This window comes from Neoarius graeffei, chromosome 18, assembly GCF_027579695.1.
Source record: "Neoarius graeffei isolate fNeoGra1 chromosome 18, fNeoGra1.pri, whole genome shotgun sequence".
In the NCBI taxonomy this organism is placed as follows: Eukaryota; Metazoa; Chordata; class Actinopteri; order Siluriformes; family Ariidae; genus Neoarius; species Neoarius graeffei.
Genome location: NC_083586.1, coordinates 54,803,793 through 54,875,881, shown reverse-complemented (window position 1 = coordinate 54,875,881; position 72,089 = coordinate 54,803,793). Strand labels below are relative to the sequence as shown.

The window sequence follows — 72,089 nt, the reverse complement described above, 5'->3', positions numbered from 1 at the left end:
GACATGACTATGCTGTCAGGGGAGAAAAAGAAAAATAGAGAGGGAGAGAAGAGAAGGAAGTGTGAGCCTAGACAGGCTCTTGAGATGCTAAAAGATGATGATGATTGGATGGTATGTGATTCTCTGAGGCGTTTGAACCCTCAAGTGCGATTTCAGCAGACTTTTAAGATTATTATTTGTCACACTATACGAGTTAAAGGGGAACTGAAGGCAAATTTTTTATTAGCAAAATTCTATTTCTCTCATTTTATTAAATATATGAAAGCATTTTTGATCGCTATTTTGTCGCTGCTATAGCAAGTTATGAGCGTTTGAAATATGCTCTGTAATATATCAGTCCATATGTCAAAGCGATGGCCATAAACGAGATTCGCTGAGACCTGTGCGAGACATCATAGGATGGAAGTAAAACGTACAGCGGAAATCAAAGTGACCAACATCTGGCAACGTTGTCAAAAGACGCGTGCGCCCACTTTTGAATGCTGACGTAAGCAAGCCGGAAGTTTTCCCTGTGTCCGAAATCGCTCCCTACTCACTATATAGTGAGGACGCCATTTTGTAGTGCTGTCCGAAACCTTAGTGAGGATTATTTACACCCTATATAGTGCACTCAAAGTATCCCACAATGCATCATGAAAAGTAGCGTACAACTCTTGGTCACTAACCAAAGCAATATATCCCATCATGCATAGTGGTCGCGCTGAAAGAAATCAAATTAAAAATCTCAAATTTGATTTAATAAAAGGCAGCGGCAAAGAAGAAAGAAAGTATTCAGCCTTGATTTAAAAAACAAAGATGCAGGTACTTTCTATTTATCTCATCTCATCTCATTATCTCTAGCCGCTTTATCCTGTTCTACAGGGTCGCAGGCAAGCTGGAGCCTATCCCAGCTGACTACGGGCGAAAGGCGGGGTACACCCTGGACAAGTCGCCAGGTCATCACAGGGCTGACACATAGACACAGACAACCATTCACACTCACATTCACACCTACGCTCAATTTAGAGTCACCAGTTAACCCAAGGGTTCGAGCCCCGTGGCCGGCGAGGGCCTTTCTGTGTGGAGTTTGCATGTTCTCCCCGTGTCCGCGTGGGTTTCCTCCGGTTGCTCTGGTTTCCCCCACAGTCCAAAGACATGCAGGTTAGGTTAACTCATCTCATCTCATCTCATTATCTCTAGCCGCTTTATCCTTCTACAGGGTCGCAGGCAAGCTGGAGCCTATCCCAGCTGACTACGGGCGAAAGGCGGGGTACACCCTGGACAAGTCGCCAGGTCATCACAGGGCTGACACATAGACACAGACAACCATTCACGCTCACATTCACACCTACGGTCAATTTAGAGGCACCAGTTAACCTAACCTGCATGTCTTTGGACTGTGGGGGAAACCGGAGCACCCGGAGGAAACCCACGCGGACACGGGGAGAACATGCAAACTCTGCACAGAAAGGCCCTCGCCGGCCCCGGGGCTCGAACCCAGGACCTTCTTGCTGTGAGGCGACAGCGCTAACCACTACACCACCGTGCCGCCGGTTAGGTTAACTGGTGACTCTAAATTGAGCATAGGTGTGAATGTGAGTGTGAATGGTTGTCTGTGTCTATGTGTCAGCCCTGTGATGACCTGGCGACTTGTCCAGGGTGTACCCCGCCTTTCGCCCGTAGTCAGCTGGGATAGGCTCCAGCTTGCCTGTGACCCTGTAGAACAGGATAAAGCGGCTACATATAATGAGATGAGATATATATACATACATATATGCGTGTGTGTATATATATATATATATATATATATATATATATATATATAAGGAAGCTAGATAATCAATTTATATTGACTTACGAAGAGCGGTGGGATTAAATAAGTTTTTACTTCAGCCCACTCCTTCTCGGACATGTAAACTCAAAACTGCTTAGTGTGTTCTTGTTTGTATTTTTGTTCTGTTTTCTTTTGTTTTGATATTATATTATTATTACCTATATTATTTATGGTTTATTTTCTAATTTAGTGGCTTTTTACGTGTTCTTGTTGCAAATGCTGTTTTGCTTTTCTTGTTTTCTGTTATTTATTCATTGTTTATTTACATGTTCGAAATAAACTATCGTCATCATCATCATTTAACCAATGGTTCGACATCGTATAGAATAATCTCCATCACTGATGATGCTGGCAAATCTCGAAATTAATCTAAATTGGAATGATATGGCGATCTGGCCGCTGTGTAAACAGTTTTCAAAATGGCGGTGCTGACACATCACATTTGAAGTCTCGCACAAGTCTCATGAAGATCACGCGGATAAGCGACGCCTACTGTGGACCATACGAACTACATTCAACATGGCTAAAAACAGAAAAGGCCGATAAGTCTAATATAATATGCCAATACGAGTCACGATATAAGGTTAATAAAACCGAAAACATAATTGAATAACATGTTAATTAAGAAATAAAGCAAGCTGAAAAATGACTTCAGTTCCACTTTAAATTCTATACCAGACCGTGTGATAACGTGCGTCCCATTTTATTCTGCTGACATCATTAATCAGCATGATCCAATCAGAACACAGGGTCATGTAAACAGAAACATTCATCAATGTGAGCTCAAGGTAGTGACACTAGTAGTTTTTGCGGCTACTGCCTCATATAGAGGCTGCAGCCATGATGCAAGAATGAGTGTAACAATCGCACACTGCGCATGCGCATATAGGTGTTACGATTAAAATGGCCGGTGAGTGTATACAATTCGGTTCACCAGTCGAAATAAATGGACTAAAGAAATCGCTTTCAGACATGCTTATGCTTATTACCAAGGGAAAGTGCGTTCCTATTTTAAAATATACTCCAGGTCGTCCCCCTTTCCTCGCCTTCTTCGGCCAGTGGTCCCATATGTGATGTAGATGTGACGCACTTCTGAGTTGTTACAGGAAGTTGTCGAAAAGAGACCACTGAGCTCTAGCGCCAGGCCTTTTCCAGGAAATAAGAGCTTCGGTCATGCCGACAGCGTGTGTATGTCTGGTTCGGAGGTTTCAGTTTCAAAAACCATAAGAGGTAAGAGAGAGTAGAATAATATAAAGTACAGAGACTTGGTATATTTGACTTCTGTCGTCTTCTTCTTTTTTTGACTGCTCCTGATTAGGGGTTGCCACAGCGGATCTTTCATCTCCATTGCTCCCTGTCTTCCACATCCTTCTCTACCACACCTGCCACTTTCATGTCTTCTCTCACCACATCCATGTATCTCCTCTTTGGCCTTCCTCGTTTCCGTGTGCCTGGCAGCTCCATCCTCAGCATTCTCCTTCCCGCATGCTCTGCATCTCTTCTCAGGATGTGCCCGTACCATCTCAGTCTCATCTCTCTTAGGTATATTTTACTTCTGTGATTTTTTTTAAATTGTTCATTTTTGGATTACGCTTCATTTTTGTGTCTACTGCCTCATAGAGTAAATATATATTCCATATTTACTGTACGGACACGGTATCAGAAAACAATTTTATTTATAAGTAGTAGCCACATGTACACATAGGGTACCTATTTTTTTTTATTTGTTAGCATGTTTCATTCATGTTTAGGTTTCGCCGTTTTTGTAGCTGTCCTGTGAGTCTGGCTTCGTTCTACGCCGTCGTCTTATTGGTGGAATTGTGATGAGCATTCACATACAGATTTTAAAGTGACACAGGTTGATGTGCTGGTTCAGGAATCATTTAATCCACTCCCCTTTCTGAATTGCTGTGAGCTGGTACACATCATCTTGTTTCAATACATTTCCTTATGTGGGGCGTCCTAGGTACAGTACGTGATATGGCCCTTTTCCACTACCCTTTTTCAGCTCGCTTCAGCTCACTTCAGCCCGACACGGCTCGTGTTTCGACTACCTCAGAGCAGCACGACTCGGCTCGCTTCAGCCCTACTCAGCACCCAAAACTCGCACGGTTTTGGAGTGGGACTGAAGTGAGCCAAACCGAGCCGAGTGGGGCTAGGGGCGTGAGGAGACACTCCCCTGTGCACTGATTGGTGAGGAGGGGTGTCCTCACATGCCCACACACGCCCCGCGAGCACGCTGGGATCTGTAAACATCGTAAACCCGGAAGAAGAAGAATTACGAATTACGAGAATTTCTGAAGCCTTATGCACCTCGCCTCATCTATACGCTCTTGCCAGTATCTGTTGGCGTTGTCGGTGACAACAAGCCACAGCACCAAGACCAGCAACACTAACGACTCCATGTCCTCCATGTTTATTGTTTACTATCTGGGTCGTGAGACTACCGCTTAAAAGGTCACTGATGTCACTGTTTGCGCCGCCTAACGACATCAGGTGACGTCCACCCACTTTTGCTAACTCCACCCAATGTGTCCACCCACTTCCAGCCAGCACGGTTCAGCGCGGTTGCAGTCGAAATGCAACTCCAACAGCCCCACTCAGCTCGACTCAGCCCAACTCAGCATGGCACGGCTCAGCCCAACTCAGCCGCGTTGGTAGTGGAAAAGCGGCATTAGTCTGTTTACAAGCCACTCACTCAGCAGCCACTTCGGAAAAGTTGCATGAGGTCATGAGCATGTCAGAGGTTGCGACTGCGGAGCCACAGCAAACATGGCGGATCGAACGAAGACTCCTAAATCGAGACAAAAAAAGACTTTAAGGAAGTATCTGATATTGTCAGAGGCAAAATGTGCCAAAAAAGAAAGGGGAAAAAACACTGCAGACAAGCCGAGTAAATATTGCTGGCTCTCAAGTGCTTGCTTCTGTGTTGGAGGCCACCGGTTCCGCCATGTTTGTTGCGACCTCGCTCATTATAATATTATAATGAGGATAAACTTCGGCTGTTTCCGTACCCAAGTGTAAACGTTAGCGCACGGTGTTTTTCCAGCTCATTCTCCTTCACAGGCATGAGGCAGTGAGCAATACAGCGTGTGATTCAAGTACCTAGGAGTTATTCTAGCTCCACGGGGTACTATTCATCTTTTTAATATATCGACCTGTGTCACTTTTAATCAAGAATTTCTTGCACTGCCAGAGCTGCTTTGTTGTCGGTGTTGTCTTTGGTCACAAATAGTTCTCAGTAATACATTTTACACTGTGATAAAAACAACAAGAAAAAGCAAGAAAGAAACATTTCACTTCCTATATCGCTTATCCATTGTGGGTCACGGAGAAGTTGCAGCCAATCCCAGCCGACATCGGGTGAGAGGCGGGGTACATCTCAGATGGGCCGCCAATCCAGAGAGACAGACAGCTATTCACACTCAAATACACATCTATGGGCAATTTAGAGTAGCCAATTGAACTAATCTGCATGTCTTTGGACTGCCGGAAGAAACTGGAGAACCCGGAGGAAACCCATGCAGGCATGAGGAGAACATGCAAAACTCCACATAGGAAGGCTGTAGGGCTCAAACCAAGAACCTTCTTGCTGTGAGGTGACCGTGATATCCACTGCAGCACTGCACTTCCCCTTCAATTAACAATAAAATACTAATATAGGCAAGTAATTAAAAATGAAACAAATAATCGCAGTGAGGCATGAAATATGAAATAAAGAAAAAATAAAATAAATAATAAAATGGTCTAAAATGGAATAAAAATTCAGCTAATGTAAAAGTAATGAAAGAAAATTTATCTGTTTGAATATCGTGTTAATTTAGGCTTGTTCTTCTAATACTTTCGAGAAAAGGGTTCTTCAAGAGAAGGGTGCATATAACTTCTACCCAGATTTGCTTAATTACAGTTATTAATTAAGTTATGGACTAATTAAGCCTGAATGAGCAGCTCAACAAAAATCCCTTCTTCTCGGTCAATTCCTTGCCATTTTGGATTCTTTCTGGTAAATAGGTCAGTATTCCTACGGTGTATATAGCTTCTGTATATACAGTGGTGCTTGAAAGTTTGTGAACCCTTTAGAATTTTCTATATTTCTGCATAAATATGACCTAAAACATCATCAGATTTTCACACGAGTCCTAAAAGTAGATAAAGAGAACCCAGTTAAACAAATGAGACAAAAATATTATACTTGGTCATTTATTTATTGAGGAAAATGATCCAATATTACATATCTGTGAGTGGGAAAAGTATGTGAACCTTTCCTTTCAGTATCTGGTGTGACCCCCTTGTGCAGCAATAACTGCAACTAAACGTTTGCGGTAACTGTTGATCAGTCCTGCACACCAGCTTGGAGGAATTTTAGCCCATTCCTCCGTACAGAACAGCTTCAACTCTGGGATGTTGGTGAGTTTCCTCACATGAACTGCTCGCTTCAGGTCCTAACACAACATTTCGATTGGATTAAGGTCAGGACTTTGACTTGGCCATTCCAAAACATTAACTTTATTCTTCTTTAACCATTCTTTGGTAGAAAGACTTGTGTGCTTAGGGTCGTTGTCTTGCTGCATGACCCATCTTCTCTTGAGATTCAGGCTACATCCACACGACAACGGCAACGAGATGTTATTTAAAAAAAATCGCGTCCAAATGGGCAACGATCAGTAAAATATCAGGTCCATATGGCAACGCAACGCTTGCTGAAAACGATGCAATACACATGCCACACCTCTAGGGGCGCTGTAAGACGGTCCCTTCGGAGACACCAGAACAATAGAAGAAGTAAGGACGCATGCGCATAAACTATTATGCGCGAGACTTCATATTAGCCACAGAGTCAGGAAAATCTGTTCGTAAAATTACATTATAATGACCAAATACAATGAAAAGTATTTTTCCAGTCTCACCTGTGAAAGGTAATCCCATGTGATCTCGTTTGGACGGTAAACCTGTTGGTACAGTTAAACGCAGCACATGAATGAGGCATCTTTATTCTCTGCTTTGACCCATCCAATATGGCGGCGAGGATGACGTATGATTCTACGCGGAAGGCGGCGTCTTTAATGGTCCGGAATAAATTGAATGCTACACGTTGATGGATTAATTTGTTGTTCTACGCCCTTTTTGAGGAATGTATTGTAGGACTTAAACCAACATCTGAAGAGGTGAGATCGCTCCTTTTTTCCCTATTTTTGCTGGCGGGATTGACTCTGCCCTAAGGGCTATTTTCTCTCTCTCTCACTCACTTTGCACCATTACACAATAAATATTCACAGTGAAAATATTTTGTAAGTACATTTGATGAACCAAGTTATAGGATTTGTTGACAACTCGCATCGAGTTCGTTACACTTCTACCCGGCGTGAAGCACTGACAGTCATGTGGTTGTGACGTCATCGTAAACAAATCCGTTCTACTCATCCAGACGACTTCGCAACGGTAACGTTGCCAGATCTTTCCACTCTGGAACCCGTTCTCAAAAGATTGCGTTTTGGGGCACCCAAAACGCCGGTGCCGTGTGGACGCCAGGCCTAAACGATAAACAATTGTATTGAATCCTGAATCCGTTGCCGTGTGGACAGGGCCTCAGTTCATGGACAGATGTCCTGACATTTTCCTTTAGAATTCACTGGTATAATTCAGAATTCATTGTTCCATCAATGATGGCAAGCCGTCCTGGCCCAGATGCAGCAAAACAGGCCCAAACCATGATACTACCACTACCATGTTTCACAGATGGGATAAGGTTCTTATGCTGGAATGCAGTGTTTTCCTTTCTCCAAACAATGCTTCTCATTTAAACCCAAAATTTCTATTTTAGTCTCATCCATCCACAAAACATTTTTCCAATAGCCTTCTGGCTTGTCCAAGTGATCTTTAGCAAACTGCAGATGAGCAGCAATGTTCTTTTTGGAGAGCAGTGGCTTTCTCCTTGCAACCCTGCCATGCCCACCATTGTTGTTCAGTGTCCTCCTGATGGTGGACTCATGAACATTAACATTAGCCAATGTGAGAGAGGCCTTCAGTTGCTTAGAAGTTACCCTGAGGTCCTTTGTGACCGCGACGACTATTACATGCCTTGCTCTTGGAGTGATCTTTGTTGGTCGATCACTCCTGGGGAGGGTAACAATGGTCTTGAATTTCCTCCATTTGTACACAGTCTGTCTGACTGTGGATTGGTGGAGTCCAAACTCTTTAGAGATGATTTTGTAACCTTTTCCAGCCTGATGAGCATCAACAACGCTTTTTCTGAGGTCCTCAGAAATCTCCTTTGTTCTTGCCATGATACACTTCCACAAACATGTGTTGTGAAGATCAGACTTTGATAGATCCCTGTTCTTTAAATAAAACAGGGTGCCACTCACACCTGATTGTCATCCCATTGATTGAAAACACCTGACTCTAATTTCACCTTCAAATTAACTGCTAATCCTAGAGGTTCACATACTTTTGCCACTCACAGATATGTAACATTGGATCATTTTCCTCAATAAATAAATGACCAGGTATAATATTTTTGTCTCATTTATTTAACTGGGTTCTCTTTATCTACTTTTAGGACTTGTGTGAAAATCTGATGATGTTTTAGGTCATATTTATGCAGAAATATAGAAAATTCTAAAAGGTTCACAAACTTTCAAGCACCACTGTAGTTTGTATATAGTGTAGCAACATTTTATTGTGCAAGGTGGCCCACTTTAGATCGTTCTTTCTGGACTAGACGAGGCCAGAGTGAGCTACGCCGTCATTGACGATCTCGTTTATTTATACTTGTGGTTTTGGTTGACTTTTAAATTAACGCCTTTCATTTCAAAAGATCAGTCAATTCAAAATCACAACTTCAAAAATAACCTTATAAATCAATTGGCGCTAGTTGTATGATTATCATCTCCAGCATTGTCATGTGATTATATAAAAAAAGTAATACACTCAGGGAGTGCTTGAATATAGCCAACATCACAGACCCCTGTTCGTGAACCATGGACCTACTGTATGAGATCTACCTATTCATCTGTCTAACTTTATGGTTTATGCTTATATAGTTCATGGATTTTGGATCTGTTTGACCATTTTCATGGTTGTTTTCCAAGACTCTAAAATGAGTGACTGGAAAGTATCAATCTCTTCAGAGCTGTCCTGTTCTGAGACACTGGAAACAGAGCCAGTTGGTATTGGTATTGGACCGGTGCCAGCACATAAAGAAAAAAAAGCTGGAGAAGATGTCTGAGGGGGTAAAAAAAGAATTAATTTGGTCTGATCCTAATGTTCATCATTATAAACAGATTTGAGAGCGATATATTTAAGTTATTCCATAAAATTGAGTCGTACATGAGCTGATAGCCGACGAGGCGTGTAGCACCGAGTTGCCTATAAGCCATGTATGATGAGATTTGAGTGGAATAACTGTTTTATTCTATCCACATTCATTGGATTTTGAGAAACGGAGCATTTTTATTTTTATATTTTGTAAATTCGATAAATAAAAACTTTATACAAAACATCTAACAAAATCATTTCTGCTTAGAATGTAAACAAACTGGTGAAATGACAGGAGCAATTTTTGAAAAATGCTACAATAATAATTCTTGAAAAATGAAAAAAAGATACATTCTAAATCATAAAATACTTTTATTCCATATATTGTTGCTTTTTTTTGTATTGTTTTGAAGTTTTGTTTTCGAGTAGAGTTTTTATTTCGTCCTTGGTTGGTTCAGCGACACTCGCCGCCATTTTGTTTTTCCTCTACTCATGATATATGAGCTGATATCCTAGTAGTAGAGTAGCCAATCAGAGCACACGATTGCTCATATCCAGTGAATGTGGATATAATAATTTGTACTGTATTGTTAAAGTAAGTAGCTTTAGTAAAAAAAAAATAAAAAATAATTTTAAAATGGGTATCAATATCAGCTGGTACTCATGTTTCTGTATTGGTATCAGAAAAGAACCAGTCATATTGTGCCATCTCTAGCTATTACAGAATCAGACTGGCTAGTCAGCTAAGGTTAAGGCAAACCTCAGAGAATATTTTGGTTTGTGGACTAAAAGCAGCTCTTCGACAACTACATACCCTCTCATATATGTCTTTCCTTATCGCTTTGATTATATTAAACCTCACGTCTTCTGGTAAAACGAAGTTTCCCATCATACCCAATAAGCCAGCTAGGTTTAATGAGGGACAATCTGATTATATGGCCTCTTCTGATAAGACTGATGACTCCTTTACAGATGTTGAGACAGTGAAAGGAGCTGGTGCCACAGATGGCCTTCTGCTTTCTAACAGCACACAGGGGAGCATGCAGTCCTCTGTTAAAGTGAACAATATGAATAAAATGTGATTTGCTTTATGGGACCACTTTGAAAGGAATATGCCTTGGGGCAAACACTCTTTAATTCACTTTCATCAGTTTTCCAGGTTGAAAAAAAAAAAAATGGCATAAAACATGGAGTTACCAGTTTATTAGGCACTTGATGGGCATATCTAATAAACTGGCAACTCATAAGTGTGTAATATGAAAAAGCATATTCAAAGGACATTAACGTGGAAGACTCCAGGATCAACTGGGTGAAGCATTCCTCGTGCTTATAGCTGTTTTAGTAAAGTTACTAAACGTTGACGCTTTAATGAAGAATAGCTGAATAAAAATGTGGGATATGTAAGAATAAAGCAAAACCGGGCATGCTGTAAAAGAGAAATTAATGAGCATATGGAGTTACTAGTCAGGTTTCAATTGCAGTTTTGTACAAAATAGAAGCAATATTTTAAAGCCTTCAAATTTGCGATCTGTGGTCTGCATTTCCATTGAGTGATGTTATGCTATTAAAGCTGGGTTTTCTCTTCTTGCGATAGCTGTTACAGAGTACTTTTTTTTCAGAAAGGTAGCTTTTCAATTTGTTTTTTTGTCATATCATGTGACTTAAATGTGAAAAATGAGTTTCCATTTCAATTTTGCAAAATATTGAATCGTCTGAAAAAACACCTCATGTGAATGTAAAAAAATATATATATATATATATATATATATATATATATATATATATATATATATATATATATATATATTTGCAAGTTTTTTCAAACAATACATGTTTCCATTACTCCTTTCAAATTGTGCATTAAGTAGGTTAATGGAAACACGGCTACTGTTATAACTCACGTTAATTATTTTGCAGTAACAGCATGTTCTGAATTGTTTTATTCCTCTTATACAACAGATATTTTCCAACAATAATTATTTTTATTCATTAAAGAATGACAGGTTGTACGGAATCTATAAAGAGATCACTCTTCAGCCTCTTGTCTCATTTATTTCTCTTTCTTGAAGTTCATAAGAAAAAGAAATGCAGCTTACCACATTACTAAGAAATTTAAAAAAAAAAAATGCAGAGCTCAGTCCTTAAGACTTTCCGTGTTGGAAAACTTAAAATTTACAGGCCAGTAGTAGGTCATTTACTACATTAACCAGTACCTTTTTCAGGATTGTGATGAAGCCTAAACCCTTAATGCATCATACAGTGCCAATCAAAAATTTGGGCACACCTTCTAATTTAATGGGTTGTCTTTATTTTTATTAATTAAAAGACACTTCATGTCTTAAAGTATTGATGGCCTGTCGTTTCTCTTTACTTAGTTGAGCAGCTCTTGACATAATATGGATTACTACAGTTGTGGAATAGGGCTATTTACTGTATTTTTTATTATTTACTATTTACTGTTTGATCTCAAACGCATTAAAAAGGCAAGAAACTGCACTAATTAACTTTTGATGAGGCGTACCTGTTAATTGAAAAGCATTCCAGGTGACTACCTCATGAAGCTGGTTAAGATAATGCCAATGGTGTGCAAAGTATCAAGGTAAACGCTGGATATGCTGAAGAATCTAAAATAGGAAACTTTTTTTAACACTTTTTATCACTTAATTCCATATATTCTTTCCATATGTTATTTAATAGTTTTGATGTCTTCAGTATTGTTCTACAATGTAGAAAATACAAAATACAGAAAAACCTATGAAAGAGTAAGGGTGTCCAAACTCTTGATTGGTACTGTGTGTGTATATGAACATATAATGAACCTGTGATTTGAATTGCAGACAGGAATGCTGTCAGAGATTGTGACTAATCAAAATTGAGAATGTAACAGCATTGTGGTATAAATGAGCTGCATGTACATCAAGTTAATTTTAAAGAGAATTTTTAATATGAGAACTACTAGTTGTAGGAATGTAACCAACACTTTCTGACCAATCAGAATTGAGCAGTCAAGAGCTCCGTCATTTAACAGGTGAATAAAAAGCTAAGGAAAAATTTGCTATATCTGTTCATAATGATTTGAAAATATAGCCAAAGCTCTACAATGACGGTGTTTTTTATGTTTATATACAGGGTCTATTCAGAATGAGGAAGAGGACAGAAACTGGAGCCAGTCACCGTCGCATTCAGAACTCGTTAGCCCCATTGTTGTAGAAGAGGTGATTGATTTGACTATAAAACAGGACACATGTCCTCTCTCTATCTCCAAGCTGATTGAATCAGAAGTTCCCATATTTCAGAGCATACCATTAATCAGCCGAGTCGTTTGTCGGAGATGTGACACCAAATGTAAATCAGCTAGTTGGTATACGTATGGTAGAATACAAACAACTAAAATGGTCTCAGTTTAAACCCTGAAGACTACTTACACATCTGGTTGGTTTGTGTAACTGAAACCCCATGCAATTCTATGGTATATCCTATGTGTGCATGATAACTGAAACTGAACCATTTCCAAATGCTATTTCAGATGGTCACGAATAGCCTCCTTAGATTGGAGAATCGATTTTATTTATTTTCATTCTGTGGATATTAATCAGGCCAAGTGCACTTTGCTGTTGTAAGTGAATGGAATCTCTGGCAGCCACAGCAACGTAATTGGATTAAACTTTTGGACCAAGGACGTGACAGAGGACAAACAATGGACACAAGAGGCTGGAGTGGCGTCATCCACATCACCATTATCATTATCATCATCATCATCCCCATCCCCAACCCCCAACCTTTACCACCCTTAAGAAACTTGCAGTGGAGGGAAACAAACCCATCCCAATTAACCCCCCCTTCTTCTCCTCCAGCCACTCCACCAAATACTCCACCTCTGCCAATATAACAAGAGCATTTAGTGGAATGTAAGTAACATAGTACCTGTTTTTAGATCCCTTTATTTGACTTTATTTGAGGTAATATCACATTGGGGTTTGTTGTTGGTTTTTTTGGTCACATGCTCGCTTTCAGAGCTCCAAGTCTGAAACTTGAACGTAGCAAAAGGACACAATCATTAAACTTTGTAGTAACATAATTTATTTGATTTCTTCGACATTTAGAATATTTTTAGGCCAGAATAAATAAATAAATAAATAAATCTAGATTTATTGGCCTAAAACCATTTTTCTCACCAAAATGAGTAACTCTACCAACACAGTAAAATAAAACTATGAATTTGTACATCTTTAAAATAGATTCATTTATACAGTACACTGTATACAGTACGTACACATCACACACACACACACACACAAATCTGCTTGCAAAAATACAACAAATGAACACTGACTCAACCTCAGACTAGACACCGCAGTTATGAGTTTGCAGATAAAATATCACAGCACAGATCCTTTACAAGTCTTTTCCAGCAGCGACTTCCTTTCCTAACAAAGTGGCTGCTGACCCATTTGCATAATATCAAGCTGAACTTGAAATGGCACCTGCATTGATATATAGTGCATGACATAGGGAGCAGGGAACCATTTGAAATTTCTATTTAAACGACACAGCTATTTTAAGGCGACTGCAACATCAAGTTCCTCATCCTGTTCTCAGATGTACACAAAAATATGAATATACTGGATGTTTAATTATCTCATAGTTAAGTTATATATTGTATATCATAAATGGGATTGAACAGTTTGCTAGATTAATGGAAGAGCTCTATTAATAACTAATTTTTATACATTTTAATTACAAGATGATAAGATAAACTATGCTATACTGTATAACATGGAACTCTGATTTTGGCTACATAGGCTTTAAACCTGTATGCTAATGCACAGTGTATTTTATTTAGGTTTAGTAAATAAGACCTGACCTAGGATAAGGTTCAGCGAAATGAATATTGCCTCAAATGGGAATGGTGTAGTCGTGGTAGTTAGGGATTTCCTTCAGAGCAGATGAGCAAAATGAGTTCAAGGTTTATACATACCATACTGAAGAGTACTGAACCTTCAGCTAACCTTCTTCCTAATGGAATGATGTAATACTGTACTGTCTATGATGCAATATGTCCCATGTTTTTCTGCTCCTGTTTGGCCATTCTGGCTTATCCTGCTGCAGCAATGGAAAATCCAATACGTACGGTTAAAATAAACTGTCCATTTTCATCCGTTGTCAAAGAAGTTAATTTCACGAGGTGCTGTCCTTCCCATCATGGCCATAGTCCTATTTGAAAAGGTAGTGGTCTTTACTCATTTTCATGATGAGGAGACTCTGGGCTGGAGTCCTCCTCCTCCTCTTCAGTGAGGGTTTCCTTCCTGCTGAAGGCGCTGGCCAAAGTGACACTGAGACGTGGCCGCACTGGTGCCATCTCATTCAGCCCAATAACATTCCTGTTCACCAGCGTGGTCCTGTCCATGATCTCAGCACTGTGCTTAGCCACTACCGCGTCCAGGAAGTCGTACTTGGCTGACAGTTTGCCACTCTCAAACAAGTACTTGAACAGGTAAGAGAAAGCCATGTTGCCCAGGAAGGAGGCCAGCATGGAGACTGTCTTGAAGGGAAACCTCTGCGTTATCAGATATTCCACTTCCCCTGTTTTGTGATGCTTCTTTTCCGTGATGTACCAGCCAGGGTAATAGATAAAAGGGGGTAGTTTGAGGTAAGGCTCACCGCCGCCGATGCGCAGGATCAGGCCGAAGATGTAGCCTGCCACTGAGCCATAGGTGTTTGTGCCTTTCACAAACAGGACACTGAGGAGCTGTGGGAAGATGATCACGTAGACCAAGTCTGAGCTTAGGTACCAGAGCCCATACACTGTACCTGTCAGGAGAGCCATAGCTGTTGCCAGAGCACCAAAAACAAAGATGGTGATCCGCATGACCCAGACTATCTCTCTGTCTGATGCCTAGAGGAAAAAAAGATAAGAAATGGTGGCTGAAGAAAGAAGCAAACCAATTTTATGTATGGTTGGATTTGTGTTTTATTGTTTTAGTAAGTGTGAGATTGGCGTAGATCAGTTTTAACCTAAAAGATGCCATTATTAGAACTCGGACAGTTGAAGGTTAGAATTAAGATTGTGCTCTCCAATACTAATGTAATTGGTGCTCACCGACTGCCGGAAGGCCAGTTGGTAGATGTTCCTGGCGAACATGGAACTGGCTGAAAGGATGGATGAGTCAGCCGATGACATCACTGCAGCAGACACTGCCCCCAGCCCAAAGAAGGAGATGTAGGGCGGGCACAGGTACTGCAACACGATTGGAAGAATCATTTCAGACTCGTCTTTCTCCATGGGAGGGATTTCCCCATAGGTCGTCCTATTCCAGTCTACAATCAAAAGTACAGACATGGTTACCATGATGGTACCATGATGGTTCAGTTGATGGTACCATGGTTCAGTTGATAGTACCATGGTAACTTAGATGGTACTATGATGGTACCATGATGGTTCAGCCCATAGACCCCACAGTATGATCGCTTACACTATTTACTGTATTTAGGTAGAAACACCAACATACCTTCTGGATATCAATGTATGCTTTTAGAGCAAATGTTTCCTCGAGGCTCCTCAAGTGTTAAGAATTCCCACTTCTTGAGTAGATTCTGCATGAAACATTTTCTGTGATAGGGTTCTTCCAAAGGGATGAACCTTAGACTTGGGATGCTTAATGGAAAAACTTATTTTTGCAGACTTGACAAGCAAAAATGTCAGTGCCTTGTTAAACTTCACCAATCGGGTACATCGGTCAAAAGTAATATCAAAAACTCCAGCAAAAAAAAAAAAATTCAGTCAGACTGATGGTGGTCTGGTTATCTGGTTTAACTCCCAAAAACTTCATTATCAACTATGCCATATTAAATTCAGCTACTTTGGATTTCGTTCAAGTCTTTTTTTTCTGAAGTTTTTTTTTTGCACATTTCTGTCTATTTAATTTTTCAGACGTAATATTTCAAGACTAATTTATATACCAATTACAAGAGTAAACTTTTCAACAGTATCCTACAGCAATATTTCCTAAAAGCCAAAGCTTCAGTTCCACATTGAGTCTTTTGATGGTGAAAATCAGTCGAATAATTCTGATTCGTCAGGCCTGCCTCAGATGTAATATTTACAGAGTTCACATCGTTAAACGGATAAGCCCTCAATAATAGATGAGGGAGACCAGCTGTTGTTATTTACACATTTCTTTAGAGATCTGACGTGAACATGGCCACCACCCTGGGTTAGTACAGGCAGGGGAAAGACCTCCCTGTTGTGAGAGTTCATTTCAGTAAAAAAAAAAAAAGACCGTAGCAATCAGACATTTTCCCATGTGAGTTTCAGCAGCTGGCATATAATCATCCGTACATTCATGCGCCAGCGCTGTTTCAGATAATAGGCAGGAATGAGAATCTACAGTGGTGCTTGAAAGTTTGTGAACCCTTTAGAATTGTCTCTATTTCTGCATAAATATGACCTAAAACATCATCAGATTTTCACACAAGTCCTGAAAGTAGATAAAGAGAACCCAGTTAAACAAATGAGACAAAAATATTATACTTAGTTATTTATTTATTGAGGAAAATGATCCAATATTACATATCTGTGAGTGGCAAAAGTATGTGAACCACTAGGATTAGCAGTTAATTTGAAGGTGAAATTAGAGTCAGGTGTTTTCAATCAATGGGATGACAATCAGGTGTGAGTGGGCACCCTGTTTTATTTAAAGAACAGGGATCTATCAAAGTCTGATCTTCACAACACATGTCTGTGGAAGTGTATCATGGCATGAACAAAGGAGATTTTTGAGGACCTCAGAAAAAGCGTTGTTGATGCTCATCAGGCTGGAAAAGGTTACAAAACCATCTCTAAAGAGTTTGGACTCCACCAATCCACAGTCAGACAGATTGTGTACAAATGGAGGAAATTCAAGACCATTGTTACCTTCCCCAGGAGTGGTCGACCAACAAAGATCACTCCAAGAGCAAGGCGTGTAATAGTCGGCGAGGTCACAAAGGACGCCAGGGTAACTTCTAAGCAACTGAAGGCCTCTCTCACATTGGCTAATATGAATGTTCATGAGTCCACCATCAGGAGAACACTGAACAACAATGGTGTGCATGGCAAGGTTGCAAGGAAAAAGCCACTGCTCTCCAAAAAGAACATTGCTGCTTGTCTGCAGTTTGCTAAAGATCATGTGGACAAGCCAGAAGGCTATTGGAAAAATGTTTTGTGGATGGATGAGACCAAAATAGAACTTTTTGGTTTAAATGAGAAGCGTTATGTTTGGAGAAAGGAAAACACTGCATTCCAGCATAAGAACTTTATCCCATCTGTGAAACATGGTTTGAGCCTGTTTTGCTGCATCTGGGCCAGGACGGCTTGCTATCATTGATGGAACAATGAATTCTGAATTATAGCAGTGAATTCTAAAGGAAAATGTCAGGACATCTGTCCATGAACTGAATCTCAAGAGACGGTGGGTCATGCAGCAAGACAACAATCCTAAGCACACAAGTCGTTCTACCAAAGAATGGTTAAAGAAGCATAAAGTTAATGCTTTGGAATGGCCAAGTCAAAGTCCTGACCTTAATCCAATCGAAATGTTGTGGGAGGACCTGACACGACCAGTTCATGTGAGGAAACCCACCAACATCCCAGAGTTGAAGCTGTTCTGTTCGGAGGAATGGGTTAAAATTCCTCCAAGCCGGTGTGCAGGACTGATCAACAGTTACCGGAAACGTTTAGTTGCAGTTATTGCTGCACAAGGGGGTCACACCAGATACTGAAAGCAAAGGTTCACATACTTTTGCCACTCAAAGATATGTAATATCGGATCATTTTCCTCAATAAATAAATGACCAAGTATAATATTTTTGTCTCATTTGTTTAACTGGGTTCTCTTTATCTACTTTTAGGACTTGTGTGAAAATCTGATGATGTTTTAGGTCATATTTATGCAGAAATATAGAAAATTCTAAAGGGTTCACAAACTTTCAAGCACCACTGTACGTACTAAAGAGGTCTTACGCTAAAGACATTGCTTTCACCCTTATGATTGATTTGTGAGTCGAGGGAGATTGCGAGCCTGGATGATGCACCGGCGTTATAATGTAAATGAGAACACTGGAACATTTATTAAAGGGGTTGATTATTTGAGGAGTGTGTTTTTCAGATTCCCTTGAGAGCTTCCTGTCCTAAACTACTGTGGAGTCGCATACTGTCAAAGATGGCTGCCATATTTCCATGCTTGGAGAGCTAGCATTTGGGCAGTCGTCAAACAGAATTCCCATTGGATTTGATCATGTCCAATAAAACTCAGCATCTAATGTGAGATAAACAATAATGCATTATCAAAAGTACCAGTCGAAAGTTTGTACACCCCTACTTATTCATAGTTTTTTTGTACTATTTTCTACATTATTTATGGCCAGGTTCTTGCCCAAACTAATAATCACATCATCAGTTTTTCTTTGGCTAATCAGACACAAGGTATGTTACCACTCTTGTCAGAACAGTTGAGGGTTAGGTGCCTTGATCAAGGGCACTTGATCCAGCCCTGCTGGTTCAGGGAATCATACCAGTGACTTTTTGGTCCCAAAGCTGTTTCTCTAACCATTTGGCCATGGCTTCCCCCAAACATTACAGAACAATGTTGAAGACATCAAAATTATGGAATAACATCTGGAACATATATAGAATTATCTCATCTCATCTCATTATCTCTAGCCGCTTTATCCTGTTCTATAGGGTCGCAGGCAAGCTGGAGCCTATCCCAGCTGACTATGGGCGAAAGGCGGGGTACACCCTGGACAAGTCGCCAGGTCATCACAGGGCTGACACATAGACACAGACAACCATTCACACTCACATTCACACCTACAGTCAATTTAGAGTCAACAGTTAACCTAACCTGCATGTCTTTGGACTGTGGGGGAAACCGGAGCACCCGGAGGAAACCCACGCGGACACGGGGAGAACATGCAAACTCTGCACAGAAAGGCCCTCGCCGGCCACGGGGCTCGAACCCGGACCTTCTTGCTGTGAGGCGACAACGCTAACCACTACACCACCGTGCCGCCATATAGAATTATGTGGTAAACAAAAATGTTTAAAAAAAAAAAGGTTTGATATTTTAGGTTCTTCAATGTATCCAGCATTAACCTTGATGTCGCTTTGCACACTATTGGCATTATCTTAACCAGTTTCATGAGGTCATCACCTGGAATGCTTTTCAATTAACAGGTGTGTCTCGTCAAAAGTTAATTAGTGGATGAGTTTCTTGCCTTCTTAATGCATTTGAGATCAAACAGTAAATAGCAAATAATAAAAATACTATAAATAGATAACCCTATTCAGCACCACAACTGTAGTAATCCATATATATTACATCAAGAACCGCTCAACTCAGTAAAGAGAAAAGACATCCATCATTATTTTAAGACACGAAGTGACTTTTAATTAAAGGAGAACTGAAGGCAAATTTTTTTATTATCTCATCTCATCTCATTATCTCTAGCCGCTTTATCCTGTTCTACAGGGTCGCAGGCAAGCTGGAGCCTATCCCAGCTGACTACGCGCGAAAGGCGGGGTACACCCTGGACAAGTCGCCAGGTCGTCACAGGGCTGACACATAGACACAGACAACCATTCACACCCACATTCACACCTACGGTCAATTTAGAGTCACCAGTTAACCTAACCTGCATGTCTTTGGACTGTGGGGGAAACCGGAGCACCCGGAGGAAACCCACGCGGACATGGGGAGAACATGCAAACTCCGCACAGAAAGGCCCTCGTCGGCCACAGGGCTCGAACCCGGACCTTCTTGCTGTGAGGCAACAGCGCTAACCACTACACCACCATGCCGCCCTCTATTTATCTCATTTTATTAAATATAGGAATGCATTTTTGATAGCTATTTTGTCACTGCTATAGCAAGTTATGAGTGTTTGAAATATGCTCTGTAATATATCAGTCCATATGTCAAAGCAATGGCCATAAACGAGATTCGTTGAGACCTGTGCGAGACATCATAGGACAGAAGTAAAACGTACAGCGAAAATCAAAATGACCAACATCTGCCAATGTTGTCAAAAGACGCGTGCACCCTCTTTCGAACGCTGATGTAATCAAGCCAGAAGTTTTGTTTTGTTAGCAGTCAGGAAAGTTTGAAAAAAGTAGGCAGTAATCGTCATTTAAACTCGCTTTTGTGCAATATTTCGTTTGGAAAACAGTTTTCAAAATGGCGGCGCTGACACCTGGCTGACACTTCACGTTTCGAAGTCTCGCACAAGTCTCGTGAAGATCACACAGATAAGCGACGCCTGCCATGGACCAAATGAACTAAATCCAACATGGCTAAAAACCGAATAGGCTGATAAGTATAATATTTAATTGCAATTAGTTGCCAATACGAGTCACGATATAAGGTTACTAAAACCGAAAACGTAATTGAAGAACACGTTAATTAAGAAATAAAGCAAGTTTAAAAATGACTTCAGTTCTCCTTTAATAAAAAATAAAGAAAAAAACCCATTGAATTAGAATGTTTGTCCAAACTTTTGACTGGTACTGTATGTCGGGCTAGCTTGGCTAACTTGTTGCTAGTCAATTAACACGGAAAAGATGAAACTAGCAAAGCCTAGCTCCTTTATTCCATAACATACTGGGTTGGTTGTGTCTACCAGAGCACAGTGAGACAATTAATAAAGAAAATTTTCACATTAAAGGGGCTCCTGAATGGTCTGAGGTCTTAGATCACTCTCGATGTTGTTGATGTCACAGCCATCCACTGATGGTTAACTAGCTTGTTAGCTGATCCGTGATGTTGCTGCAAGAGTGGCAGTTACAGAGGGACTTGGATAACGAATGCTCCACATGAACAAAGTTTTCCGTGAGGAGACATTTATTTGCCATTTTTGGTAACAGTAGCAGCACTTTGTGTCAAGCTGAATCGTTGATTATTTTCCAATAACAGCATGCACCAAGGTGTTTGATACATTATTTAAGACACTTGGTCTGAATTCACAGAAGCTGGATTTTTTTGTATTAGATTAGCGACATTAACCGTATTGCAGTGCTCCAAAAACAAGTGTGCACAACCTTTCAACAGAGTCTCTCGTCTTGTCATGTTTGGCTGTATTACTTTAATTGCTATTGAAAACTGCATCTAGCCATTGAACCATAGTTAAGATACAGTACTGTGCAAAAGTCTGTGCACCCTATTTTTTTCATACAAACTTTGTTATAGATTTCTATCTTATAGACCCCTTCGCAGTAAACGTCATTCATACGTAAGCGGAAATTGCGCGCGCAGCCTGGACCCAAAAAAGACTCAGAAATGCCTAGTTGTTGTGTTGTCGGGTGTCAGAATCGTAGCAGTGATGGGGTTAAAATGTTCAGAATTCCAGCAGGATCTCACCCATTCCAAAAAAATCGCCGACGTCTATGGCTACAAGCCATCAAACGTGTAGACTGGGATGAAAGCACTATCAAAAATGCGCGGGTTTGCAGCGCCCACTTCATCACAGGTAAGATCAGGCTATTTATTAAATCTTTCTTTTTTATTCTTTCTAGTCTTCGTTTACTGATGTAGCAAAATACTTTGGTAACGTTTGTCTGATTAGCTGGGTCATAGTTACACAATGTAATGAATATTGTTAGCATGTTAACTTAGCTTTGCATGCAATTTTGTTTGTAGGAGAGGTCTCGCTTGACTCAAGCAGTCCAGATTTTGTGCCATCATTATTTGTGTATGCCGAAAATCACAATTTTAAAGCAAGGATGGAAAGGTAAAATTGTGTGCCCTCACTCTAAATGCCAACTTACGTTGACTGCTCTAACCTAGCTCCCGCCCCGTTCAGTTTCATTTCTGCTCTCTGCCTCTCGCTTTTTACGCAGCTCTGATTTCTCTTAGCTGCACTCTTTACACTATCATTCCTTTCATGCCATTACCTCCTGCAAATTGCTGTTTAGTGTTGGTATTTGCTGTTGTAGCTAAAGCCACATTGCCATCACATCACTGGCATAATTTGATTAAAACAATTTCACTGTAAAACACGTTCTGTACATGCCCGCACATAACATAATCATATGCATCTAAAGACTTGTAGGCATGAAGTTTTTCGTGGGTGTACACTGAAGTCTTGTCAATAAGGTACGAGTATATATCTGGCCATTGTATACCAGGGAACTTACTAACATCGTCCGTCCACTCTTTAATTAAATACGGATCCGGTAGGCGATGTCCACTTGTTAGAGTTAACTTATTTATGTAGCATTCTCGATCTTGTAACGACAATTGTTTGGCATAATCTGACAGCTCATAATGCCAGTCTATGGGCAGCGCCATTGTCTCTGGGTCCAGGCTGCGCGTGCATCCTGGCAACGGTCGGTTTGTTTACAAACATGCGAAGGGGTCTATAGTCAGGACAAAAACATTTTAGAGTTCCAAACGTTCATTTTTTTAAGCACAAAATTAAATGTTACAGAAAAAAAAATGTTTGCACCTGAGCAGCATATTCCATAAGAGACCACTTTTCAGATTAAAAAAGAAAACTCAAACTCAATGAAGGCTATTCAGAAGTCTCATTCTCATTATCTGTAGCCGCTTTATCCTTCTACAGGGTCGCAGGCAAGCTGGAGCCTATCCCAGCTGACTACGGCCGAAAGGCGGGGTACACCCTGGACAAGTCGCCAGGTCATCACAGGGCTGACACATAGACACAGACAACCATTCACACTCACATTCACACCTACGGTCAATTTAGAGTCACCAGTTAACCTAACCTGCATGTCTTTGGGGGAAACCGGAGCACCCGGAGGAAACCCACGCGGACACGGGGAGAACATGCAAACTCCACACAGAAAGGCCCTCGCCGGCCCCGGGGCTCGAACCCAGGACCTTCTTGCTGTGAGGCGACAGCGCTAACCACTACACCACCGTGCCGCCCTATTCAGAAGTTTTTGCCGCAAAATTTCTTAAAGTGCCCAGAAGAACTGTGGCTGGTTCTGCAAGACGCTCAATAAAACCTACAGCAGCTCATTTCCTTATAAAACTGCACTCATTGTACCTGAGACTACTATTTTTTTTAAAGCAAAGGGTCGTCTCACACCAAATACTGACTTTGTTTTATTTATTATGGCTTACTGCTTACTGTTTATAGTATTTTTTTAACATTGAAACATTTAATTTCATTATTTTTTTAAGCCATTTTTGGTCGACAGCATTTCTTTACATGTGCCTAAGACTTTTGTACAGGACTGTACATGTGCAAGTCCTAATGCTTCAGCTGACCTGTAGAGGCCCCAATGGCTCCGATCAGGACGGAGGGTATGGCCATAATGATGCAGCCAAAGGCAGCCAAGAAGGAAAGGACTTGGGCGTAGGTAGCTGAAGAAGCAGAAAGAACCCGTTGAAAATAGACCTGCCAGGGAATTCCCCCCAGCATCTAGGAACAAGAACGGCAACGTAAATGCAGACACCAAACAGCGAGACACTAACAAAAAAAAAAAAGCATCAGTGAACAGGGTTTATAGCAATATAAAAATAAATCTGATCTTTTAGATGACATGAAACACGACATACTACGGTAAGTCAAGTCATAGCTTTCACAATAAAAAGATTATTTTTGCTTTCGGCCATCGTTTGATGATCATGAGTGACCCTTCATACATAGTTGAGGTTGGCTGGCCATTTATTACTGCACAGAGATGACAGAATTACTTGCTTTACCATTTCATTACAAACCCTTGACATTTAAAAAAAATATATATCGTTTACTTTTTGCGCCTTTCATTTGGAATAGGTCACAGAGTTCAATTATATTCTAGCATTTAATATTATTCAGTAATTTCGTTTACGGCATGTGTGGCAGAACAGAATGGGAAATCTTTTTGTTTCCTGAGCTGAAATATTTCTCTTTTGTACATATCTTGATCACAAGTAAAAGTTCTAGTATTTTAAAATCCGTTTACACTCTTAAAAAAAAGTGAAATGGAGGAAAATTGCATTTAAAGATTTAATTCCAACTGGTCATTTAAACTGATTAGGTGTGACAGCATGTAGATATCATATCAACTCAATATCATCAAAGCATGATAAAGGAAATCACACTTAGCTAGCAAGATGAGCTAGTTTCAGACATCTTTAGACAGAGAGACTGTCTTTCACAGTGTGCTTGATAAACTTGTTAATCTTACACAATGTCATGCTTGCAGGAAGAAAGCCTAAGCAAGGTTAGAAAGTAAACAAAAACTTTTCAGTGTTGTTTTGGTGGAATATGTTTTTACCCCCCGCTGGCCGAAAGGCCCGAAGAGGGATTATGTCGTGGCGATGTCCGTCCGTCCGTCCCAGGAAGGGTACTCACCTTCTGAAATCAACTCCTCTCACAATTTTTGGAGGAATTTCATGAAACTTGACAAGACGCATTGTTGTATGTCATTAGTACACATATTGTTATTTTGTTCAATTCGGTTGCATTTTACTAGAGTTACAGCCCTTGATTAACAACCTTGTACTTTGACAATTTCATGAAGGTGCGCTCGCCTTCTGACATCAACTCCTCTCACAATTTTTGGATAAATTTCTTGAAGCTTGGCAAAAGGCCTTGTTATATAACAGTAATATGCGTATTGCAATTTAATTTTGTTTTGTGAAAATTTTCCCAGAGTTTTGACCCTTGATTAAATAACTTGTACTTTGACAATTTCATAAGGGTGTACGTTCTTCTGAAATCAACTCCTCTTACAATTTGTGGAGGAATTTCACTAAACTTGGCAAAAGGCTTTGTTATATGATAGTTATACGCAGATTGAAATTTTGTTTAATTTGGGCAAATTTTACCAGAGTTATGCCCTTGATTATTAACAAACTTGTACTTTAGCAATTTCATCAAGGGGTGCTCGCTTTCTGAAATCAACGTCCCTCACAATTTTTATCCCCCGCTGGCTGAAAGGCCCGAAGAGGAATTATGTCGTAGCGATGTCCGTCCATCCGTCCCAGGAAGGGTACTCGCCTTCTGAAATCATCTCCTCTCACAATTTTTGGAGGAACTTCATAAAACTTGGCAGGATTCTTTTTTATATGTCAGTCAGAGCCGGCCCGTGGCATAGGCAATATAGGCAAATGCTAAGGGCGCTGTGTCCATCCAGGGGCGCAGAAACGGGGGGAGAAAAATTATGACTTCCACTATTCTGAAAACGAGTCAGTATTATAATGTCTTAGCCTAATTTAATTGTACAGCAAAGCATGTAGTCAGGGTACGATTTGTCAAAAAAAGCGGGGTGGGGTGTGGTGGTGGATGTTAATCATGAAACAATAAGTGCTCAACAGTGGTTCGCCCTGTCTATAGTGTGTCTTCGGGCACGCAAATGCGCATCCGCGGCTATTCTCTGTTTTGGCCATGTAATAGCCTAAGTGTTGTTGGCTAAAGAGTGTTTTTGCATAACGTAGATAACTGACATAGATCTGTTGCTTGTTTTGAATATGGCTGCACTTGGAGCAGTCTGTCGGTGTCGTTGAGCAGTCTGGGCTGAAGTAAAGGTCTTTTATGCACCGAACACGTTTCGCAGCGAGATATTCCAATGGTGCCTGGCACGTTTTTTTTTTTTTTTTTTAATAAAACAAAGTTGCTTTGTTGATCTGTGTTCTCATTAAAATGACAGTTTAGCAGCTCATTCAAGCAACCATGTTGCGAAGAGCTTCCTGGAGGAAAATATAATAAACGCGTTGAAAACAAGAAACAATCTCAGTGCGTCAAGACTGCATGGAAACGAAACAAGTACTCAGATGTGTTCTCTTTACAAATAGCATAAATGGCACACTTTCTCTCCTGTAAAGGAAGAAGACACAAAAGCAACTCACCGAGCGGGTGGTGAGGAATTCAGTAAATAATAATAATAATAATAATTATTATTATTATTATTATTATTATTATCATTAATAGACCTGTTACTTTCCCAAGGCGCCCCCTCTCGTCCGACCAGGCTTTACATATGCTAAACTACTACTTGGGGAGGATGGTCGTGCTTTAATGCAAGCTGAAAAAATATCAAAACGTCCAAAATTGTCAGGAGCCCAGGGGAGAAAGAAAAGGAAAGAAGAGGAGGAAAAACGCGACAAAGACAGAGGTAATGTCACACTCAGTAAAGATGATGTCGATATTATTTTTCTGTTGCAAAACCATGATTGATAATGTCATTAACCACTTGTTTTCTAGGCTATGCAGCAAAGCAATGGATAACATTATATCAGTGTACATAATTAATGTTAGAGCATAACTTGGCATTCTCACATGCTATATTATACTGCAGTTAACTAATTCTTTGCCTTCTGCTAATTTGCATTTCACTGTAATAAACAATTAGACAATACAATTGATAGCCTACCATTACTAATATACAGTATGAATTACTAATATAATTTGCATAATAAAGAGTGCACTGTATATTAGACACAGTACAGTATAGTCTACATCCTGCATGCATTTCTTAGGTTTTTCATTTATATTATTTCATTTTATTTTATTCTTAAAATCATGTGGTTATTATAAGACTGGTGTTACTCCTCTTCTCTCTTCAGATGCACTGCTGAGATTCCTCAGTCCTACATTTGTAAATCCTCCTGTCGCCTCCACCTCAGCAGAGCAACCCAGCAGGGACGTAGGCCTAGCAGCATCCAATGCTAATCCAGTTGCCTCCACCTCAACCAACCCAACACAACCTAGTGATGCAGCAGCATCAAGGGGACCTTCTGCTGCTCCAGTAGACCCTTAGTATAGATACACTATCAGTGGCTTTAACTGGTGTTGGGGAGGGGGCGCCACCTAAAATCTTGCCTAGGGTGTCAAATTGATAAGGGCCGGGCCTGATGTCGGTAATACACATGTTGCAATTTCGTTCAATTCAGTTGCATTTTACCAGAGTTATGGCAGGGTTGCCAGCAGGGGATAAGCTCTCAGAGCACTCTTGTTCTGTTCTTAACATCATGGTGTCAAGTATGTGATAAGCAGAAATAAAAACTATTTCAGGCAAAAAAAAAAAAAAAGGTCTGTTTGGAGAATTCAGCCACAACGATATCCTGCGAGTTTTCCCACACTGCCACACTTCATATATTAAGGCTTTAATTTTAAATGGATTTTTCTTTGTATGAGGAAAATGTCTCTGTGTTGCACTAATGATGAGTTTCCAAGTGAACTACACTCACCAGTAGGCAGAAGTTGTCTGCCCACATCCATTTATCTTTACTTTCGATCGACCCCAGCCAGGGATCCTGGTAGAGCTCCTTCACAGCAGTCAGGCCGATGTCAGACACAACAGGGTTCGACAGCGCAAACGGGACACTGATCCACTGCAGAGAGAACAAAAACACTTTCATTTGTTTTGTACACCTTTTCAATTTCTTTCACCAATGACTTTTTAAAAAACTAGCATTTATTTCTTCACAATTTTATACTGAGACACATTAAATAAAAACAGTATGCATATTATATATTATTCTATCCACATTCACTGGATATGAGCAATCGCGTGCTCTAATTGGCTACTCTACTACTAGGCTATCAGCTCATATGATAGCCTAGTAACAAACCCACAAGTGTTGCGATTATTGACGCGACTAGAAATTTTTATTCACAAAATCTAACTGAAGTATTTTGTCATTTATATTTTAATTATTATTTTTTAAATTCATGATTTCCTGTCCCCTCCTAGAACTGCCACCTTATTGTGGTGGAGGGGTTTGTGTGCTTGAATGATCCTAGGAGCTATGTTGTCGGGGGCATTACGCCCCTGTTAGGGTCTCCCAAGGCAGACAGGTCCTAGGTGACAGGCCAGACTAAGAGTAGTTCACCAAAACCCCTTATGGATAACAATCTATCAAGGACCGTGACGTCGCCCGGTATGGTGCAGCCGGGGCCCCACCCTGGAGCCAGGCCCGGGGTTGGGGCTTGTATGCGAGCGCCTGGTGGCCGGGCCTTTGCCCACGGGGCCCGGCCAGGCTCAGCCCAAAGTGGTGACATGGGCCCAACCTCCTGTGGGTTCACCACCCACAGAGGTAGCCGTAGGGGCTGGTGCAATGTGGATTGGGCGGCAGTCGAAGGCAGGGGCCTCGACGACCTGATACCCGAACACAGTGGCTAGCTGTTGGGACATGGAATGTCACTTTGCTGGGGGGAAAAGAGCCTGAGCTTGTACAGGAGGTTGAGAGGTACTGGCGAGAGATAGTCAGGCTCACCTCCACGCACAGCTTGGGCTCCGGAACCCAGCTCCTTGAGAGGGGCTGGACTCTCCACTTCTCCGGAGTCACCATGGTGAACAGCGGCAGGCTGGTGTGGGCTTGCTTATAGCTCCCCAGCTCAGCCGCCATGTGTTGGAGTTTACCCCAGTGAACGAGAGGGTCGCCTCTCTGCCCCTTAGGATCGGGGAGAGGGCTCTTGCTGTTGTTTGTGCCTATGGGCCGAATAGCAGTATAGAGTATCCGGCCTTCTTGGAGTCCCTGGGAGAGGTACTGAGAGGTGCTCAGACTGGGGACTCCATTGTTCTACTGGGGGACTTCACGCTCACGTGGGCAATGACAGTGACACCTGGAGGGGCATGATTGGGAGGAATGGCCTCCCCAATCTGAACCCGAGTGGTGTTTTGTTATTGGACTTCTGTGCTAGTCATGGTTTGTCCATAACGAACACCATGTTTGAGCATAGGGGTGTCCATAAGTGCATGTGGCACCAGGACACCTTAGGTCAGAGGTCAATGATCGACTTTGTTGTCGTTTCATCGGATCTCCGGCCCTATGTCTTGGACACTTGGGTGAAGAGAGGGGCTGAGCTGTCAACTGATCACCACCTGGTGGTGAGTTGGATCCGCTGGCGGAGGAGGAAGCTGGACAGACCTGGCAGGCCCAAACGTATGGTGAGGGTCTGCTGGGAACATCTGGCCAAGCACTCTGTCGGGAAGGTCTTTAACTCCCACCTCCGGGAGAGCTTCTCCCAGCTTCCGAGGAAGGTGGGGGACATTGAGTCTGAGTGGACCATGTTCTCTGCCTCCATTGTCGATGTGGCTGTTCGGAGCTGTGGCCGCAAGGTCTCTGGTGCCTGTCATGGCAGCAATCCTCGAACCCAGTGGTGGACACCAGAAGTAAGGGATGCCGTCAAGCTGAAGAAGGAGTCCTATCGGGCCATGTTGGCCTCCGGGACTCCTGAGGCAGCTGATGGGTATCGGCAGGCCAGGCGTGCCGCAGCTCGGGCAGTTGCGGAGGCAAAAACTCGGAACTGGGAGGAGTTCGGTGAGGCCATGGAGGAGAACTATCGGTCGGCCTCGAAGAAATTCTGGCAAACCATCCGGCGCCTCAGGAGGGGGAAGCAGTACTCTGCCAACACTGTTTACAGTGCGGGTGGGGAGCTGTTGACCTCGACTGGGGACATTGTCGGGCAGTGGAAGGAATACTTCGAGGATCTCCTCAATTCCACTGTCACGTCTTCCATTCAGGAAGCCGAGGCTGATGACTCAGAGGTGGACTCGTCCATTACCCAAGCCGAAGTCACTGAGGTGGTTAGCAAGCTCCTCGGTGGCAAGGCACCGGGGGTGGATGAGATCCGCCCTGAGTATCTCAAGTGTCTGGATGTTGTGGGGCTGTCTTGGCTGACACGCCTCTGCAACATCGCGTGGCAGTTGGGGACAGTGCCTCTGGAGTGGCAGACTGGGGTGGTGGTCCCTCTTTTTAAGAAAGGGGACCGGAGAGTGTGCTCCAATTATAGGGGAATCACACTTCTCAGCCTCCCAGGGAAGGTTTACTCCAGGGTACTGGAGAGGAGAATTTGGCCAATAGTCAAACCTCGGATCCAGGAGGAACAATGCGGTTTTCGTCCTGGTCGTGGAACACTGGACCAGCTCTATATCCTTCATAGGGTGCTCGAGGGTTCATGGGAGTTTGCCCAACCAGTCCACATGTGCTTTGTGGATTTGGAGAAGGCATTCGACCGTGTCCCTCATGGTATTCTGTAGGGGGTGCTTCGGGAGTATGGGGTTCAGGGCTCTTTGCTAAGGGCCGTCCAGTCCCTGTACGAATGGAGCAGGAGTCTGGTTCGCATTGCCGGCAGTAAGTCAGACCTGTTCCCAGTGCATGTTGGACTCCGGCAAGGCTGCCCTTTGTCACCAGTTCTGTTCATAAACTTTATGGACAGAATTTCTAGGCGCAGCCAGGGGCCAGAAGGAATCTTGTTTGGGAACCACAGGATTTCATCTCTGCTTTTCACAGATGATGTTGTCCTGTTGGCTTCTTCAAACCAGGACCTTCAGCATGCACTGGGTCGGTTTGCAGTCGAGTGTGAAGCGGCTGGGATGAGAATCAGCACCTCCAAGTCAGAGGCCATGGTTCTCGACCGGAAAAGGGTGGCTTGCCCTCTCCAGGTTGGTGGAGAAGTCCTGCCTCAAGTGGAGGAGTTTAAGTATCTCGGGATCTTGTTCACGAGTGAGGGAAGGATAGAGTGTGAGATTGACAGGCGGATCGGTGTGGCCTCCACAGTGATGCGGTCGCTTTACCGGTCCGTTGTGGTGAAGAAGGAGCTGAGCCAAAAGGCGAAGCTCTCGATTTACCGGTCAATCTACATTCCGACTCTCACCTATAGTCATGAGCTTTGGGTAATGACCGAAAGAACAAGATTGCGGATACAAGCGGCCGAAATGAGTTTCCTTCGCAGGGTGGCTGGGTGCTCCCTTAGAGATAGGGTGAGAAGCACAGTCACTTGGGAGGAGCTCGGAGTAGAGCCGCTGCTCTTCCACATCGAGAGGAATCAGCTGAGGTGGCTCGGGCATCTCTTTCGGATGCCTCCTGGATGCCTCCCTGGGGAGGTGTTCCAGGCATGTCCCCCCGGGAGGAGGCCCCGGGGAAGACCCAGGACATGCTGGAGGGACTATGTCTCTCGGCTGGCCTGGGAACGCCTCAGTGTTCTTCCCGTGGAGCTGGCCGAGGTGTCTGGGGAAAGGGAAGTTTGGGCTTCCATGCTCAGACTGCTGCCTCCGCGACCCGGCCCCGGATAAGCAGAAGACGACGAGACGAGACAAGATGATTTCCTGTTTCACTGGGGTATGAATTGAATATGATGCGACACACAGGCCAAATTCTCTTCATCATTTATCAACATGGGGAAGATTAGTGAATATACAAATAACATGAGCCAAAAGAGAAACCTGCATAAATCAGGAAACAGCTATGACTAAATTGTTTAACACCCAGAACTGGCTTTATATAGATTGGATGTGGACCAGATTCCCAAATCATATTTAGCCTAATTTATTTTCATTTCACTTTTGTAGTCTGTGTTGGTTCAGAAAAAGAGACAAATCCTGCCAGAGCATGTGATTAAATAACGTGAGTGTACCAGTCCCAGAAAGATGCAGAAGAGCTGAACCACGTCTGTGTAGGCCACTGAGTAAACACCGCCAACCAGTGTGTAGAAAATGGCGATGAGGGCAGAAATGATGACTGACATGTTTATATCGATGTCCACAATGACGCTCAGTGTTGCTCCTGTTGGGAAAATAAGTGATGGTGTGTGATTAAGAAGTCCTGAGTAATAATTGTAGTGAAATTAACCAGGCCTGACTTTTCTGTAAAATGTTCTCGGACTGATCTTATCTCTTTTAGTTTCATTTATTATAATTTACAGTTCACTCTTATTAACAATGACACTTTACAACATCATACACCATTCGTTTCTTTCTGACTAGAATCTGGAGACTCTGAAATTCAGACAAAAATCCTGAAGGCAAAACTATGTAGGCTAAATTTATCTGTGATTTGCAATATAACAAAGATACACACAAGTGGAAAGTATACATTTTGGTCAGTGAATTGGGACTTTGTTCTCAACTCTGGACAAATTTCATTGTTCTTGGGCCCCATGTTTACTCAGCATCCTTTGAATCATCCTTACCCACCTGTACACCTGACAGCAGGGAGATATGAAGCTGAAAGACTCTCCATTTAAACAGATCAAATCATAACATTTATCTGATAAGAAAAGAATATTTTTGAAGCATAAGCAGGAGATGTAACAATTCACCTGATTCATGATTCGATTCACGATATTTTTGAAAAAAAAACAACAAAAGTTAAGAAAATTTTATCAGCAAAAAATGCAACATTTATTTTCCTAGTGTTTATTGACTTAAATATTCCTTTTGATAATTAAAAAAAACCCTTTTGTTTCATTTCCTTAATCACCAACAATAATTATTTGCCCACATTTGTACAGAGAGGAGTCAAATACAATAGTCTATTAACTAAAATATTCCTTTTATTAAGAATAAAAAAGTTAATAACAAATACGCCTTTCTTAATAAACTTTTATAAACATTTGTACTTCCTCTGTTTGCTTCTCTTTTCTTTATCTTTCAGCAGTCTGTAAAAAGAGAGCCCTGATTTCTTGTTAAATCTATTTGTGCAGTCAATCACACAACAGCTCTTTCACATTTCAGATCTGGGTTTTTTGTGTGTGTTTTTTTTCCCCTCACAGCTTTAAAGCTGTGTTACTTTCACCTAGGGTGAAGTCACGTGTATTCCTGCTATTGTGCATTATCACAATTACAGCTACGTAGGAAAAACTTATAGATTATGCAGCCTTATAATAATCGTGTTTCTTTTTTTTATTTCATCGATTCAAATTGTCATAAATTTGTATCACAATTTACAGTTGCATATCATTACATGCCTAATAAGTGGTTTTAAAAGAAAGCAGCAAAAAAAATTACAGATATTAAATATGGTATACATGCTTCAATTAAAAAAAAATCTAAGAGGAATTAAGGTGGACCCATAGTGGTTGTCTGGTATACAGGTTCCTGGATCCTGGAGTTCACCCTGTCCTGTATAGTATTCCTGCTCTAACACACTTGATACAACTTAGGCAGGGTTGCTAATTAGCTGGCTAATTGTTAGCACAGGAAAAACACTAAAATATGGTGAAGTGGTAGCTGAGTGGTTGAGATTATTCGGCTACTAATTAGAAGGTTGTGAGGTCAAATCTGAGCACTGCCAAACTGCCACACTGCCACTGGGTCCTTGAGCAAGACCCTTAATCATCAACTGCTCAATTATGTCCTTTCTCAATTACAAACAAACAAAAAATAGAGTTATTTACTTAACCATGCAGATGACCAGCCTACTAATGTACAAATCTAATTAATGCATTATGATGTAATTAAATAGGCACAAAGTCATTCCTCCAGAATTGCTTAACTCTTCTTTGCCAATGCAACCAAAGTGGTGTGAAAACACAGTGTATATAATAAATGGAATTAAAATACATCTTAAGTCATATAATAATATCAAAGCTAAAGGAAAGCAGGATGAAATTTGTTGTTTATCTTTTATACCTCAACAACAACTCAGCCCTGAGTCCCTGACTGTGTGTCCCTGCTCAAACCAGTCATTTCTCTGAAACTTTCCTCCCTGTGCAACCGATATTGGTTGTTTCTAATTCAGGCTCCTACATTGATTGAGCTCCCTGTGTTCCTTACCGAGGGCTGATAAGATGGCGGCCGACCAGAAGATCTCCCCCATGAGCGCGGGGATGAAGAGCAGGCCACCCATGCGCTTTCCGTACAGCTGCTGGAAAGGGTCCAACATGGTGACGTAGCCACGGGAGCGCATGGGCTTGGCGAAGAACAGACCACCTTAATGTCAGGAGAGAACATCATTAAAAATAGAGAAAAGAAGAAGAAGAAGAAGAAGAAGAAGAAGAAGAAGAAGAAGAAGATGATTCATTAGCCACAAATGAGAGGATCAAGGAAGAGGTAGTTGTTGTAATAATAATAATAATAATAGTTATTCTTAATTATCCTACCCAGTACCAGACTCATGGCATATCCAAAGGGAGCTTGCGCCCAGGCCAAGCCATAACCTGGCAGATACACATACTCAGCAGTGCCGTTAATGTATCCACCTCCCACCCATGTAGCTGCAAATATAATACAGTGATACAGCAAGTGTCCAACACACACACATGGTTTAAACACCTCCATTTAACCTGACACATCTAAAACACACAAACACAAGGATGTTAAACAGCTGGATGTATCTATAATCTGAAGTGTCTCTATAATCTACACTCTCTGTACCTTTCCTTGTTGCTGGAATGGAACCATCTTTACCCTTTATACCATATACTGTAGCTATTCATAAATGGACTATTCCTAAGGATAAGGACCACTGTCTGCTACAGCATTAAATCTTTAAAATCTAATTAAAGGTACACCACATGATGAATCTTCCCATGAGAAAAGGATAAAAAGATAAACCCTTAATGGTGCCAAATCAGCACCAAGGAAAAGTGGCTTTATTGATTTACTGACTGCATTTCCACATCAATCAACAGCAGGTTAAGATTACGAGGGTGTTTTTCTTCTAAAATTAACCAGATTAAAAGTTGCATCTCCAAAGATATCCAAAGCATCCAGATTTTTAAACATGCATTCACACTTTCTCTAAAAACAAAGCAAAAAATAAACCCATATAATAATAACAACCTCGTCTCTGTTTCATCCATGTTTTACCGATGCGCAAAAACGCAAGGCTTTCCATGGTGATGGGGGAAAATCATTAATATGTGTAGTTTAGCAAAAAATTAAAAATAAATTAATTTTTTTTTTAAAGGCGGGGGGGGACGAAAAAAAAAAACTTTTCAGCAACAACAACAAGGATTAAGCATATGCGCTTCTTTACGCACTGAGTCCTACCTGTCATGGTAAACGCTCCCACAAACAGTCCGATGTCTCTCCCTCCGACCATGATGGTCTCACTGCGGTCCGCTCCCTCCTCCACGCCCGAGTTCTTGTTCTTCCAGGCGGCCCATATTCCCACACCGAGGATCAGCAAGTAGAAGATGACAATCGCCACCAGCCCTTCCACATGGATGGCCATCTTCACTGCGCTTCTGAACACCTCACTGGCATGGAGGAGACCTGAGGAGAGGAGAGGAGAGGAGAGGAGAAGAGAAGAGAGACTCAATCAAACCAACACACAGCTGATCAACAGTTCACAACTGAGCGAAGGGATTTCAACCCAGCAGCAGCTGAGTAAAAAAGAAAGAAAGAAAGAAAGAAAGAAAGAAAGAAAGAAATCAATCCACCTTTATTTTTCATTCCCTGTGCATTTAAACATTGTTGTAGAAATTTTTACATCAACAACAACACAATTTGCTCTTATGCATCGTTAATTATTTCAACTAACTGTTTAGTGAAATGCAACCCAAAATCAAATTCCCAAGCTTGCTAAATTGCTTTTTGTTTCAATCCTTTAATCATGTTTATATTTTATATTAAAGCTCTAAGGTTTACTCTGCACCATGCATGCGCCATGCGTAATCTTATATTATCTGCACTATAGAAGTGAACAGTGGTGCCATCTCAAAGCAACTCTACTTTAGAGTTTAAATGGTTAAAATTTGTTTTGGCATACATGTGTGTGTGTGTGTGTGTCCTGGAATGATTGAAAAGTGTCTTTTACTGTACCTTTACGCAGGAGAACCGGACACACATCAGGCACTGAGCGGTTGGAATAAACGCAGTGCGCGGTGACGCAGAGAGCGCGGTGCTCGGTAAGGAGGCAGTCCCGCACTTCCCACACGCACAGCCCCTTACACTCCTGCTTATAAGACGGTATGATTTCGTCAGAGCTTCGATGAAGAACGTCAGAGTTGTGAATGGAGGCCTGGTGTGTAATAAAGATGTCAAACGAGTTGCACGGAGCTGGAACTCATCCAGCGGTCAAATCCAAAACAGATCCACACAAGAGGTGTGATTTCACCACACTGTGATTTTCTTCTGACGTAAAGTTCATTATTAGATGTCTATTCGAGATGTTTATTTACTTTCATTACATTTTCAGGGGTTTCAGATGTGGAGTGGCAAAGGCAGGGCAAGCCTTCACTAGTCAAGTCAAGTTTATTTGTATAGGGCTTTTAAAGTGGAACTGGAGTCATTTTTTTTAACTTGCTTTATTTCTTAATTAACCTGTTATTCAATTACATTTTCAGTTTTATTAATCATATATTGTGACTCATATTGGCTGTTAGATTTAAAGCCATGATTTAAGTTAGGGGGCGGCACGGTGGTGTAGTGGTTAGCGCTGTCGCCTCACAGCAAGAAGGTCCTGGGTTCGAGCCCCGGGGCCGGCGAGGGCCTTTCTGTGTGGAGTTTGCATGTTCTCCCCGTGTCCGCGTGGGTTTCCTCCGGGTGCTCCGGTTTCCCCCACAGTCCAAAGACATGCAGGTTAGGTTAACTGGTGACTCTAAATTGACCGTAGGTGTGAATGTGAGTGTGAATGGTTGTCTGTGTCTATGTGTCAGCCCTGTGATGACCTGGCGACTTGTCCAGGGTGTACCCCGCCTTTCGCCCATAGTCAGCTGGGATAGGCTCCAGCTTGCCTGCGACCCTGTAGAAGGATAAAGCAGCTAGAGATAATGAGATGAGATTTAAGTTAGTTTTATAGCTACACGTGATTTAGGATTGTTAGATTTAACCAGTCTCTTCAGTGTTGAATTTGAAATTGAAATGATTGAATGTTAGATTTAATGTTAGATTTAAAGCTGTATTAAGTGATTTAAGTTAGTTTTATAGTTTTAGAATGAAGAATGTAATTTAGGATTGTTAAGACTTTATGATTTTAATATTTAGCTTCTTAGATCCTTTGTTGGGCGGCACGGTGGTGTAGTGGTTAGCGCTGTCGCCTCACAGCAAGAAGGTCCTGGGTTCGAGCCCCGGGGCTGGCAGGGGCCTTTCTGTGTGGAGTTTGCATGTTCTCCCCGTGTCCGCGTGGGTTTCCTCCGGGTGCTCCGGTTTCCCCCACAGTCCAAAGACATGCACGTTAGGTTAACTGGTGACTCTAAATTGACCGTAGGTGTGAGTGTGAATGGTTGTCTGTGTCTATGTGTCAGCCCTGTGATGACCTGGCGACTTGTCCAGGGTGTACCCCGCCTTTCGCCCGTAGTCAGCTGGGATAGGCTCCAGCTTGCCTGCGACCCTGTAGAAGGATAAAGCGGCTAGAGGAGATGAGATGAGATCCTTTGTTGACTGTTCCTGTGTAGCTTCCTGTAAAAGTTACTGTGTGACCTTCTTCCAGTGGAGAAGACACTTCTTTGTTAGACTAAACATAGTGTCTTTGTTTAAAATTGTCGTAAAAACATTTCGCGCTTTGTCGTGCGTAAATGCTGAGTTGATATGAAATATATACAGGATATTTTGCTTATGATTGATCCAAGGTTTCACTCATATTGATGGAATTAAGATGTGATTTGCTGACATTCACATACGCGCACACACACACACACACACACACATCTGCACACACACACACATCTGTGCACACATACAGACACAACACACACAAATACAGCTGCCTTTAGAAAGATAAACAGACATTTGTTATGATTATAATTTGTTATAAAAGGTTTTTTTTGAATGCTGTATCTTCGGTGAAAAGACTGTGAATAAACGACGGTGAAAAAAATCTCTGTTTTTTTCTGGTCTGTTTTTCGCGGTGTTTTTTCGCCCCAGAATTCTGCAGGTGGCACGAAGGCATTGATCTCGACCGTTGACCGTTCCAACTGGGGGAACCTTTACATTGGCATATTATATTACATTACACTTATCAGCCTTTTCGGTTTTTAGCCATATTGAACGTAATTCGTTTGGTCCACAGCAGGCGTTGCTTAGCCGCGCGATCTTCACGAGACTTGTGTGAGACTTCAAACGTGAAGTGTCAGCGCTGCCATTTTGAAAACTGTTTACACAGTGGCCAGATCGCCATATCATTCCATCCATCCATTATCTGTAGCCGCTTATCCTGTTCTACAGGGTCGCAGGCAACCTGGAGCCTATCCCAGCTGACCAGTGCTGGGCACATTACTTTGAAAAAGTAATTAGTTACAAGTACTAGTTACTTCTCCAAAAAAGTAATTGCGTTAGTAACTGCGTTACTTCACTAGAAAAGTAACTAGTTACCAGGAAAAGTATTTATTGCGTTACTTTTTTTTTTTTTTGCTTACAGATAAACGAGGATAACTGTTCTTTTCTAGTGAAGTAACGCAGTTACTAACGCATTTACAGAACTTTGTTTCCAGGGCACAGTTTGCATTGGACATAAACATTATTGCCTTTGACTTCAACCAGCGTGAAATTATGCCGGTGTTTCCAGTTCGAAAATGCGACTTTGCGGCTTGGTGCTGCCATTGTCTCTTCCCCATCTCTGTGTGCGCGTGTGTGTGCGTAGCGGGAAAACACAATCGACTCCACCCACCTAGAACATCTTAGCAAATCACGATTTGTTCTCTTGCATTCAAAGGGTGAATGGGAGAATGTAAAAGCCATATTGGTACATAATTATTATTATATATTGCGGTACCGTGTTGCCAATGCTCATGTTGTCAAGGCGCCCATATCAAATTGTAACGCATCACGTTACTTCCCGAGTAACGGTAACGGCGATACAAATATGGATTAAGTAACTAAGTAATTATTCCGTTACCCAAAATGTGGCTCCGTTAGTAACGCCGTTATACTCTAACGCCGTTATTCCCAGCACTGCAGCTGACTACGGGTGAGAGGCAGGGTACACCCTGGACAAGTCGCCAGGTCATCACAGGGCTGACACAGAGACAAACAACCATTCACACTCACATTCACACCTACGGTCAATTTAGAGTCACCAGTTAACCTAACCTGCATGTCTTTGGACTGTGGGGGAAACCGGAGCACCCGGAGGAAACCCACGCGGACACGGGGAGAACATGCAAACTCCACACAGAAAGGCCCTCGCCAGCCACTGGGCTCGAACCCAGGACCTTCTTGCTGTGAGGCAACAGTGCTAACCACTACACGACCATGCCTCCCACGATATCATTCCAATTTAGATTAATTTTGAGATTTGCCAGCTTCATCGGTGATGGGGTGTCAGTCCTGTGTGCTGTAGCGTGTGCACCTGAAGGCGCGCCTCGGGCTGCACACGCGCCGTGAATTACATCAGCATTCGAAAGAGGGCGCACGTCTTTTGACAACGTTGGCAGATGTTGGTCACTTTGATTTCCGCTGTACGTTTTACTTCCGTCCTACGATGTCTCGCACAGGTCTCCACAAATCTTGTTTACAGCCATTGCTTTGACATATGGACTGATATATTACATAGCATATTTCAAACACTCATAACTTGCTACAGCAGTGACAAAATAGCGGTCAGAAATGCATTCCTACATTTTATAAAATGAGATAAATAGAATTTTGATAATAAAAAATTTGCCTTCAGTTCCCCTTTAACAATAGACATTGTCACAAAGGAATTTTACAGAAAATTAAAGACTTTAAACATGAGCTAATTTTATCCCTAATCTATCTCTGATGAGCAAGCCTGTGGTGACGGTGGCAAGGAAAAACTCCCTCAGATGACATGAGGAAGAAACATCGAGAGGAACCAGACTCAAAAGGGAACCCATCCTCATTTGGGTGCTAACAGACAACGTGATTATAAATAACTCGCTTCTTTAACAGTGTCCTATAGAGTCACAAAGTACAACTTTGAAATCAGGAAATTCATGATAGTTTTAACATGAAGTCTGTTTTGTTGAAGTTATAAACTGTTCAGGACAACTGCAGTCCTAAAGTTAGCAAGTCAACTGTAGTCCTCACACATAGATGCATTACTGTAAATGTCCAGAGCATCTTCCAGGTGTGACTTTCAACTGTCCATGTGGGGCCGTCCTCCACAGGAGCGATGTGATGAGACTCCAGCCAGAAGTAGGGCATCAGGATGGATCAGGCAGGTCCGAGGAGCAGAAGAGGTCAGGATCTCGGTCTCAGAACACTAACATGGTGGCAACAGTTATTATACATGCTTGGACGTGCTTACATTCGAAAAATATATCCAAATTATTTATTAACATTAATTTTATTACGTTTTTTGCTCTATAGTTTGTAATACTGAAGAGATTTGGTGTTGTGATGGACTGGCATCCTGTTCAGGGTGTAGCCCTGTTTCGAGCTCTTAGCAGTACCACTCTGAGGATCCCTGTAGGAATACACCCTCACCGGCCACTTTAACAGGAACTTGTTCTTGAATCTAAATTCCTGTTCTTGGCTGCAGGAGTGGAACCCAATGTGCTCTTCTGCTGTTGCATGCTAAGATGCTTTTCTGCTCACCACGGTTGTAAAGAGTGATTATATGAGTTGCTACGGTATATCCTTCCTGGCAGCTCGAACCATGAATCTGGCCATTTTCCTCTGACCTCTCTTATCAACAAGGCATTTGTTTCCACCCACAGAACTATCGCTCATTCGATGCTTTTTGTTTTTCACACCATTCTGTCTGTGTGAACTCTAGAGACTGTTGTGTGTGAAAACTCCAGGAGATCAGAAATTTCTGAAACACTCAAACCAGTCCATCTGGCTCAAACCAACACCCATGCCACAGTGAAGATCACACTTTGAGATCACAATTTTTCCCATTCTGATGTTTGAAGTGAACATTAAGTATATCTGCACAAGTTCTTGCATTGCACCGCTGCCACATGATTGGCTGATTAGAAAACTGCATAAATGTTCTCCAGCTTCATTAGTTTCATCCCGCCTACTAACAACATGCTAGCAGGTAGATTGGATACTCTAAATTGCTCCTGAAAGAAAGTGCGTATGTGTGTGACCCTGTTATGAAATGGCATCCCATCGCAGGTGTATTCAGTGTGTTTCACACATTCCTAGATAAAAACCTGAATCAAGAACTCTTAATAATAATAATAATAATAATACATTTTATTTGTAGAGCACTTTTTATGATTCTCAAAGATGCTTAACAAGCATAAAATAATCAGTAAAAGAATCATAATCAAGAAAACTCGTAAGAGAACATAAGAACAATAAAATAAGAATAAGAGTCAGCGGCACTTGACTAAGGAGAGAAAAGTCATAAAATCAATGCAATAAAAAGGTATAAGACAGTGTTAATCATAAGTTAAAAGCAATTCGAAAGAGATGGGTTTTAAGGAGGGATCTGAATATTGATACTTAAGGGTTCTCTAGTTTGTTGCTCAGGAGGAAACCATAAAGGTTGTATCTAGCACGCTGTAACAGATACAACTCTAATCCTATTTCCTTATTAGAACCCTTTCCAAGTAGAACCCTTTTAGGAACCTAAGATCCCTTAACTATCCAAAGATCCATGTATATTCCCCCACTCTTTAAATCATGGTTCTCTAAAATAAAATAAAGTCTCCACCAATATTTAGGAGTTTTATGGGTTCTTATTGATAGTAGGGGGTTTTTAGGAACAATGCGTGATTCAAGACCTGTTGAAACAATTCTTTCAGAGACACTTGTAATAGTTTGATGGTCTGTAGAACAAATAAAAGGTCTTCCAGGGACATTCTGACTTTACATTGGAAATAAAGCAGGCAATATCTAAAACTAATATATGTTATATATGTTGTTAAAGGTTGTTTCCTAAAACGGTTCTACTCTGAACCCTCTCTGATATAGAAAAGGATTCCTCACAAACGCTTTAAGGATTTCATTTCATTTCATTTCATTTCATATGTAGAACATTTACAGGTGGTTTGAGATTAAAACACTTTTCTAAAAACAAAGATTTGCTAATGCTTTGGAAGTTTCATTAAAATCATTTTTCCTAAGTCATTTTAATGAGAAGAAGATTACTTGGTCACTTGTACACTCAAGCACAGTGAAATTCCTCCTCTGCATTTAACCCATCTGAAGCAGTGAACACACAAGTGAGCAATGAGCACATACACATACCCAGAGCAGTGAGCAGCTATGCTACAGCGCCCGGGGAGCAGTTGGGGGTTAGGTGCTTTCCTCAAGGGCACTTCATCCATGATACAGAGATAGCAAGGCAATTATGCAAACAGTCCCCAAGTTGAGCTGGATTGAATATTTCCACACCCAAGCTCATTTCTCTAACTGCATTATCGTGGCACTTGACCGCATTCTGACAGCCATAAACAAGTAAATATTCTCTGTGGAGGTAAACACCGTGTTTATATTTTGAGAATTAACGAACTACGGCCACACAGGAAAGAGTGCGTTTAATTTGTCTCTGCAGTGAGGAACTTCCGGAATGAACCAATTTACCGGTGACAAGACTCCAACTTCATCTAGCTGACCTTAACTCACATGAGTCGACTAATTTGATTCAAAAAAAAAAAAAATCTGACAGCCTGCCAAGACGCTTCCAATTATGAGCATTGGGTCCTGAACACACTTCCCATGCAGATGGTAAAGCTCTCTGTAGAGGAAGGAGTTTGGGCAAGATCCTGATTTCCTGTTCAACATAATATTCTCTTTTAAAAACAATTGTAGAGATTTTAATGAGCGAGTGTGATTTTTATCAGATTTTCTAGGAATTAAGTTAGAACAAAAAAAAAGCAAGCTAAGACTGCTAAGTATATACTGTATCAGGAAATGTGTTAAATATTTATATGGAAATTAGAGAGTGGGCGTGCCTTCAAGACCAATGTTTAATTAAGTCCATATATGGAAACATGGGCGCCGCCAGGGGGGGAAAGGTTAGAACAATTCTAGGGGCCCAGCACTGCCATGGGGCCCTTTAAGGGGCTGATAATATGCTTTTAATGATTTTAATAAGACTTTTGAAATAACAACAATGCAATATTCCATCTGGTAAAATGAGCTAATTGAACAAGGTTGTCTATTTCTTGAGTTCTTCAACATATTGTCATTTAACCCTCCCCCTTTTGCGAAATGGTACGGTCCAGTTCTGGTAGAAGCGCGATGCGTTAAATCTGTGTGCTGATCAGTGCAACGCTACTTGCTGCTGTGTTGCGGTGCAGCAGCCAGCCAGCCAGCAGTGGAGTGCGTACAGTCTATGATCGCTAAATATGAAGAGTGGCTGTCAAAAACGTAAAGAAAGGCAGCTGAAAGCTGAGAGGGACCGGAGAGGCAGGCAACTGGTCACTCCGTTTTTCCCAAAGAAAGGTAGCTATCGCTTACGTGTGTTCAAAATATTAACGAATGGTAAATGAACAGTATGAACGTGGTTGGATTAGCCTATCAAGAGAACACTTTTACAGTTCGTACAGTGACATTTTTCCATTTTAATAACTGAACTGACTTGTGTGATAATAAACAAGATGAAATATGATGTTATGCTGGTGCTAATAACTAGTGCTAATAACCAGTTTCATAACTAATGGGGTGCCCTAAATATGCACAGATTCGGCCTCAGGGGGACCTCCGCTCTACCAAACCACTGAACCCCCCTTTGGAGAAGGAGGTAAGCAGCAATACAACCCATAAATGCTTTAGGATTGAAGTTTTTAATGAGCGAGCGCCATATACAGTTTGCTAGATTAAAGTGTTGCTAATAACGGACACCAGTCAAGTGTTTGACATGGTTACGTGTTCTATGATTTATTAGCAGTCACATCACACATTTCACTACCAATTGTCCTAGCACAAAAAGGCATGTGGCAAAATCTTGAATTTTCATTTGTGATTGTAAATGCACCAGAATTAGTCACTGACCAGTTTTCATCTAGTCCCTGGTAGGTTAATACACAAAATGTCATAACAAAGTCACAAACTCAAGGTCCATGGGCTATCAAAAGTCAAATAATGACAATAGTGCAATTGTGACGAGGGTGGGCAAAGTTGGGGGGCCCAAAATTCTAATCTTTCATGGGGCCCAAAATTTCTGGTGGCGCCCCTGTATGGAAATATTCAGAAAGCAATACATTTTATGTAGATACAGCTTTACAGATTTTGCTAGCCAGCTAACTAACCTGACAAGATTAATGAAAGGGTTTTTAAGGGATAAGATAATCATATAATGCTTACTGCTAACGCTAGCCAGCTAATTAACATGAACTAACCTCAGAAATTTTTTTAAGCCATGTTTAATAATTGCCATCATCTTCACCGTTAATGCTAACCAGCTAGCCATGACTAGCTAATTCAACAGGATTTCTGAGAGGATTTCTCACTAATAGCCCGTAAATGTTATTATCTTCACTGTAAATGCTAACCAGCTAACTACAGTTAGCAAACCTGACAGGATCTCATGGTGAATTTTTAAGTTCATAAATTTTATAATCTTCCTCGCTTTTGTTAGCAAAATACTGTAGCTAACTGGCACCAAGCTGACAGGATTTCTGAGGAGGTGTCATATTTGATAAATGTTATAATCTACCAAATCAATGCTAAAGTTATTGCTCACATGATAGCATTTCAAAGAGAAAGTTTAAGTTACGTTCATAAATTTCAAAATTTTTTATGCTTTTGTTAGCTAGATAATAATAATATTCATAATTTTCACTGCTAATGTTAACTAAGCTAGCTAAGATCAGCTAACATGACAGGATTTCTAAATTGTATTCATCAATGTTATAATCACTTCAGCTTTCATGAGCTAAATAGCTAATGGCAGTGAGCTGACAGAATTTCTAAATGTCATCATCTTCACTGTTAATGCTATCAAGCTAGCTTAAATGAGCTAACCTGACAGGATTTCAGGAAAATCTTAGGCTATATTTAAAATATTGCAATCTTTCTTGGGGTTTTTTTTGTTAGCAAAATAGCTAATAGGTGCTAAACTGACAAGTTTTCTGAGAGAATTAATATGTCGTATTTAATAAATGTTATAATCTACCAAATCAATGCTAACTAGCAATCTAAGATGAGATAAATTTCAAAGAGAAATTTAAGTTACATTCATGAATGTCATAATTTTTCCTGATTTTGTTAGCCAGATAGCTCATAATAATAATATTTGTAGTCTTCACTGCTAATGTTAATTAAGCTAGCTAAGACCAGTGAACATGATAGGATTTTTAAATTGTATTTATGAATGTTATAATCATTCCATCTTTCGTTAGAAAAATAGCTAACTGGCACGAAGCTGACAGGATTTCAAAGTCATATCTAATAAATGTCACCATCTTCACTGTTAATGCTAACTAGCAAGCTAAAATGAGCTAACCTGACAGGATTTCAAGAAAATCTTTGGATATATTCAAAATATTATAATTTTTTCTGCTTTTTGTTTTGTTTTGTTTTGTTAGCTAGAGTGACCAGATTTCCCGAGTCTAAAACCGGGACACTTTGTGCGTGACCGTGATACTCGCGCACGTACATGCGCCGGCTCAAACCATGGCTCAGACAGGTGCTTTTATCAACAGTAGAAGCTCACTTTTATCAACATTTCAGAGAATAATCAAGTATTTTCTTGTTATCTACATGTACTTCTATCACAATTCAGTTAAAGTAAGAAAATCAGACAACAGATGTGATGATAGGGAATAGGCCAATAGCCTAAATTTCAACTGATTTATTTCACCTTTGTGAAAATGCCAAGAAAATGTATTGCTTGCATATTAACATCAACATTTTATGCGATGAACTTTTTTTTTTTAAACAATAGGCTATGCATTGTAACAGGAATGAGCGCATGAGCCTAATCGTTGTCACCTCTGAACCTTTACCCAAAATGCCTCTGTTTAATCTTAACCAGTGTCGGCTATTAACTATTTTGAAAACGTGAACCCTGAGTTGACAGCAGCATCAAACAAGTCAAGACAATCTGTGATACAGATTAAAGACAGATGAAAGACAACAAAAAATGTTTCAGAAACACAGCCACCCAACCTAAAGAGGATGCCATTTTATTGCATATATTTACATGATGAGTGAATTTGCTCCAGTAGCGCTTTATTGCCCGAGAGCCTGCTGTGAAACTGCGAGCAAGTATCGTCGAAATTGGCCCGGGTAATGATCAAGGCTTCGAGAGTAGGCACGGTCATGCGATTCCTCTCGTCAGTCCAGGTGTTGCTCATGAGTGAAAATATTCGCTTAACTGGAGCATTGGTGCCAGGTAGGCACATGGCAAACTGGCTGACATTGCTGTAAGGAATCTCCCTATTCTTGAAGTGCACGAACATCTTCGCCCAGCGCTCATCCATTCGGCATTGTCGCATAGTAGTTGACAGCCGCTAGTGAAAAAAAACGTTACAACGTGGCCTCTATATTGCAACATTGTACAAATAGATACATTGTAAGGTTGACTGCGCACACACACATTTATGCTGAATTGCTAGACGCTTTATTGACATCTCGTTGGCTATATATGATCGCTGTAACTGGGACAGTTTGTTAGTGTTTGGTGTAAACCGGGACATTTCAGCGTCCCGACGGACCTTTGTTGGGACTGGGGACATGCAACTCAAAATCAGGACTGTCCCGGTCAAACCGGGACGTCTGGTCACGTTATTGTTAGCAAAACAGCTAATACGTAGGTGCTAAGCTGACAAGTTTTCTGAGAGGATTCATATGTCATATTTAATAAATGTTATAATCTACCAAATCAATACTAACTAGCCATCTAGCTCACATGACAGCATTTCAGAGAGAAAGTTTAAGTTACGTTCATAAATGTCAAAATTTTTCATGCTTTTGTTAGCTAGATAATAATCTAATAATATTCATAGTCTTCACTGCTAATGTTAACTAAGCTAGCTAAGATCAGCTAACATGACAGGATTTCTAAATTGTATTCATGAATGTTATAATCACTTCAGCTTTTGTTAGAAAATTAGTTAACTGCTGCTGAGCTAACAGGATTTCTAAGGCATATCTAATAAATGCCACCATCTTCGCTGTTAATGCGAACCAGCTAGCTAAAATAAGCTAACCTGACAGGATTTCAAGAGAATCTTAGACTATATTCAAAATATTACAATCTCTCCTTGTTTTTTTTTGTTAGCAAATTAGCTAACAGGTGCTAAACTGATTAACTTTCTGGGAAGATTCATGTCATATTTAATAAATGTTATAATCTACCAAATCAGTGCGAACTAGCCAACTAAGAGTAGCTCACATGATAGCATTTCAAAGAGAAAGTTTAAGTTACATTCATAAATGTCAAAAACGTTCATGCTTTTGTTAGCTAGATAATAATAATAATAATCTTCATAGTCTTCACTGCTAATGTTAACCAAGCTAGCTAAGACCAGCTAACATGACAGGATTTGTAAATTGTATTTATGAATGTTATAATCACTTCAGCTTTCATGAGCAAAACAGCTAATGACGGTGAGCTGACAGGATTTCTAAGTCATATCTAATAAATATCACCATCTTCACTGTTAGTGCTAACCAGCTAGCTAAAATAAGCTAACCTGACAGGATTTCAGGAAAATCTTAGACTATATTCAAAATATTACAATCTTTTCTTGTTTTTTTATTAGCAAAATAGCTAATAGGTGCTAAGCTGACACATTTTCTGAGAAGATCCATATGTCAAATTTAATAAATCTTATAATCTACCAAATCAATGCTAACTAGCCATCTAAAATTAGATAACATGATAACATTTCAAAGAGAAAGCTTAAATTACATTCATAAATGTCATATTTTTTTCCTGCTTTTGGCAACCAGATAATAATAATAATAATCATCATCATCTTCACTGCTAATGTTAACTAAGCTTGCTAAGATCAGCTAACATGACAATATTTTTAAATTGTATTTATGAATGTTATAATTATTCCAGCTTTCGTTAGCAAAATATCTAACTGGCGCTGAGCTGACAGGATTTCTGAGAGGGATTTCAAAGTCATATCTAATAAATCTCACCATATTCACTGTTAGTCAAGTCAAGTTTATTTGTATAGCGCTTTTAACAATAAACATTGTCGCAAAGCAGCTTTACACAATTTGAACGACTTAAAACATGAGCTAATTTTATCCTTAATCTATCCCCAATGAGCAAGCCTGTGGCGACGGTGGCAAGGAAAAACTCCCTCAGACGACATGAGGAAGAAACCTCGAGAGGAACCAGACTCAAATGGGAACCCATCCTCATTTGGGCAACAACAGACAGCATGACTATAACATTAACAGTTTTAACAAGAAGTCAGTTTCGTTGATGTTCTAAACTCTTCATTGATGGAAACTTGAGTGTAAAACTGTTCATGACAACTGCAGTCCTAAAGTTAGCAAGCCAACTGTAGTCCTCAGCCATAAAAGCATTACTGTAAGAGTCCATAGCGTCCTCCAGGTGTGAATGCTAACCAGCTAGCTAAAATGAGCTAACCTGACAGGATTTCAAGAAAATCTTTGGATATATTCAAAATATTATAATCTTTTTAAAAACCAAAATAGCTAACAGGTGCTAAGCTGACAAACTTTCTGAGAGGATCCATATGTCATATTTAATGAATGTTATAATCTACCAAATCAAAGCTAACTAGCCATCTAAGATTAGCTAACATGATAACATTTCAAAGAGAAAGTTTAAGTTACATTCATAAATGTCATAATTTTTCCTGATTTTGTTAGCCAGATAGCTAATAATAATATTCATAGCCTTCACTGCTCATGTTAACCAAGCTAGCTGAGAAATTGTATTTATGAATGTTATAATCATTCCAGCTTTCGTGAGCAAAATAGCTAACTGGCGCTGAGCGCTGAGTCGTATCTAATAAATGTCGCCATCTTCATTGTTAATGCTAACCAGTTAGCTAAAATGAGCTAACCTGACAGGATTTCAGGGAAAATGTTTAAAATGTATTGAAATCATAATCTTTTGTGTTTGTTAGCAAAATAGCTAACAGGTGTTAAGCGGACAGGTTTTCTGAGACGATTTTTGATTCATGTTCGTAAAGATTTAAAATCTTCACTGCTAATGTTAGTCTGCAAATTGATTTGCACTGAGCTGTTAGCATCTCTGAGAACATTTCAAAGTCATAAATGTTTATAGTCTTCAGTGTTGATATTAATCTAGCCCGATAACATAAGTAAAATTAACAGGATGAGCCATAAATGCAGTTTTATTGGTTAGAGCGCCTATTCATAATTGTGTCTCTGAGACTGTGTATGATCTGTACTGCTGTAGAATTGGTTTTGTTGGCTGTAGAAAGAAATTTATACCCATTTATACCCAGATCCAGCAAATGTTGCTGCTTACCAGGAAATGTTCTTGTGTTGTCTAGTTGTGGAGAAAGAAAGATGTATGTTTAGAAAACAGCATGTGGCTGGGTGGGAAACTCTGCCTGTTGGGTATTGGCAGGAGTCGTGGTGCGAGCAGTGCGTGTTCACTCAGTGCGGGAGACCACGAAGCTTTAATGAGCACCAGATGCATCTGTCAAATTCCCTTTGAAGTGTGCACTAAGCACAGTCGAGCATGCAACTCTCACTGCAAATGGCAAATTAACGCCAAAAGTGTTTACATCTTAAGTCACAGCATTAATTCAGGGGCGTGGCTACATGGGCATCACTTAGGATATGTCACCTTCAAGATACCACCAATTTCCATCTCATCTCTGACTTCAGATTACATCTTTGATAGGTTTTATTAGTCCTGGATAATCCTATGTACTACAAGACCGTATGAATAAAATCTACAGGATGTCCGAGAAGTCAGGAACCAATGAGAGTAAAACTACTTAATTTTAGATTTATTATTTAGAACATATGCTCTAGGGCGGCACGGTGGTGTAGTGGTTAGCGCTGTCGCCTCACAGCAAGAAGGTCTGGGTTCGAGCCCCGTGGCCAGCGAGCGCCTTTCTGTGTGGAGTTTGCATGTTCTCCCCGTGTCCGCGTGGGTTTCCTCCGGGTGCTCCGGTTTCCCCCACAGTCCAAAGACATGCAGGTTAGGTTAACTGGTGACTCTAAATTGACCGTAGGTGTGAATGTGAGTGTGAATGGTTGTCTGTGTCTATGTGTCAGCCCTGTGATGACCTGGCGACTTGTCCAGGGTGTACCCCGCCTTTCGCCCGTAGTCAGCTGGGATAGGCTCCAGCTTGCCTGCGACCCTGTAGAACAGGATAAAGCGGCTAGAGATAATGAGATGAGATGAGATGAACATATGCTCTACAGATGTTCTTGCATCTGGATAACGGGAAAGGCCTCCCCAAGTTGGTTCCAAAGATATCTGTCTTGTGCTGATGCAACCCACTTTTACCAATGAACTTCGTGAGCTCATAGCTCCATCTCAGTTTCAGCTTCAGTGCCACCTCAGCTGAGATGGAGTGATGAGCTCACAAAGTTCATTGGTTACAAGTGGATTGCATCAGGACAGGAAAGACATCTTTGGCACCAACTTGGAGGCCTTCGCCCTGCAGTGGGCTGATCTTTGCTTATGATGATGATGAACATGTTCATCCTTATGCTCTGCACATTTTCTCAGCTGCTGTATCACGTTTTTGTGGATTTTGCTCAACGTATTCCTGTTGGTTCCTGACTTTTCAGACATTCTGTAAAACTACAAACCCAATTCAGTAATAGTATCATCCTCACCATTCATTCTGCACCAAGGACCCAAGGAAATTCTGATAATGCAATTGTATTTTATATATGATCTTGCGATACCACCCACTGGTGTGCTTTAGCATCTCTCTGTACCACCACTGGATCTACGGGACTGGACGAACTCCTACTGTGTTTTCATTCTGTTTGTACACAATAACACATAAAACACCATCTCTGTTCATGATTTCACTGTGAGGGCCACTGAAATCATTCCAGTATTCTGTATTACTTCAAGTGAAAGGCAACTGCTGCTGGACTAACAATAGGATGCTTCCGCCTAGTGGTTGTAAGAAGAACTGCACACACTCTTAAAAGAAACTAACGAAGTCGAATCTTTAAAAGCCCTGGGTATTTTGCAAGAAAACAGCATCCTCGGACATCTCATGCCATTTTGTTTAGTTTAATTTAAAATATTTGCAAGTTTGTTCTGGTTTCTGGCTTTAAAGCTCATGATATAAAATGTGCCTTAATTATTTTCTATACAAGTTATACAAATGTTTTTCTTATACCACAGCACTGCTGAATTCTTGATTCAAAAGTGAGAATAGAAAAAGACACTGGTAAATTCCTGTCGTATAAGACAAATAAAACACTCCAGGATATGCTGTTATTGAAAAATTATCAGCTTCCAAGTGCCTAGTTACTTATGTTTCATGTCGGGCCACATCATAGCACCCTGGTTGTTCATTATCGTCCTATAACAGCATGCCCTTAAGTGTTTTATTCCATACATATCTGCCATTTTGGCTGAAAGCAAGTTAGTTCAGCACCTTCTTCACACTTCATTCTTTATCGTTTAACCCTGGAATGAATTTTATTCCCTGGTGGCTGCTCTATTTTCTGCTCCTGAGTGAACTTAGTTGTGCAATTATAGCCTTCCAAAGGAGTGGGGATGCGTCCAAAGGCTTCAGCAGACAGGGGACACAAGGTCATGAAAAGAATAAAAAATTTAAATCCATGGTATGTTCTTACATTTGACTCCTACTCATGAATCCACTTTTAATAATAGTGAACTTTGAACAAATCTCAAAATTGCTTTTTATCCAACATTCTCAGAAAATAAAAGTATATTATTCTGTCCACATTCACTGGATATGAGCAACTGCGTGCTCTGATTGGCTACTCTACTACTAGGATATCAGCTCATATACCATGAGTAGAGAAAAAAAATGGTGGAGCGTGTTGCTGAACCAACCAAGGATGAAATAAAAACTCTACTTGAAAACAAAACCCCAAAAAATACAAAAAAAAGTGCAACAAAATATGGAATGAAAGTATTTGATGGTAAGAACGTATCTTTTAGAAAAAATTTCCAAGAATTATTATTATCGCATTTTTCACAAATTGCTACTGCCATTTCGTCGGTTTGTTTACATTCTAAGCGGAAATTATTTTGTTGAACATTTTGTATCAAGTTTTTATTTATCGAATTTGCAAAAAATAAAAATAGAAATGCTCCGTTTCTCAAAATCCAGTGAATAGAATAAAACAGTTATTCCATTTAATCTTGTCATACGTGGCTTATAGCCAACTTGGTGCTACGCGTCTCGTCTGCTATCAGCTCATGTACGACTTGATTGCGTGGAATAACTTAATTATTGTCCCTTTAAGGGTACAACAGCTTGTCACTGGATCAGTACCCTCTAAGGTACTTATTTGTACCCTTTATATACTGCTTGGGAACATATCTGTACCTTTGTGGCTCTAAAAAGGTACACAAAGTTACCTTGAGGTTTAATAATGAGCCCTCAGGGGTATATTAATGTAGATTGTACCTTGGGGAACAGAAATGGACTCCTATTGTACCCTATTTCTGACAGTGAAATTGAACATTATAACAGGACAGTAATATTGAATCATTTCAATCTTTGAGCCTGAAAAAAAATACATACATTTTGACCATGTGAGCTCAGAATTAGTCGTATAATGCAATGCTGGATTCTTGAAACTGTGCTTGAAAGATGACGGTTTTCTTTAATGGAAGATCTAAAAGTAGTGTCAAACAAAGCGCAAAAAAAAACTGTTATTAAACAAAGAAAATGAAGAAAAAATGATTGATTATAGTGAGGCTTTATGGAAGGAGACAAGTAGAGGAGTCTCCAGTGTCAGCACTTTGTAACAGTCAGTAAGAGGCCATTGTGTCTTATGGATTCTCTGTAACAAGCCACGTTTATTGTGTAACTTCAAGAGAAGAATAAGAGTCTGGTGAGGTAATGACAGGGAACTAACTTCTTAGGCACGGTGGTGTAGTGGTTAGCACTGTCGCCTCACAGCAAGAAGGTTCTGGGTTTGAGCCCAGTGGCTGACAGTGGCCTTCCTGTTCTCCCCGTGTCTGTGTGGGTTTCCTCCGATTTCCCCCACAGTCCAAAGACATGCAGGGTAGGCTAATTGGTGGCTCTAAATTGACTGTAGGTGTGAATGTGAATGGTTGTGTGTCTCTATGTGTCAGCCCTGCGATGACCTGGTGACTTGTCCAGGGTGTACCCCGCTTATAGCCCATAGTCAGCTGGGATAGGCTCCAGCTTGCCTGCGACCCTGCACAGGATAAGCGGTTACAGATAATGGATGGATGTTGGGTCGTTGATTTATTTAGAGTTCAGCAGCCCTGATGGTTTTATTCCTTAAATAACAAATATGCAAACACACCATGGTTGTCTGAAGTAATGATCTGGTTATGGCTACATTAGTTATCGTGACAGTTTTATAAAACACCTATTTTTAACTCATTCATGAAGCTATTTAAAAAAACCCCTGCTTTAATACAGAGATCTTCCACATAGTACAGAATTATTGCCTATTGGAGCTGACCCAAACAACAGTCTCCCAACTGCACCGTGTCTGAAAACTAAATCCAGTTCTCAGGCGCAGTGTAGCGAAATATTTGTCGTTTGGCTCGAGAGAAGCCTCTTCTTCTGTGGTAATTCCATAAGAGGCAGATGGCCTGCTGATTAGACTGTGTCCATGCTGCAGTGGAGGTCTTAATGGAACAGATTTGATTAGCCACGACTGAAGCTACAGGTCAGCCTTCCCACGGCAGCTGTTATATTCTATTACAATCCCTGACCTGGGTCACACTACAGCCTTCGCTTGTTTATAGATTACTGCAATTAACTCAAGACTACACCCTTGTACTGCATGCTTTTCCCCCCATTACAAGTGCTCATCCTCGAGGCCTAGACATATAGGTGGAGTTTTACATTATCTGTGGATTTCAGCAAAAGAATAAAATCACTTCCATTTCTGTTTCCATCACAAATTTCATTATAACACCATAGTTGGAAGTGTTTTATTCCCTTTATACCATAGCAGTTTGCCAACACTAATATTAATTTATTCATGAATAAATAAATATACACTTTATCCAATTAGTTACATTTAACATTGTGTAATGTCCATGAAACAAGTTAATTCCTATTATCTCTTGTATTATAGCAGCTGTAAACAGTTGTTCCTTCACCAGACTGTCTTTTTTCTCACTTTAAGTTAATTAAAAAAAAAAACCAAAAAACAAAACTACAGTATGTTATAAAGTAGAACTCCGCTGTCCTGAAGACTTTCCTGTGGCTGAAAACGTACTTACTCCTCCCAAACATGTCACCTTACAGAAAATGTTTGTTTTCTTTGTGAAATAACAAGATCAACTATGAGCTACTGCTCACTTACGTATCCCCCCGCTCTCGCTTATATCAGAATGCAAGCAATCGAAGGAAAAGGACACTTATTATGAATGCTGACTTCAACAAATAATTAACCCTGATACGAGTAAGTAAAGAGCAGTGTCTCTCCTCAGGGATTTCAAACAGCATCCTGGTAAACTGTCATTTTGAAATAGCATTTCGCTTCTTGAAATAGCATCAAAATCCACCCTATATGTTTCGTAAATACATTCAGTCGGTGAACAGGAAGTTGACGTGCGACAGACCTGAAAACAGTATATACGGTATCGAACCCCAGGCTGAAGTTTGGTACCAAATATCAAGCAGTTGTGATTTGTAGTTGCTGAGAAAAATAGTATGAAAATTTTGTAAATCCACGCTATATGTTTCGTAAATACATTCAGTCAGTAAACAGGAAGTTGATGTGCAACAGACCTGAAAATGGTATACACGGTATAGAACCCCAAGCTGAAGCTCGGTACCAAATATCATGCAGTTGTGATTTGTAGTTGCTGAGAAAAATATTATGAAAATTTTGTAAATCCATGCTATAGGTTTCCTACTGGTAAATACATTCAGTCGGTGAATAGGAAGTCGATGTGTGACAGACCTGAAAACGGTATACACGGTATAGAACCCCAAGCTGAAGTTTGGTACCAAGTGGCTATGATTTGTGGTTGTTGAGAAAAAGGGTGTTTCGGATGGATGGAAATACAGAGATACGGATGGACGGACAGAGGTAAACCAGTATCCCCCCCCCGAAGCGGGGGTATAACAAACACATTTATTATTATTATTAGCAGTCTTAGATTATGTGGAACCTCTGCCGCACAAGTACCTGTGTACGAGCTGTTACTATGGAAACAATAACGTATTAGGACAAACACCTTAATATTAACATGTTATTTAGGTTACAGCTGGAACGACTGTCCAAGCTGCTGCTATACTAAAATAATACACACCTTCTGGCCAATCAGATTTGAGAATTCAGCAGTGTTGTGGTATAAAAGACACACTGTACCTGAAAACATACAACCTATAGTCTCTAACTGTGCACCTACCAGCTGAGGGTCAGTGTTAGTGCTGAAAATAATTCATCATCGATATAAAATCTGCTCTGTAATTGTAGACATGTTTGATAGGTTTATAAATAAAGAAGAAGAATAAACTGACCACTCATGCACTATTAAACTCTGCAGGATACTAGACGACTGTCAGCTTTCATACAGAGACGAATCCTCTTTACTTATAGACTGTTTACTCTCCTTTAAATCACAGTATAAGACAGATTTGAGACAGAAAATGAGTAGAAAACTACATTTTTTTTAAAAAGCATGAGGGACAGCTGAGTTTATATCATCACATTGAAAATTTTGAGAAATATCTTTTACTGTGTGTTTTAGCTGGAATTATAAAATAAAGTAAAGCAATGATTTAAAAAAAAAAAAAAACCTTAGGAGTGTCTGGTAAACCAATATTACACAGTTATTCCACAAAATCGAGTCGTACATGAGCTGATAGCGGCTATAAGCCATGTATGACGACATTGAGTGGAATAACTGTTTTATTCTATCCACATTCACTGGATTTTGAGAAACAGCATTTTTAGTTTTTGCAAATTCGATAAATAAAACTTGATACAAAACGTCCAACAAAATAATTTCCGCTTAGAATGCAAACAAACTGGCAAAATGACAGGAGCAATTTGTGAAAAATGCTATAATAATAATTCTTGGAAAAAAAAAGATACGTTCTTACCATCAAATACTTTCATTCCATATTTTGTTGCTTTTTTGGGGGGGGGGTTTGTTGTCAAGTAGAGTTTTTATTTCGTCCTCGGTTGGTTCAGCAACACGCTTCCCATTTTGTTTTTCTCTATTCACGGTATATGAGCTGATATCCTAGTAGTACAGTGGCCAATCAGAGCGCGCGATTGCTCATATCCAGTGAACGTGGATAGAATAATACACGTTATCGACACACCAGCAAGAACTGTTGCAAAGTTCTTTACAATGCTACATCAGTCACATTACAAAAAAAAACATTAATAATCTTACAAATAAGCAAAATGAGACGTCTTCTAAACATCTTATAGTAACCTGTAACTTTTCCCTGCTCTGTAACAAATGACGTTAATCTGATGTGATGTAATAAATATGGGATGTAATACATTTATGGACTGTTTTGTTTGGTTTCCTGGGGGGGGGAGAACAAAACACCTTTGCCAGCTTTTAGCTGAGGTATAATAATGCATTTCTGCGCATGCTTATTACATTTTAAACACACTAGGACAACTAGCGAAACTGACCTAATTTTCCGGATATTTTCAAGACAAACAATTTAAAATGGTGCATAAAATCTGTGCTGAAACACAATCAAATCGTCTCACACTGCCAAACCCTGGGCTTCATGAACAGATGGCTCCGTGTGCCCTGTGAAGGAGTTTCGGTTCGTGATATGGAATCGGCGATGCGGTGGTTTTTCTCCGGATTCTACGAGCGTTTCATGTTCTCATGGTTCGGATCTGATCTGTTTGGGAAAGGAAGCAGTGAAGTCAACAAACACTTCAAATACAAACCGGTGACTCATGAAGTCAGGGCATACGCTGACAAACGGGGACTGGGATACAAACACAAGGCTGAAGTCTAACACAATTTAAAACGCAGAAGTAAAAAGTACAGAGGATAATATTTGAAAGATATTCGATCACTTTGAGCTGTATTATAACTTATCAGTTAAAAAGGCTAGGGTTTGGGTTTTTTTGGTACAGATTGTGTGAATAAATCTGGATACTGTACAGTACAGCCTTATATGGCTGAGAATGGTCAAGCTACTTTATCACAACACGTCACTACATCACCACAAGTTTGTTTAACTTCAAATACATACCGTGCAAACTGTTCTATGGATTAAAAAAAAAAGCAAAACAAAACATGAATCCTTCAATTATATAATAATCTCATTAGAGTTAATCCAGGGGAAATTAATCATCGCTGATTCACAGACACCAAAGTTTTACCCAAATAAAATGACACGTCTGTACCTTGCAGCCAGTCGACTCCCTCCTGCAGACCATCCCCCTGGATAGCGTTACTAGCACTGAAACACACACACTTCTATTAACATTGTGGCTTGGGAAAGTGACACCATATTAAAACCTCTCCTCTACTCTGTGGGCTGTTGTGAGCCAACACCAGAACCACAGGAAATCTGAACTCTAAGGCTACGTTTACATTAGACCGTATCTGTCTCGTTTTCTTCGCGGATGCACTGTCCGTTTACATTAAACCGCCTGGAAACGCCGGGAAACGGGAATCCGCCAGCATCCACGTATTCAATCCAGATCGTGTCAGCTCCGGTGCTGTGTAAACATTCAGAATATGCGGATACGCTGTGCTGAGCTCTAGCTGGCGTCTCATTGGACAACGTCACTGTGACATCCACCTTCCTGATTCGCTGGCGTTGGTCATGTGACGCGACTGCTGAAAAACGGCGCGGACTTCCGCCTTGTATCACCTTTCATTAAAGAGTATAAAAGTATGAAAATACTGCAAATACTGATGCAAATACTGCCCATTGTGTAGTTATGATTGTCTTTAGGCTTGCCATCCTTCCACTTGCAAGTGGTAAGTGATATGCACTGAGAGCACACACACAGCGGCTCAGTCCCGAATCACAGCTTGTGCGCTTCACTCGCGCGCTCTGTGAGCTGCGCAGGGCCGGAGTGCGCACCCTCCAGAGGGCACTCGCTGTTCAGGGCGGAGTGATTTGGAGCGCAGGATGCCTGCGGAGCCGAGCGTATCCGTGTATTGGCGTTGCTGTGTGCACGCAAATCGTGTATTGGTGTTGCTGTGTGCACACTAATCGTTTTAAAAACGTTAATCTGATGATCCGCTGATACGGTCTAATGTAAACATGGGCTAACTTGATGGCCCTCATGTCCTACCAAATGTGCCACGGTTTATCTTTGATGTTCTCCAGGCAGAGGAGCTGAGAGACCTTCACTGAGGACAGGGCGTCTCTGAGATCCATTTTATTAGCAAAGAACAGGATAGGGATCCTCCTGTGTTTGATATCTATATACACAGACAAAGAGCACCATTACTGTAGAGAGATTACTATTAATACAACCATTACTAATACTAACACTATCACTATTACCGTTACTACTACTACAACTTCTCGACCACCATCACTACTACAATCACTACTACCATTACAACAAAACTAATCACAACAACCATTACTAGTATTACTTTCTTTACTACTTTGACTAAATCACTACAACCATTACTAGTACGACTTTCACTGCAACCACTAATCACAACAACCAGTGCTACATTCACTACTGCCATCATTACTACCACTAATCACAACACCCATTAGTAGTGCTATTTTCCCTACTACCATCACTACTACTAATCACGACAACCTTTACTAGTGCTACATTCACTACTATCATCACTACTACCACTAACCACAACCACCATTACTAGTGCTACTTTCACTACAACCACTGATCATAATCATGACTAGTGCTGCATTCGCTACTACTAATCACAAGCATCACTAGTGCGACTTTCACTACTACCATCACCACTACCACTAATCACAACAACCACTATTAGTGCTACTTGCAATACCACTAATCACAACAACCATTACTAGTGGTACTTTCACTACCACCATCACTACTATACTAATCACAACAACCATTACTAGTGCTACATTCACTACTACCACTGATCATAATCATGACTAGTGCTGCATTCGCTACTACTAATCACAAGCATCACTAGTGCTACTTTCACTACTACCATCACCACTACCACTAATCACAACAACCACTATTAGTGCTACTTGCAATACCACTAATCACAACAACCATTACTAGTGGTACTTTCACTACCACCATCACTACTATACTAATCACAACAACCATTACTAGTGCTACATTCACTACTACCACTAACCACAACCACCATTACTAGTGCTACTTTCACTACAACCACTGATCATAATCATGACTAGTGCTGCATTCGCTACTACTAATCACAAGCATCACTAGTGCGACTTTCACTACTACCATCACCACTACCACTAATCACAACAACCACTATTAGTGCTACTTGCAATACCACTAATCACAACAACCATTACTAGTGGTACTTTCACTACCACCATCACTACTATACTAATCACAACAACCATTACTAGTGCTACTTTCACTATAACCACTGATCACAACCATTATTAGTGCTACATTCATTACCACTAATCACAAGCATTACTAGTGCTACTTTCACTACTACCATTAATCACAACCATTATTAGTGCCACTTTCACTACTCCTAATCACAGCAACCATTACTAGTGCTACTTTCACTACTACTAAATCACTACTACTGCTCCCACTAATCACAACAACCATTACTAATGGTACTTTCACTACTACTACCACCACTACTACTCACAACAACTATTACTAGTGCTACTTTCACTACTACTGATCACTACAACCATTACTGGTATTACTTTCACTTCTACCACTACAACCATTACTAGTGCTACTTCCACTATTCCCATTAGTACTACAACACGAAGACACTCACCCGGATGGTTAAGGAGAGTATCAAGCTCTTCTTTGGCCACCACCATCCTCAGCTTATCACTGCTGTCAATGACAAATATGATGGCCTGTCCTTCCCTGCTCACACAGAGAAAAGAATTAAGTTCTGCGAACCAACCCTCAGGACCTTTTCTGTGCAAATGTGAAAGTGTTAGGATTTAGCACAAGGATACGTGGCAATGGATTTCGAGAAATCACAGAGGTGCGCGTGACTGAATTACAGGGTGAGATGCAGCACAGTAATGTCGACAGTACAGTATAGTGTGACACTGACATCAGCAGCAGTTCCACTTACTTGTAATAGTGCTCCCACAGGTTTCTATACCTGCCCTGGCCAGACATGTCAAACACTGTGAACGACAGACTAGAAAAAGACAACAAGCTGGTCAATACATAAATATGGGAAAAAAACCAAAACATCTAATCAGAACACATGTCCATGCTCACCTTGACGTCTTGAATTTCTCTATGCTGAATCCGATAGTGGGGACGATGTCTTGTGCTTGAGCCTGTAGGGAGACCGTTTAGTTTGGGCATCTTTCTCAAAAGAATTGTTAAAAAAAAAAAGTGCTTACATTTCCCCTTTAACAAAAACACATACTCAGACAGGCAAGACATGCGAGAGTGTAGTGAGGGCAAGACATGTGAGAGTGTAGTGAGAAGTGAATGTGTAACGATGTGAAAACATTCAGCAACAGTTACGTTGGACGGTTTCAGCTGATTGATGATGGTGGTCTTTCCGCTGTTGTCCAGACCCAAACAGAGCACGTTGACCTCCTTCTTCTTCAGGCCCAGCCATCCCGCCAGCTTGTCGAGGAGCCCCATTGGCCTTTTTTAAATTTTAGATGGCAGCGACTCTGTTCAAAGCAAAAGGTTCAAAGCTCAGAGGGGTTCATCTGCAGAGCGCCAGTGTGCTGGTGGTTCATCATCTCTAAACACTCGGTCAAAGGCTTGCAAGGACATAAAACGCTAGAAAATAAACACACCATCCTGGCAGGCTGTTTTTAGAATTTAAAGCACGTTTTATACATTTCTGTGGTGAGGGAACGGGTGGTGATTTTAGTGCCATCTGCTGCACATGAGACAAACTACATTTTGCTGATTTGTTCCTCCACTACACTGTAGTCTCTCAGCTCTCTTCTCTATTAACTCATCTCATCTCATCATCTCTAGCCGCTTTATCCTGTTCTACAGGGTCGCAGGCAAAAATCAATCTTTATCCACACTTTGTGATGAAATATCTCAAACCACAATGACTCTGGAATCATCTTCTTTCAGCATCACAGCAGATAATGTCCCTCCATCACCTCCTGTCCTCCGTATCTTCTTCTGTCACACCAACCGTCCTCTGTCACCGCATCCATAAATCTCATCTTTGCTCTTCCTCTTTTCATTCTACCTGGCGACTCCATCTTCAGTATATTCTTTTCCAAATATACCCTGGATCTCTCCTCTGTACGTGTCCAAACCATCTCAAGCTCACCTCCCTTACTTTGTCTCCAAGCCGTCCTACATGTCCTGTCCCTGTAATATTCTCGTTTCTAATCCTGTCCAACTTTGTCACTCCCAATGAAAATCTCAACATCTTCAACTCTGCCCTCTCCAGTTCAGTTCACCCCCTGCCTTTTTGTCTCCAAACCGTACAACATCGCTGCTCTTACTACTGTCTTGTGCATTTTCCCTTTCACTCTCGCTGGCAATCTTCTGTCACAAATCACTCCTGACACCCTCTTCTCCTCCGTCCATTCCAACCTGCTTGCTCTCTCTTCTTCACTTCTCTTCTGCACTTGCCATTGCTTTGTATAGTTGACCCCAGATATTTTAACTCAACACAATGAATTTGGAATAAAAGTTACGAAAATAAGATGAGGTTTGAGCAGCCCTGAAAAGTTACCCTCTTTAAAAGCTGTTAGATATGACTGTCATATTAGTGTTCACACTATAAGAGTTATAATATAATACAAATTGTGTATAATGTTTTTTTTAGGCTTAAGTACTACACAGCTGTTAATCATACAGCTTATAATAATAATAATAATAATAATAATAATAATAATAATAAAATGAACTGACTACTCACTCATTTTGAAAGCCACATTTCTGCATAAATATGACCAAAAACATCATCAGATTTTCACACAAGTCCTAAAAGTAGATAAAGAGAACCCAGTTAAACAAATGAGACAAAAATATTATACTTGGTCATTTATTTATTGAAGAAAACGATCCCATACTTCATATCTGTGAGTGGCAAAAGTATGTGAACCTTTGCTTTCAGTATCTGGTGTGACCCCCTTGTGCAGCAATAACTGCAACTAAATGTTCCCGGTAACTGTTGATCAGTCCTGCACACCGGCTTGGAGGAATTTTAGCCCGTTCCTCCGTACAGAACAGCTTCAACTCTGGGATGTTGGTGGGTTTCCTCACATGAACTGCTCGCTTCAGGTCCTTCCACAACATTTCGATTGGATTAAGGTCAGGACTTTGACTTGGCCATTCCAAAACATTAACTTTATTCTTCTTTAACCATTCTTTGGTAGAACGACTTGTGTGCTTAGGGTTGTTGTCTTGCTGCATGACCCACCTTCTCTTGAGATTCAGTTCATGGACAGATGTCCTGACATTTTCCTTTAGAATTCGCTGCTATAATTCAGAATTCATTGTTCCGTCAATGATGGCAAGCCGTCCTGGCCCAGATGCAGCAAAACAGGCCCAAACCATGATACTACCACCACCATGTTTCACAGATAGGATAAGGTTCTTATGCTGGAATGCAATGCTTTCCTTTCTCCAAACATAATGCTTCTCATTAAAACCAAAAAGTTCTATTTTGGTCTCATCCATCCACAAAACATTTTTCCAATAGCCTTCTGGCTTGTCCACGTGATCTTTAGCAAACTGCAGATGAGCAGCAATGTTCTTTTTGGAAAGCAGTGGTTTTCTCCTTGCAACCCTGCCATGCACACCATTGTTGTTCAGTGTTCTCCTGATGGTGGACTCATGAACATTGAGATTAGCCAATGTGAGAGAGGCCTTCAGTTGCTCAGAAGTTACCCTGGGGGCCTTTGTGACCTCGACGACTATTACACGCCTTGCTCTTGGAGTGATCTTTGTTAGTCGACCACTCCTGGGGAGGGTAATAATGGTCTTGAATTTCCTCCATTTGTACACAATCTGTCTGACTGTGGATTGGTGGAGTCCAAACTCTTTAGAGATAGTTTTGTAACCTTTTCCAGCCTGATGAGCATCAACAACGCTTTTTCTGAGGTCCTCATAAATCTCCTTTGTTTGTGCCATGATACACTTCCACAAACATGTGTTGTGAAGATCAGACTTTGATAGATCCCTGTTCTTTAAATAAAACAGGGTGCCCACTCACACCTGATTGTCATCCCATTGATTGAAAACACCCGACTCTAATTTCACCTTCAAATTAACTGCTAATCCTAGAGGTTCACATACTTTTGCCACTCACATATATGTAATATTGGATCGTTTTCCTCAATAAATAAATGACCAAGTATAATATTTTTGTCTCATTTGTTTAACTGGGTTCTCTTTATCTACTTTTAGGAATTGTGTGAAAATCTGATGATGTTTTAGGTCACATTTATGCAGAAATAGAGAAAATTCTAAAGGGTTCACAAACTTTCAAGCACCACTGTACATGTCAATCCTGAGACCGAGATCCTGACCGCTTCTGCTCCTCAGACCTGCCTGATCCATCCTGGTGCCCTGTGTCTGGTTGGAGTCTCATCGCAGCGCTCCTGTAGAGGACGGCCCCATATGGACAGTTGAAAGTCACACCTGGAGGACGCGCTGGACTCTTACAGTAATGCTTTTATGGCAGAGGACTACAGTTGACTTGCTAACTTTAGGACTGCAGTTGTCATGAACAGTTTTGCACTCAAGTTTCCATCAATGAAGAGTTTATAACATCAAAAAAACTGACTTCATGTTAAAACTGTTAAAAATGTTATAACCACGTTGTCTGTTATCACCCAAATGAGGATGGGTTCCCTTTTGAGTCTGGTTCCTCTCGAGGTTTCTTCCTCATGTTGTCTGAGGGAGTTTTTCCTTGCCACCGTCGCCACAGGCTTGCTCATTGGGGATAGATTAGGGATAAAATTAGCTCATGTTTAAAGTTATTTAAATTCTGTAAAGCTGCTTTGAGACAATGTCTATTGTTAAAGGCGCTATAAAAATAAACTTGACTTGAAACTTGATTTACGTAAACACCGACATCGATATAGTTATATAAAAGATATTTTGTACTAAATATAAGTCTATGTAAAACAAATTTTAAATAAAAACTATGTTTTGGTAACTTAATACCACATACCGATTTTATACATATATATATAATCATCTGGATGTCGATAATTGTGCAACGGTGTTGTTAACTGTGGACAAAGGTGTCGATAACTATGGACAAAGATGTCGATAACTGTGGACAAAGATGTCGATAATTATGGAACAGTTTTGATAACTATGGACAAAAGTGTCGATAATTGTGGAACGGTGTCGATAACTGTGGACAAAGGTGTCGATAACTGTGGAATGGCGTCACGTGATCTGATACGCTAAGTAATCGAGAATCAATTCATTTTCTTTCAGTGGAAGTTTGAGTAATGATTCATGCACAATTTACGTATTGAAAGTCTTTTCTACTTTTACAACGGCCAAAAGATCGTTAAGGTGTCGATAACTGTAGCCGCCGTTCTATTTTAAATTCTTTCGAATTCTTTCTCTCCATTCCGTATTCGGATGGTTGTTCCGTCGCGACGGACCTCAGACGTCTCGCAAGCCGCCATGAAGGAAAGAAAGCATCAGGAATATTGTGTTCAAAATTGTGTGCTTATTAGGGAAAGTTTTCTTGTAAGGGCGCCATATTCAGCTCTCAGGTGCTCTCACAAACTCAGTGGCCCAGATGTAAACAAAAACAGCGAACTGGATTGTGGGAAGGATGAGCTGGGCCCCTTTAATATAGTCCTGCCACGGCTTATCCTTATCATGTCCTACATATCTCACAGGTTATTTGTACAAATAAGGAATTTAATAAATAAATAAATAAATAAACTGCATCTTTAAAGCTCTTGACCCATTAACACCACCAGAGATTTTCTTTCCATCATCAGTGCTGCACAACTGAATGTGTGTTTTATTATACATTATGTTAGTTATGGGGGCGGCACGGTGGTGTAGTGGTTAGCGCTGTCGCCTCACAGCAAGAAGGTCCTGGGTTCGAGCCCCGGGGCCGGCGAGGGCCTTTCTGTGTGGAGTTTGCATGTTGTCCCCGTGTCCGCGTGGGTTTCCTCCGGGTGCTCTGGTTTCCCCCACAGTCCAAAGACATGCAGGTTAGGTTAACTGGTGACTCTAAATTGACCGTAGGTGTGAGTGTGAATGGTTGTCTGTGTCTATGTGTTAGCCCTGTGATGACCTGGCGACTTGTCCAGGGTGTACCCCACCTTTCGCCCGTAATCAGCTGGGATAGGCTCCAGCTTGCCTGCGACCCTGTAGAACAGGATAAAGCGGCTAGAGATAATGAGATGAGATGTTAGTTATGCTAATCAGTACTAAGTTAGCTGGATAGACAGAGAGTTTAACTCGTTTACAAATATCGCGATATCTCATTAGATATCGCGATATTTGTAAACGAGTTAAAATCAACACACATTTTACGACACAGCGGTCGCGCAGATTTGAGCTTTAATCCGCTGAGCTCCTTATCCCGCTGCCGAACCCACAGCACCGGCTTCTCTCTCACTTCACTTACAGTCCGGTCCGGTCCGGTTTATCTCACCGCCTCCCTGCCTGCAGCTTCAGCTTTCTAGCGTTCATTAATCCTCTTCTGAAAAAAAAATCCTCTGCTGTTTGTACCGCATCCGGAGGTGTTGTTAGCATGTTAGCTAATGCAGTGCTTACCTTGTTTTTGTTTTCTGCTACTTCCGGCTGCAATTCACACCCGAGTCCGGTTCAGAAACTGAAACGTTATGTAAACACATTAACACCACAGATTAGTGCTTAAACTACAGCTGGAGGTATTGAGATTTGACTCAAGACGCTGTTTCAGGTTTGCAGGTTGACACGGCGTTGCTTAGCGACCAGTCCGGAAGTGCGCATGCGCGCAGCGCCGTGTGGCCGGAAGAGAAATATTATCGGTGTTCAAAATTCGGTGTGAACGATATGAGGACAATCTGCGATGTTATTCAATATTGCGATGACGATATGACTTGCGATAAATAAACAATTTTTAAAAATAGTTTAATTATGCTTATTAGCGATACAGTTCCTATGTATTTCTGTTTTTATAATACATAGGGGGGCGGCACGGTGGTGTAGGGGTTAGCGCTGTCGCCTCACAGCAAGAAGGTCTGGGTTCGAGGGCCGTTCTGTGCGGAGTTTGCATGTTCTCCCCGTGTCCGCATAGGTTTCCTCCGGGTGCTCCGTTTTCCCCCACAGTCCAAAGACATGCAGGTTAGGCTAACTGGTGACTCTAAATTGACCATGAATGTGAATGGTTGTCTGTGTCTATGTGTCAGCCCTGTGATGACCTGGCGACTTGTCCAGGGTGTACCCCGCCTTTCGCCCGTAGTCAGCTGGGATAGGCTCCAGCTTGCCTGCGACCCTGTAGAAGGATAAAGCGGCTAGAGATAATGAGATGAGATGAGATAGTATATAGGGCCAAATTACTCAATTCTGATTGGTCAATCAAGGAGGGCTTTTTTCCTTAAAGTGCACATCTTGGGTAAATTCAGGAGCAAGATCAATGTAATGCTCTTATTTTATATTAAACTTTGCTCAAATATCTGTCACATTCTGCATTTTGCGCAATACCAGAAAAATTCAGTTGAACTCAAGCCATTTGAGGCGAGTTGGTCCGCCTCTGAAAAAACTTGGCATTTGGATTTCCCGGGAAACATTGGTTTTCATGACGTCACGTGCGGGACGCCTCCTTCTGAATCCTACGTCAGCGCTGGTTTGTTTATGAGAAAACGACCTGGTGGTTTTCTGCAAATTTCTTCAACGTTATCGCGTAATTATTAAAATGGTTAACAGATGTATCGTAGGAAGGTGTAGCAACACCAATCTTGATGGGATTAGTACTCATCGTTTTCCAAAAGAGAGAGAAATGGGAGCGGTTCGTGAAAGGCACCCGGAAAAACTGGCAACATGCAACAGACCACAGCATCATATGCGGGGCTCACTTCATAAAGCCCGACGACTTTGAGAACTGTTTGCAGTGGGAAATGGGCTTCAAGAAGCAACTTGATCTGAAAAAAGACGCAGTTCCATCTGTTAGAATGCCCAAAGCAACACCGTCACCAAAGGAGCCAGCCGTGTTCGTCTCCCCTGACAGAAGGCGAAGTGCCGCATCCACTGAGGCCCTCGAAGCCGAGGACCAAGCAGAGCCGAGAAAAAGCTCAAGAAAATCGTCAATTCACAAGTTGACTGTTGCCAGGGTAAGAAATAAGAGAGATTAGGTGTTCCTGTGGGCGGTACGGTGGTGTAGTGGTTAGCGCTGTCGCCTCACCACAAGAAGGTCCGGGTTTGAGCCCCATGGCCGGCGAGGGCCTTTCTGTGCGGAGTTTGCATGTTCTCCCCGTGTCCGCGTGGGTTTCCTCCGGGTGCTCCGGTTTCCCCCACAGTCCAAAGACATGCAGGTTAGGTTAACTGGTGACTCTAAATTGACCGTAGGTGTGAGTGTGAGTGTGAATGGTTGTCTGTGTCTATGTGTCAGCCCTGTGATGACCTGGCGACTTGTCCAGGGTGTACCCCGCCTTTCGCCCGTAATCAGCTGGGATAGGCTCCAGCTTGCCTGCGACCCTGTAGAAGGATAAAGCGGCTAGAGATAATGAGATGAGATGAGGGCTTGAGATCTTGGGACCTGTCAAACACATTAAATGTATATACTGTACAACCCTGCTTAGCCGATTCCATGTGTGTAGCTTATGAAATCTTTCTCCTACAGTAGCCAGTACTCTTCTAAATGAAGAAATATATACAGTGGTGCTTGAAAGTTTGTGAACCCTTTAGAATTTTCTATATTTCTGCATAAATATGACCTATAACATCATCAGATTTTCACACAAGTCCTAAAAGTAGATAAAGAGAGCCCAGTTAAACAAATGAGACAAAAATATTATCCTTGGTCATTTATTTATTGAGGAAAATGATCTAATATTACATATCTGTGAGTGGCAAAAGTATGTGAACCTTTGCTTTCAGTATCTGGTGTGACCCCCTTGTGCAGCAATAACTGCAAATGAACATTTCCGGTAACTGTTGATCAGTCCTGCACACCGGCTTGGAGGAATTTTAGCCCGTTCCTCCGTACAGAACAGCTTCAACTCTGGGATGTTGGTGGGTTTCCTCACATGAACTGCTCGCTTCAGGTCCTTCCACAACATTTCGATTGGATTAAGGTCAGGACTTTGACTTGGCCATTCCAAAACATTAACTTTATTCTTCTTTAACCATTCTTTGGTAGAATGACTTGTGTGCTTAGGGTCGTTGTCTTGCTGCATGACCCACCTTCTCTTGAGATTCAGTTCATGGACAGATGTCCTGACGTTTTCCTTTAGAATTCGCTGGTATAATTCAGAATTCATTGTTCCATCAATGATGGCAAGCCGTCCTGGCCCAGATGCAGCAAAACAGGCCCAAACCATGATACTACCTCCACCATGTTTCACAGATGGGATAAGGTTGTTATGTTGGAATTCAGTGTTTTCCTTTCCCCAAACATAACGCTTCTCATTTCAAACAAAAAGTTCTATTTTGGTCTCATCCGTCCACAAAACATTTTTCCAGTAGCCTTCTGGCTTGTTCATGTGATCTTTAGCAAACTGCAGATGAGCAGCAATGTTCTTTTTGGAGAGCAGTTGCTTTCTCCTTGCAACCCTGCCATGCACACCATTGTTGTTCAGTGTTCTCCTGATGGTGGACTCATGAACATTAACATTAGCCAATGTGAGAGAGGTCTTCAGTTGCTTAGAAGTTACCCTGGGGTCCTTTGTGACCTCGCCGACTATTACACGCCTTGCTCTTGGAGTGATCTTTGTTGGTCGACCACTCCTGGGGAGGGTAACAATGGTCTTGAATTTCCTCCATTTGTACACAATCTGTCTGACTGTGGATTGGTGGAGTCCAAACTCTTTAGAGATGGTTTTGTAACCTTTTCCAGCCTGATGAGCATCAACAACGCTTTTTCTGAGGTCCTCAGAAATCTCCTTTGTTCGTGTCATGATACACTTCCACAAACATGTGTTGTGAAGATCAGACTTTGATAGATCCCTGTTCTTTAAATAAAACAGGGTGCCCACTCACACCTGATTGTCATCCCATTGATTGAAAACATTTGACTCTAATTTCACCTTCAAATTAACTGCTAATCCTCGAGGTTCACATACTTTTGCCACTCACAGATATGTAATATTGGATCATTTTCCTCAATAAATAAATGACCAAGTATAATATTTTTGTCTCATTTGTTCAACTGAGTTCTCTTTATCTACTTGTAGAACTTGTGTGAAAATCTGATGATGTTTTAGGTCATATTTATGCAGAAATATAGAAAATTCTAAAGGGTTCACAAACTTTCAAGCACAACTGTAAATACATAATAGTCTCGTCTCGTCTCGTCTTCTTCCGCTTTATCCAGGACCGGGTCGCGGAGGCAGCAGTCTAAGCATGGAAGCCCAAACTTCCCTTTCCCCAGACAACTCGGCCAGCTCCTCGGGAAGAACACCGAGGCGTTCCCAGGCCAGCCGAGAGACATAGTCCCTCCAGCGTGTCCTGGGTCTTTCCTGGGGCCTCCTCCCGGGGGGACATGCCTGGAACACCTCCCCAGGGAGGCGTCCAGGAGGCATCCAAAAAAGATGCCCGAGCCACCTCAGCTGATTCCTCTCAATGTGCCACATCTACATAATAGTAATTAGAAAAAATATGATTTATGTAACAATAGATAGATGAGCATTGATACATGAATCCATGGGTTTAGAAGCTCAGGTGACAATTCCATATTTCAATGCAAAATTGCTAGCTGCTAAACTTGGTCTACACTGAATCCATGCAAGCTCGCGCAGCCTGCTGGCGGATCCACACGTGATGTCACGAATCTGGCTCCAGACTCCCTTGGGATTTTTCCAGACACGTTTTGTTATTTTATTTTTTTCTGCTGTAGAGAGATGGCCTTGTGCAAAATTACCCTTCTGGATGAGTGTGTAAAGGGACATTCTTTCATATAAAAACCCCCACTAAATTGGTCCAGGGTATGCACTTTAACATGGGGCTGTATTTCTGAAATGCTATTGGCTAGTTCATTGCTTGGTTACAGTTACAAAAATTATCAAATTCTCCTTTTAGACCAAGCACAGAGTTTTCTTGCATTTAGCAATCAGCTTTTGTAAAGAAGTTCCAATAAAATTTTATAAACCACTTTCAAAATCCTCGTGTCGTGTCGCCATGTCATGATGAAAGACGCTTTAGAAACTGATTCAAACGTGCAAGATAGTCCTGCGCCCTGATTGGTTCAGAAAACGTGAATGACAAATGTTGTGAACTTGAATGGCTTCCGAAGTACGAATTTGGCCCTATATATTATAAACAAGTAATCGTACGGTTCCTTGTAAAATTAAGGATCAATTTCACTTGTGATTTCAAAGTTTTGAAATTACCCTCGTCACATAACTTCGAAATCTCTCATGAAATTAATCCTTAATTTTACTCGGCACCATAAGATTACCTATACTAATAGGTACACCGCTAACATGGAGCCCAAACCATCCATCTATTATCTGTAGTCGCTTATCCTGTTCTACAGGGTCACAGGCAAGCTGGAGCCTATCCCAGCTGACTACGGGCGAAAGGCGGGGTACACCCTGGACAAGTCGCCAGGTCATCACAGGGCTGACACATAGACACAGACAACCATTCACATTCACACCTACGCTCAATTTAGAACCACTAATTATCCTAACCTGCACGTCTTTGGACTGTGGGGGAAACCGGAGCACCCGGAGGAAACCCACGCGGACACGGGGAGAACATGCAAACTCCGCACAGAAAGGCCCCTGTCGGCCACTGGGCTTGAACCCAGAACCTTCTTGCTGTGAGGTGACAGTGCTAAACACTACACCACCATGCTGCCATGTTTAATTTACAATTATAAGAAAAATATATTTTCCTGGCCCCATCTCAATATGCATGGACCACTACTGTAGTTCTGTTGAGTCCAACTGCCTTTAATTTAAGCAAATGGTCATTTATTTTACTCCAGGTTTTGTATTTTTCCCTAGTAAAAGCAGCCATGTTGTAACATTTTGCCACTCAGCTGGACTGAGAGGGTGTATTCTGGTGAGAAACTGATGTCAGCACGTAGGGTGGGATCTGGGCAGCGAGCTGGGGCTTCATCTGATTGGGCGAATGTTGCGACTGCGTGGCCCATGTGCCCCGGCCTCCATCTGATAGGTCAAATGTTCGCGTACTGAGTGTGAATGCATGGTGCGTGTAAATAAAATGATTTTTCTTACTCATCACGTTTCAGGCAGTCTTTTGCAATGTCTTTCACACATGCTCATATCAGTCATTATGATGATGATGATGAAAAGACAATTTCAAATGTATACTTCTCTACGGCACACTGATTCTAGTTTGTGAACTTTCTGGGAATGTCTCAGAAGTATGAGATGAGGGAGGGGCGGTTGGTAGGTGAACCCCAGATCTCCTCACCTCGAAGCCTGAAGTAGGGGAGTGGGGGATCCATCAAATAGCACTCCTCTAACTTTGTCCAGGATTAATCAGAGGAGAAACGTGCAAAAGGTGAAGGTGTGCAGATAGATTAGATTAGATTAGATTAGATTAGATTAGATTAAACTTTATTGATCCCTTTGGGAGGGTTCCCTCAGGGAAATTAAGATTCCAGCAGCATCATTACAGGATAAATAGAGAAATGAAAATAGAGAAAAAAACTTCTAGATAAATTAAGTATTTACATATACAAATATAAAAAAAAAGAATAAAATATCGGGAAGGGGGGGGGTGGGGACCAGCAGGAGAGGTATTGCACATTATATTACACATTGTCCGGTATTGTTTATTGTCAGGCTAGGCTACTGCTCCTTCCCATCCTCTATCCTCCTGTTACCCCTCCTCCCCCCCAGAGAGGAGTTGTACAGTCTGATGGTGTGAGGGACAAAGGAGTTTTTAAGTCTGTTTGTCCTGCACTTGGGAAGGAGCATTCTGTCACTGAACAGGCTCCTCTGGTTGCTGATGACGGTGTGCAGAGGGTGACTGGCATCGTCCATGATGTTCAGTAGTTTGTCCATAGACCTCTGCCACTGTCACCACAGAGTCCAGCTTCATGCCGACCACAGAGCCGGCCCGCCTGATCAGTTTGTCCAGCCTGGATGTGTCCTTCTTGGATGTGCTGCCCCC

At 41.2% G+C, this 72,089-nt stretch overlaps 2 protein-coding genes across 3 annotated transcripts; both read right to left on the bottom strand.

Annotated features, from left to right (window-relative positions):
- Positions 1-13,840: 13,840 nt before the first annotated feature.
- slc5a7a (solute carrier family 5 member 7a) lies at positions 13,841-34,962 on the bottom strand. The gene is made up of 8 exons (XM_060899556.1): positions 34,779-34,962; positions 33,887-34,000; positions 33,561-33,716; positions 31,421-31,569; positions 27,250-27,393; positions 23,341-23,494; positions 15,171-15,388; positions 13,841-14,966 (listed from the first exon to the last, which is right to left on the bottom strand). Exons 1-8 carry the CDS (start codon positions 34,960-34,962, stop codon positions 14,307-14,309), a joined length of 1,779 nt encoding a protein of 592 aa, XP_060755539.1. The 3' UTR covers positions 13,841-14,306.
- Positions 34,963-54,858: 19,896 nt separating this feature from the next.
- arl6 (ADP-ribosylation factor-like 6) lies at positions 54,859-65,756 on the bottom strand. Of its 2 annotated transcripts, none has more exons than XM_060899555.1 (8): positions 61,732-61,756; positions 60,354-60,508; positions 60,099-60,160; positions 59,947-60,015; positions 59,635-59,729; positions 57,969-58,098; positions 57,066-57,121; positions 54,859-56,551 (listed from the first exon to the last, which is right to left on the bottom strand). In XM_060899555.1, the coding sequence occupies exons 2-8, from the start codon at positions 60,474-60,476 to the stop codon at positions 56,526-56,528; spliced, it is 561 nt and encodes a 186-aa protein (XP_060755538.1). In that variant the 5' UTR covers positions 60,477-60,508; positions 61,732-61,756; the 3' UTR covers positions 54,859-56,525. The 2 variants fall into 2 exon arrangements, with proteins under 2 accessions (XP_060755538.1, XP_060755537.1); XM_060899554.1 differs by lacking the exon at positions 61,732-61,756 and adding an exon at positions 65,577-65,756 and having other exon boundaries at positions 54,860-56,551.
- Positions 65,757-72,089: the final 6,333 nt, after the last annotated feature.

Bases quoted from the DNA above. Each gene is read 5' to 3' on its own strand.
- arl6 (XM_060899554.1), bottom strand. From the start codon at position 60,476: ATGGGGCTCCTCGACAAGCTGGCGGGATGGCTGGGCCTGAAGAAGAAG. The intron at 60,016-60,098 runs GTGAGCATGGAC...GTCTTTTTCTAG, and splicing joins GAGAAATTCAAGACGTCAAG to TCTGTCGTTCACAGTGTTTG. The intron at 57,122-57,968 runs GTAGGACATGAG...TGTGTGTTTCAG, and splicing joins GATAAACCGTGGCACATTTG to TGCTAGTAACGCTATCCAGG.
- slc5a7a (XM_060899556.1), bottom strand. From the start codon at position 34,962: ATGGCCATCCATGTGGAAGGGCTGGTGGCGATTGTCATCTTCTACTTG. The intron at 34,001-34,778 runs GTAGGACTCAGT...TTATATTTGCAG, and splicing joins GGGAGCGTTTACCATGACAG to CTACATGGGTGGGAGGTGGA. The intron at 14,967-15,170 runs GTGAGCACCAAT...TTTTTCCTCTAG, and splicing joins AACTGGCCTTCCGGCAGTCG to GCATCAGACAGAGAGATAGT.